The 71,285-nt window shown below is 47.8% G+C and overlaps 2 protein-coding genes across 2 annotated transcripts; both read right to left on the reverse strand.

Moving 5' to 3' along the window:
- Positions 1–18,838: 18,838 nt before the first annotated feature.
- On the reverse strand, positions 18,839–36,011 carry LOC110197761 (uncharacterized). Its single transcript, XM_020971818.2, has 6 exons — positions 35,924–36,011; positions 35,307–35,401; positions 31,581–31,675; positions 27,739–27,871; positions 24,958–25,056; positions 18,839–23,995 (listed from the first exon to the last, which is right to left on the reverse strand). Exons 2-6 carry the CDS (start codon positions 35,338–35,340, stop codon positions 22,176–22,178), a joined length of 2,181 nt encoding a protein of 726 aa, XP_020827477.1. The 5' UTR covers positions 35,341–35,401; positions 35,924–36,011; the 3' UTR covers positions 18,839–22,175.
- Positions 36,012–58,258: 22,247 nt separating this feature from the next.
- LOC110197831 (vomeronasal type-1 receptor 1-like) lies at positions 58,259–59,128 on the reverse strand. The gene has a single exon (XM_020971872.1). It carries the CDS (start codon positions 59,126–59,128, stop codon positions 58,259–58,261), a length of 870 nt encoding a protein of 289 aa, XP_020827531.1.
- Positions 59,129–71,285: the final 12,157 nt, after the last annotated feature.

The raw sequence follows: 71,285 nt of genomic DNA on the forward strand, positions 1-71,285 counted from the left end.
CTCCTGCCAGACTCCAAAGATCCATACCTCTGATGTCTCCCTCCCTGTCCAGTATACTCCCTGTACTTTCCCATCTATAGCCCCCAAAGACACCTGCACCTTTGGATTACCTCATCAGTGCTCCTGGCATTTCTTTCCCATGCTCTTTTCCATATAAACCCTAGCTCGACCCCTGATCTGGGCTGCTTGATTTGGGTGTGCATACCCCTTGCAGCCACACGCTAATAAATCCACATTTTAAATTACATCTGGGTCTTGCTCGCTGATTTCTCGGTACAACATCATGTGGTCGCTTGGACTGGAACCAGACCACGAATTTCGGCACATGCTTCAGGGACTGTCCTCTCCACAGACTAGTCTGCTGATGCCACGAGTTGAAAGCATCACTGATGGCACATCTCAGAGAATGCCTAGTACTAACGCTGATCCCAAGCATCTGCCTTTTGGCAGTCAAGTCTTCACAAGTGGCTGTGGTTGAAACGAAAGCCATCAGCTCCATTCCAGGGATCTGCCTCTTACATTAGCTGTGCTGAACTGGGAATGACAGCCCCAGGCCATCCCTAAACCTTTCCCTGAAGCCAACCTGGCCATCAGTTATGGGCAGGTCTTCCTGAAAAGAGATATTTAAGTCTCAAATGGAAGGACCCAAGCAAGTGACCTTGTTTCGAGCTCTCAGGGTGCAGAGTTGCTGGAATATGTTGATGCTGGACATAATCACTGGGAGGCAGAAAAACTTGCCTTGAGATCTCTCACCAGAGATTCAAGACATGCTACTGGGGAGGAGAAGATCCTGGAACAGGAATTTATGTTTTCAACAAGCATTTATTGAGAACCTGTTGTGTGCCAGGTGCTGAGCACACAGAGACAAAAAAAAAAGAAGTCCTTCAGTTTAAGGAGCTGATCATCTATTGGGGAGAAATAATGTGTTTTTGGAGAAATGAACATAAAATACATACCACATGGTTTTGAAGCGGTGGGGTGGGAGGACATTAACAACTCTAGGGGCCTGACCACATCGATCCCATGCTCAATAAATTCCAGTGACTCCCCATTGCCTCTAGCATCAAATCACTTCTCTGATCAATCAGCAAGCAATCATTCAACACGCATTTATTAAACACCTGCTGTGTGCTAGGCACTATGGTGAGTGCTGGGGGATAGAAAGCAAAAGCAAGGTCACTGCCCCAAAGGAGTTCCTGTTCTAGTGGTGGAGACAATATACCAAAAACAAACTCCAAAACATTTATGTCCAAGTGTAAATGCCAAGTAGTCATTTTTGAAGAAGACCAGTGATGTCGTGGGATGATGTCTTGACTTGTGAGTGAGTTGGATGTGAGTTGCACAAAGTCTTCAGCCCCAATCCCTCTTCCAGGGTCATCAGAATCCAGGGGCAAGAGGTCAACACAACCTGCTGTGGCCGGGACACAGCAGATAACCATGGTGTCTTTGTGGCCAGACCAAGTTCTGAGCACTCCACAGGCCTGCTCCAGCAGACTCCATAGCTGTTGGAACAAATTGTTCTCATCCACCCATTCCACAGAGGGAAGTTTTCACGTGCTTGTGATAGACACTCCCCTAACTCGACAAAGGGGTTGAGGCCCATAGATTACCCTCAACCTGGTTTAGCCCATCTGCTAGGACAGTTTACCAGGGTGTGGCACATGAGCTGAGCTTTGAAGGAAGCTGGGGATGCTACAAGGAGGAAGTGAGTAGGAAGAGCATTCGAGGCACAGGTAATAGTCTATGTAGGTGTGGAGCATGGAAAGGGAATGTTGTGTCCCATACAGGAGCAGCATGTAGGCCAGTTTGGTTGGAAGCACCTCCTCTGGTCATTCTCCCAACTCCTTGGAGAATTAGCAGGTTGCATTCCCAGAGGGGGCATTGACTGTTCTTCTCAGAGACCCAAAGGGTAATCCTGAGGGGATCAGCTTCTAGAACTGTTGCTTATAAGCCCCCACCCATGTGCATCCCATTAACAATCAGCTAACAGACAATTAGCTTTTAGCAAACAGTATAGTAAGAATGGAGAAGACTTTTGAGAGTCTCTTGGACAGCAAAGAGATCAAATCAGTCAATACTTAAAGAAATTAATTCAGGCCCTTCACTGAAAGTCAAATGCTGAAGCTGAAGCTTAAATACCTCGGCCACATAATAAGAAGACAGGATGCATTTGAAAATACCCTGATGTTGGGAAAAATTGAAGGCAAAAGGAAAGGGGAAAGGTAGAAAATGAGGTGGATGAATAGTGTCATGGAAGCAGCAAACATGAGCTTGGGCAGACTTGGGGAGATAATGGCAAATCAAAGGGCCTGGAGGTCCATGGGGTCATGAAGAGTTGGACATGACTGAATGACCAAACAACAATAACATAGTAAGAACAGCTGGTACAAAACATGTTTCCCTACACCCTTGACCATACCTTACCCAGCTACAAGCAAAGGACCAAATGGAGCACCATTGCTGCTCTGGCCAAGGCCTCCTTACTTCCTTTCTTGCCTTTGATCCTGTTCTCACAGTCCTTGCCACTGCTATTGTCTCCCATCCCACTTCCCCAAAACGGACAACTGGGTTCTCTGGGCCCAGCATGGGAATGAAAGAGGAGGGAGAATCAGGAATAGAGTCGGAAATGGCATCTGGTGGGACCTCCCCCACCAGCTAGATGGAGCAGTGGATAGAGTACCAGGCCTGGAGTCTGGAAGACTCATCTTCCTGAGTTCAAATCTGGCCACAGACACTTACTAGCTGTGTGACCCTGGGCAAATCTCTTCACCCTGTTTGCCTCAATTTCCTCATCTGTAAACTGAGCTGGAGAAGAAAATGGCAAACTGCTCCAGCATCTTTGCCAAGAAAACTCCAAATGGGGTCACAAAGAGTTGGATGTGACTGAAGTAGGGACTTCTCCTGCCATCCAAGCAGCTTTGACCAATGTAATGGCTGTAGAGATGTTCTGCTTTCCAGTGACTGCTTCTGTAATTCACTACCATCCTAAGGACTGACTCGAGTTCACCAACATAGAGCCAGTTATCCTAGACCTCAGCTGGATCTGAGCTCTGGGGTTGCTCAACTCCCTGGGAGCACCAGGCAGAGCTCAGCTTGAGCCACTCACAGGCTATCACCCTGGTGACCAATAGTTCAGAATGTGGGAGTAGGTGTCCCAAATGAAGGATGATGAGCAAGCATTTGGGTAGGGTTAAAACAAGAAAAGTTTGCGATTGCATTGATCTGCACAAAGCCTGCGGCATTCCAGATTCTTGTCCGTTGGAAATGTTCTGTTTGGAGGTACGGTTTTGGAGTTCTGCTTGTGCCTTTTATGGAATTCTGTTTCTGTGGCCAGAGGACCCAGAGCCCAAGGAACCCAGATCTGTGTTGTTGTTGATAAGCCCATTGAAATGCAGCTTTGATCAACAGCTCAGGGGTAATAGTCCTGGTTCCCGAATTTTGTGGGCTTTAATTGGTAACATTGGGCTATGGGGGAGGGGAGAGAAGAAGAAAATGCATCCTTTCCTTTATCATTTGTGTGTCATTCTGCTTCTGGCTGAATGTGATCCAGTAGCATGGTATGAAGGAGGGGGCATGGAATGAGTAAAATTCTTTCTCCACTTTGGTTCCAAATACGGAACTAGAATTCTCCACCCTGTTGCTGGAGCTCAGGCCTCCTCCTCATTGCCCTTTTCTCCAACCATCTCCAAACCATTGGATGGAGGAGGAGGATTCCTCATGGAGGAGAATTCTAGCCCTTGATGGGAGAGGAGTTTAAAAGCAAAAGTAGCTTGTGTTTTCTCCTAAAGGCAAGAGGGTGTCCTCAGAACTTCTAAACCAGGGGAGTGACATAGGCAAATCAACATTTTGGGAAGATCAGTTTGGCAGCCACATGGGAGATGAATTGGAGTGGGGAGAGACTGGAGGCAGGGAAACCAATGAGGGGATGATGGAAGTAACATGGGTGAGAGGTGATAAGGGCCTTGTGTGAATGGGCAGGAGGGCTGAACATGGAGGTCATGGAGGTAGCATTGTAAGACTTAGCTCCTCACTGGATAAGAGGGAGAGTGAGGAGTTGAAGACGCCGCATCTCTGAGGCTGGTGGGCTAGGAAGATGGCGATGCCCTCAATGGAAATAGGGAAGTTAGACAGTGGGAGGAGAAGTGGCGAGTTCTGTTCTGAACATTTTCAGGTGGAGGTGTCTAGCTCATCCATGAAATGGGATGATAACAGCACCTACATCTCGGTCGTTGTGAGGATCAAATGAGGTAATTACACAACACTCTGCACAGTGCCTGGCGCATAGCAAGTACTGTATAAATGTTATTATTTATTATGTTACAGAAAACAAAATCATGTAGTTATAATATTATATAATTGCACATACTGTTGTTTACTAATAAGTAATACTAGCAATACCAAATATAACATATAATAAATAGCATCTCCACATATTATTCATAATTCTATTATAGATATTAATCCTAATGTATATAATTCTATTATATATTATATAGAAAATAACTCTACTACATTATTTTAAATAATTCTATTATATACAATTCTATCATATAAATACAATTCTATTCTATTCTATTATATATAATAATTCTATATGATCTATTTAATTCTATTATATGTAATAATATATAAGGGCAGGTAGATGGCACAGTAGATAGAGTGCCAGGCCTGAGGCAGGAAGACCTGAGGTCAAATTTAACCTCAGACACTTACTAGCTGTGTGACCCGGGGCAAGTCACTTAATCTTGTTTGCCTCAGTTTCCTCATCTGTAAAATGAGCTGGAGAAGGAAATGGCAAACCACTCCAGTGTCTTTGCCAAGAAAACCCCAAATGGGGTCATGAAGAGCTGGACCCAACTGAAATGACTGAACACCAGCTACAAGTCATACAATAATAATACTGTTAATGGTATCTAATAGGCTGTTGATTATGTGGAACTGGAGTTCAGGGGAGAGAGCAAAGTTGGCTATGGAGATCGAGGGGTTGTCGGCACAGAGATGATGACTCCACTCAGTCTCTCCCTGACGATTCTGAATGGAGAGACAGCCCTTGAGTACAACATGAAAGGTCAAGAGGAGATGAACACAGCAGACCCGAGCCCAGTGCTTGAGGAGAAAGGCAAAAAATCTCTCCTCTAATCATCGACTTTTTCTCACCTGGACTGTTTCTTCATCCATTATCCCCCTTGAGGTGTTTGTTTTTTTCTCTTTCTGTAACACTGACTAAATACCCTCCCACCCACCCACTTCCGTAGTTTTCACCATTCTCCTCAAGCATCAGACTCAAGTCTTCTGAGCACCAACAGTTCTTAGGAACTGCTTGTGGAATAAATTGGCAGAAATATCAAGTGTGTGAAGGGGAGCCAAGACAGAGGATGAAATCCACGTGGTTGGGTCAAAAAGGTATTAGTTTATCCCAGGGCTTTGCATACATTAAGTGCTGAATACTTTTTCATGTGTCCTCAAATTCCTGACTGTCATTGGTTGTTTTCAGAGTGCTCCAGCACTTCCCGTGCACCACTACCATACTCGCCCGTCTGGGTCGGGCTCATGACTTTTCCCTGACTCCTCCATTTGCTCTTTCTCCCCAGGTGCTCAATAGCATACAGTCTGATGACAATATCAGTTCATTTCTCCTTCCAGACCTTCACTCAAATCATCTCCTTCATGCGTCCCCATTCCTGGGCCCCTCATGTCAATGTCAGTCAAACGTATTTACTAAACACCAACTATGTGCCAGGTGTTGTGCTAAGTGCTGGGATGAAAAGAGAGGCAGAAGACAATCTCTGCACTTGAGAAGCTCGTCATCTTGTGGGGAATTTTTGTTGTTTCGTCATTTTAGTCATGTCTGGTTCTTCATGATCTCATTTAGGTTTTCTGGGCATAGATACTGTAGCATTTGCCATTTCCTTCTCCAGGTCATTTTACAGATGAGGAAACTGAGACAAACAAGGTTAAGTGACTTGCCCAGGATCACACAGCCAATAAGTGTCCAAGGTTGGATTTAACCTCAGATCTTCCTGACCCCAGGCCTGGTGCTCTAGCCACTGGGCCACCTAGTTGTCCCAATGAAACAGAAATAGAAACTGCAGTTTTATTATGCTGGGACCACAGGCCCGGCTTACTCTGAAGTACAATTAGTGAACACAGGGCATCAGTTTTAGCAATTTATATAGAATGTGAATACACAGGCAGCATGGGAATAATGAAATTTTCTAGAAAGCCAGAGAGGAAGATAAGAGTATATGTACTGAGAAACAAATAAGAGAAGGGGAAGGTCAGGATGTTTACGTTGGGAAGGTCAGGGACCTAGCTGATCAAAGCTGGGACTGAAGCGACTTTAGCAGGCGGTGGTTTTCAGCGACAATGTCTGGAAGTTCAAGATAGAGACTGGGGCAACGTCTTTCTTAGCATAGTGACTGCAGGAAACCTGAGCCAGAAATTATCTTGTCACAGAGGATGGCCAAGGAGATGGAGAATCTTGTTCAAGCAATAGCATGAAGGCCATATGCATATATCTTTTTTTTTTCCAAGACATATAAATAGGTTTAATAAGACATTGTTCTGTTCACACAGATTGAGCAATTTCAGTACACACAGTTCAGACATATGACATGCTAATGATGGGCTGAGCTAGGGGGATGCCACTAATATACGTTGTTATTGTTGAGTTGTGTCTGATTCTTCATGACCCCAGTTGGGATTTTCTTGGCAGAGATCCTGGAGTGGTTTGCCATTTCTTTCTCCATCTCATTTTACAGATGAGGAAATTGAAGCAAACAGGGTGAAGTAATTTGCCCAGGGTCACATAGCTACTAAGTGTCTGAGGCCAGATTTGAACTCCAGGCCTGACACTCTGTGTACTGTGGCACCTCCTACCTGCCCTTAGAAATATGTAATAAACGTATTATCTTTTTTTTTCCCCAGTGGGGCAATTGGGGTTAGGTGACTTGCCCAAGGTCACACAGCTAGTATGTGTCAAGTGTTTGGTTGAGGCCGGATTTGAACTTAGGTTCTCCTGACTTCAGGGCTGGTGTTCTATCCACCACGCTACCTAGCTGCCCCGTAAATGTATAATCTGAGCAGAAGTTTATTTCTCATTTAATCACAGTAACCTTTAAATCTGAAATTAATTGGAACAGGTTTTAGTGACAATCTGTCAGTCAAACACCACTCCCCACTTTGCTATGAAAGCCAGCACCTTCAGCCACATCTCTTTTATAGGCAGAGAATGTAAAAAGGAGGGGAGGAATGACTTGTTAGATGACCAGACCAAGTGCTCCTTTGCTGTGTTGCATTGTTCTCTGTTTTCTTGAGGGCTTCATCTTTATCCTCAGCAAGTTAGACTAGGTCTGGAATTGATTTGCTTCTTTGGAGCTCACCATGGTGCTGATTTTTTTCTTCAACAGCTGTTCTCAGCAGCAGGTAGTTCTTGGGGGGCTACTAGATGGTGTGGTGGATAGAGCGCTGAATCAGGAGTCAAGAAAACACATCTTCCTGAGTTCAAACCTGGCCTCATACCCTGACTAGCTGTGGGACCCTGGACAACTCACTTTACCCTTTTTCCCTCAGCTCCTCACCTGTAAAATGACCTGGAGAAGGAAATGGCAAACCACTCCAGTATCTTTGCCAAGAAAACCCCAAATGGGGTCACAAGTTGCACACAGTTGAAATGAGTAAACACTGAAAGTTCTCTGCAGATGCTTGTCCAGAGGCTCAAAGCCTTCCCCAGATCCCTTCCTTGGAGTGGGGTATGAGGGTGAACACACCCCCAACAACAGACTTCTCTGGAAGAGCCTGGTCAGCTCCTTCAGGTATCATTGGCCATCTCCAGGCTCCCATCTGTCCAGCATAAATTCTTAACACACAATGCTTCTGAACCCCTCCCCCAGTCCCCTATTTTCCTCACCTGTTTCCTTTTCTGGAGCTCCAGGGGTGGAGGCTCACCCTCCCCAAAGTCTCATATACTTTACAAGTCAATTTATTTCCTTGCATGAAGACCTCTCCTTCATGTTGCTTATCACCTGCACATGCCACACTTGTGTATAGGCAGGTAAGGCCATGAATTTTGTTCCTTGTTCTTTTCTTGGATTTGGGCCCTGGACCTTTCTCTCTGGTTGGCCAACTCTTCCCAGACCCTCCACTGAAACAGGGCACCCAGGCCAGCCATATATTCCCGATCCAACCAGCTGCACCCATTCCTCTGGATTTCTCTATCATGAGACCACCTTCTGCCCCTTCCTCTTTGCTTTTGTCTTCTTTTCACATGGTTTTCCCTCATTAGAATGGAAACTCCTTGACTCCAAGGATTGTCATTCTTTTTTGCTTGTATTTGTCTTCCCATGCACTCAGCACAGTGCCCGGCACATAGTAAGCACAGAATAAATGCTTGTTGACCAAGCCTGAACTTTTGGCTATCTTCTCAGCTTCTAATGTTCCTACATTTTAGCCTCTTCCTATGTCTCTAGCTTAGTGGATAGACAAAGGCAGTTTCCTCCCTCTCCCTTTTTTTTTTTTTGGTTTAAAGCCTTTTAAATTAGATTTACAAATCTCCCAGCTGGCAAATACATCCTTCCCAGCCATTATTAGCTGCAGTCTATCCCTGAGCAGAAGCTCATCATTGCTATGTTTAAAGCTGTCAGCCAGAAATTTCGATTCCATGCTCATATACTGTCTTTTTAACCAGCTGTTCATTTTCCAAAAATGCCTTTCTCCTGTAAATCACTTGCCTTTGATGGATAGCAGTGGTAAAATCACCACCTGGGCCTCTGAAGTTGTCTGTCTCTTGCCTAAGACCTCATAATCCCTCCTGCTGCTTTCTGGATCCTTGCTAATACCCTCTTTGTGTCCCTGTGAACCATCAGAAGTGGAGAATAGTCCCCAGGTTTGAAAATCTTGGGAGGTTCTCTGCCTTACATCTTGGCTGCAGATCTCTTGGATTTAGAAGCTATGTCTATTGTTACTAGGTTACCAAATTACTGCCTCAGTGTGAATGGATGAAAAAGCATTGTGAACACCAGGGCTTCGACAACAAAGACAGAGACCTCATCCCAATGGGGTGGGGGTGGGGGTGGGCAGGGCAGGAGGGTGGATGGCAAAGCCTGGGTTCCAGAGGGTAGTCAGTCAATAAATATTAAGTTCCTGCTATGTGCCAGGCACTGTGCTAAGCACTGGAGGAATAAAGATCAGAGACAGCACCTGTTCCCAAGGAGCTCCTTGAGGCAGGTGGAAGTTAAATGACTTGCCCAGAGTCACAGCTAGTGAGTGCATCTGAGGTCAGATTTGAACTCAGGTCTTCCTGACTCTAGGCCCAGTGATCTGTCCACTGTCCCCCTAGCTGCACAGAATGTTCTGTTTCTTGCCTAAGATCTAAAATAATGATGATGGTGACAACAATAACAACAACTGGTATTTCTGCAGAGTTGTAAGGTTTGCAAAACACTGGACATGGGTTATCTCCTTTAATCCTCACAATAACCCTGGGAGGTAGGTACTTTCACTTTTCCCATTTTACAGGTGAGGAAACTGAGGCAGAGTTTAGTGACTTGCCCAGGGTCACACAGCTAGTATCTGAGGCTAGATTTGAACTCAGGTCTTCCAGGCTAATTGCCCTTACCCAGTTTACCCCCAACTGCCTATAACAAGCTATGCACAGGATAAATGGGAGATAATCAGGAAATGGAAGGTGCTAAAATTAAGAGAGATGGGGAAAACTTCTTGTAGAAAGTGAGATTTTAGCTGAGTCTTGAGTGAAACTTGGAAATCAGGCAGTAGAGTTGAGGAAGGAGAATATTTCAGGCATGGAGGAAATGGAAAATAGGGAAATTGCTGGAGTCAGGAAACGGAGCTTCTTGTTTGAAGAAAAGCAAGGATACCAGTATCAATGGGTTACAGAGACCCTGGAAGGAGCAGGGGAGTAAGAGTAAGAAGGTGGAGAGGGAAGCAGGGAGGGGTGGGTCACGAAAAGCAGGTGTAAAGCACAGCCCGGTAGGCTAAAGGGAGGGAGTCAGCTGCCATTGCCGCCATCTTGGGCCATCTTCGCTTTGATTCCCTGTATACATTACATTCTCTACAGTCATGGGAGAAAGACTGGATTCCAGGCATAGGAATGTGTATGTCCCCAGGCATATGGGACAGCTTTGGTGAGTATGGAGAGGTGGTATTTAACAGATCAAATTTGGGGAAAAGCAAGCAGCATACTTTGGCTAAAACATACAAGTCCATATGCTCAAATGTCTCAAAATATGGCTGGGCTTATTTAGACATTAAGGAAGACAAATAGAACTCATCTCAGAGCTTGCTAGTGACCTGTTCCTCTTGCAGAGAGGTCCAAAGTCTATGGGTGGGTCGCACCAGCAAGAGTACTTGGGGTTAGGTTGGGACAGTGCTTGCAATGGCAACAGATTTTTATCCCAAAGGACCAACTATCTGTAGCATCTCTGCCAGCCTGGGTCAGTACACAGTTCTGTTTCCTCAATTGGCCTCCTGTACTGTGGCTCCCTGTGGCTACCGGCCTCCCTGCAACATAGAGGCAACCACTGCCCCGGCAAGCTGCCAACAAGCCTCCTTGTCCAGCTGCCTGGTCAGTTTGCCCTCCTCTCTCCTAGGCTGCCCCAGGGCTCCCTAGGGCCCTAGAGGTTTGGGAGCCATGGCCCAGTCTTTCTCCAATTGTCTTTCAGAGTCAGATCTCATTGGGCTGCTTGGTAGGGTTATGCCGCTTGCTTCGTCTTACTTCCAAAGCATCTAGTGACAAAACGAGCCAAGAACCCTCCCTGTCCACCACCCCATCCCTCATGCTGTGGGGAGGGGACAGTGTTCAGTTCCTAATTCTCAGGGCTGAGAAGTGAGTGGGAGATGAAGAAGTGGTGTTAGTGACTCTGTAGGCGTGAAAGGGAGCCAGTGTTTGGAATCAAGGCTGTGGTGCCATTCCACTCCATCGGAGCCCGAGGAGGCTGAGGCAATTGCTGATGTCATTTTGGAGGAGCTGGTACAAGGCAGGGCGATGCTGGCTTCCCTTTGTGCCCTTCCTCACAATGAATGACCCTCCAGCCACAAGGACAACTGACCTGACCTCAGCTGGTTCTTGCAGCATCTTCAGAGAGGCATAAATTGTGACTCTTATATTCCTTCCTGGACTTAGTCTTGGAGCATATTGCCAGCCCATCTGCCCATCTTGCCCAAATGGTAACGCACGTGTGGTAGAGCTCTCTTTAGTGAAGGTGTGGAGTTGAAACGTAGTTATCAGGTATGTTGTTTTCATTTTCAAAGAGGCCCAGTGACATCATGGGTTGATGCCTTGACTTGCGAATGAATTGGACTGAAGTGAGGCAGAGCTGCACAGTCATCAACCTCATTTACTCTTCCAGAGTCATCCAAGTTCAGTGGCAAGACAGAAGTCAAGAAGACCAGCGATGCCCAGGATGCAGTGCATGACGTGGGCGTCTTCTATGTCTGCCCAAACCCCAAATGCTCCACAGAGCCTGCTCTAGCCACTTTCGTGGCCATTGGAGCAAATCGTTCTCATCCACTCATTTTGCTGGGAGAAGTCTTCTCCTGCTTGGGGTAGACCCTCTTAACCCACCAAAGGCCTTGAGGCCCCTTGCTTACCCTCCTTCCACTTGAGCTCATCTGCTGAGACAATTTATGGGGGTGTGGCCATTACACAGACTACAGCTTCTTGGGGCCACAGGGGAGAGTTGAGCCTCAGGTAGACACCAAAGGTGGATGAGAAGCCCTGAAAAGGGCTCAGCAGCCCTCACCCTAGAGGTGATAGTTCCCCCTGAACGTCCCCTACCCCCCACACGGCTACCCGGTACAGACAGATGTGAAGACTTCTAAAACCTGTCTCCATAACAGTGGTGTCATCCCATGCAGGGTACAGAAGTCCAGCTCACAATCACCGTCACATTTTGCTCAGACTCTGTGACCTACCTTCTAACTCCTAACCAAATACAGACCCTGGCCTCACTCCCTACAAATCCCTCTTCCTCATGAGCTCATCATTTCCACTGACTCCAGTCTCTTGCCTCAAGACATCCCAAACCCACCCCCATTGTCTACATGCCAACTCCCAATTTGGACTCTGATTTTCTGTCTGGTAGGGACCTTCCCCCCCTCCTACTCTTTTAAAGAGAATTTTAGGCATTAGACAGTGAATGGGTCAGAAGGTAGGGGAGAATGTCTCTGAACCTCCTGGCCTTGTTAACACCTCCAAAAGCATCCTTCATTGGACCACAGTCCAGTGGGGTCTAAAAAGCCCTGGACATGTAGTCAAGACACCCAGATTCAGATCCCAGTGTTGACACTGACAACCATCGACCCAAGGTTTGGTCCAAAGAAACAAAGAATCAGTTTACCAAAGGTTTTTGCAAGAACAAACAGAATCCGGCTGTGGGTATGCTATAACATGCTTGTTTATCCTCATTAAGCCATAGAATTATGCATTTCATGGGAGTCAGAAAATAATTCTGAACTTAGAGTAAACAAGCTGAAGGAGACCCCTTATATACTTAGAGCAGTCCCAACTCAGGAGGCCTGTGTCAACCAAAATTATGGTCTCCATATGTGTTAACCATAGTGTGAGAAAGAATAGATTGTCAATACATGATAGGAGAATGTCAAGGGGTCAACTGAAATTATAGATCCAGGATGTCTGTGTTTCTTCTATCATTAACATGACTGTATATACATACATATATATGCTTACATATACATATATCACAACATATATATATATATATACACATATATATATATACACATGTATATATCATAACATAGTATAACATGTGTCCATAAAATACCAAAATAAGAAAAAGTCCCATTATTCAAGATAGTGTCCAGCTCAAGGTACCCTGCTGTGGACAGTCATAAACAGAAGAATACTCCTATCACCTTCATCCAGTCCTGTAGTTGCTGATGTAGCAAGGGGGACTTTGGGTTCACTCAGAGAGCAAAGCAAAGCATATCTGTTATGCCAGAGTATGCAAAGCATTATGGTAGGCTAAGGCCAGAGTGGTCTGAAATGTCTGTCCTGATTGACCAATCCTGGTTTTAGGCCATTCTCAGGTGATGGCTGCGGCAGGGGGTGGGGGTGGGGGGTGGGAGGTGGAGGGTGGCGGGGGGGGGGGCCCTCCAAATGTTTCAGAACATTTATCACCTGTGTGTCCCTGGATAAGTAACTTCATCTTTCTGAGGGATGCTCGAATCCCCTATTTGTGAAACAGGGCCAATAAACTTTGCACAGCTGACTGCCTAAGGTTGTAGGTATAATGGGGCACTGTCCAATGAGGGCACAGCCCGGGGAGCTTGCGCCAGTGGTGAGCCAGGGTCCCTCATTCCATAGATTTCCAGGAGTGGGCTCCACCATTGTGTGAGGAAAGAGCTTCGTAAACACTTAAGTACCTCACAGATATGAGCCACTACTACTCTACTGCCACTACTTGACATGTGATACCTGGAGCAGCTAGGTTGGTAGTGGATGGAGCATCAGGCCTGGAGTCAGGAAGACCTGAGTTCAAATCCAGCCTTAAACACTAGCTGTATAATCCTGGGCAAGTCACTTAACCATGTTTGCCTCAGTTTCTTCATCTGTAAAACGAGCTGAAGGAAATGGCAAACCCCTCCAGTATCGTTGCCAAGAAAACCCCAATCTGGTCATGAAGAGTCAAGCATGACTGAGCAACCAGAGTCCCTGCTCTACTTCCTATGCCTCCCTTGGCGTGGCCAAAAAAACCACTCCCACACCAATAACAGGGACCTTCCCAGGTTGTGCTGACGCTCCTGGGTCTTTTCCCTTGGGCTCTCCTGGGGGTGGGCATCATATGCGTCCTCACGCTGTATTCCAGACCAGGTCTGGTCACCTCCAGTGTGTGTATAGGTGAAGTGGGAGTACTGATTAGAAACCATCACCCTTCTGTACAAGGGGACTCAACATCTCTCGCATCTGTCCCCTCCTTCTTCATAAATACTGTCTCACTTTATCCTCACAATGACCTGGGGAAGTAAGTGCTGTTGTTACCCTGATTTTATATTTGAGGAAACTGAGAGAGAAGTTAAATGACTTCCTGTTAAGTATCTGAGGGTGGATTTGAACTCACATCCTCCTGACTTTAGGCCCAGTGTTCTATCCATTGAGACACCTGGCCACTTTCTAATTGATTTCCCTGTTTCTAGTCTCTCTTCCCTTCAATTGATTAGCCATACAACTGCCAAGTTGACCTTTTTTTTTTTTTGTGGTTAGGCAATGGGGTTAAGTGACTTGCCCAGGGTCACACAGCTAGTGTTATGTGTCTGAGGCTGGATTTGAACTCAGGTCCTCCTGAATCCAGGGCCGCGCCACCTAGCTGCCCCCAAGTTGACCTTCTTAAAGCACAGGTCTGACCGTGTCATCTCCCATGTGAAAAGCTTTGGGGGCACCTCATTAGCGCCAGGATGAAAGCCTTGGCCTTTATCCTCTCCTTGACTTTTTAAGCCCACCGGTAGGGCTCCACCTTGTTTTCAAGCTTATTTCCCCTGATTCTCCGGTGCGCTTTCGATGTTCTGGTCAAACTGGCCTCCTTGCCATCCTCAGCATTCGACATGGCGTCCCCTGCCTTAGCCCTTTACACAGCTGTCCCCAATCTCTGGTCACTGCCATTTTAGTCTGCTGAGCTGCCCTCAGGGCCAAGTTCAAATGCCATCTCTCTCCTCCACGTGACCTTTCCCGATTTCCCTGAAGACATCACTTCACTCGTGTTCTATTTACTTGTTTCTTCCTCATTGAGCAGAATCTGTTTACTGCCGGCTTTATAATCCTAGCACCTTGCCGTGCCTGGAAATGCCAGCACAGCTCAGAAGAAATGTTTGTGGGATAGAATGCTGCTAATGAACTTCTGGTGTGGGAAGCCCTCCTTCACCAGCTTGGCAAGGGAGGCGTCTGTTACCCCCTCCTTACCTGGGTGATTAGAAATCTCTGCACCTGGGATAGAATCAAGGCAGCACCTGGGCTCCCCCCACCTCAGTGTTTTTCTGGATCCAGGGCCCCAGCTCTCACTGCCCACAGGGGCATGTAGGCTGAGTGGGGAAAGGGAGAAAGTAAAGAAAGCAGCCTGGGCATTAGCAGAAAAGGGGGTCTGAGAGTTCCTGTGATGGTTGTAGGACGTCCCATGGCCCACCTACAGTCCCTGGTCTGGAGTCCCAGGGAAACCAGGGTGAGCTCACGGTGGTCACTCAGAGGTGAAAGGGCAGCGATGGAGGTCATCTGCCCAGGGTGGATGGTCCCTGGCCCTTTCAGGGTGTACCTACACAGAGTGCCACTCCTCCTTTGGTCAGCAGAGAGAGAGGGCATGGGAGTCACGGCACAGATGGGAGACAGGAAGGTTGGGCGGCTTTCTCTCTGCTGTGTGGGTTTAGTCATTCGCCTCAGTCTATACAGCTACTGATTAATAATGACTTTATACACGTCCTCACTTAGTCCCCACAATAACCCTGTGAAGTAGGCTGAATTATCAACCCCAGTTTACAGAGGAGACTGAGGGGCAGAGAAGTGACTGGCCAATCAGCCATAAGTCACTAAGCACCTGGGTGTGGGGTGCTGCCATACCAAAAGCAGTGGATGATTGGTAAGTGGGGCAAGAGCTCTTCACAACTGCCCTCATTTCCTGGTGTCACAGGCCAGGCTCCAGTTCTAACAGTTCCTACCCATGTAACTCTGGCCAAGTTCCTCAGCCCCATGTCCCCCCATCTGTAAAATGCGCAGGAACAGTGCTTGCTCTCTGAAGATGGCTTGGGTGTTGGGAGGCTTGGACCAGATCCCAGTGTAGTGAGAAAGGAGCCCACAGGGCAGCCCTTGGAGTGCAGGCAGTTACTCCCGGCCTGCTTGGTTGCACTCGTCAGGGCGGGAGCTCCGGCTGAAGGGCTTTGGATTGGAGATGATGGACGGCCAGCCTCCTGAAGAGCTGATGACTCAGTGGATCTTTTAAGTGAGTTCAAGGCAATGTTTTTCATTAAAGAGGGTAGTAAAATGGAAGTGGAATCCCCCCAACCTTACCCCCACCATGATTGCAGGTAGTGAGGGCCCAGGAGATGCTGACCCTGTATGGCTGTAACTGAATGCTGTGTAAGCATGACCAATAAAAGTGAACTAGAGGGGGCAGCTAGGTGGTGCAGTGGTTAGAGCACTGGCCCTGGAGTCAGGAGGACCTGGGTTCAAATCTGACTTCAGACACAATATTTACTAGCTGTGTGACCCTGGGCAAGTCACTTAACCCCCATTGTCTAGCCAAAAAAACCCAAAAACCAAACCAAAAACCCCCAAAAGCAAAAACAAAACAAAAAAGTGAGGCACTAGGGCTTGGTTTGAAAATAGGAAGTAGGAGATCCGATTTTTAGGAAAGGGAAGGACGTAGCTCACCTTTCAAAGCCCCGGGTTTCAAAGGAAGAGTGGGAGGAGGAGGAGGATGGCCAGAGAGGAAGCAGCAGCAGAGTTTGGACACCGCCAGAAAGCAGGCGGCGGTGCAGGCTCTGCGCAGGATGAGGCCAAGGTATACTCTCAGAGTTCAGATACTTTGCCTTAAAGGCAATCAATAGAACGCTCCATTTCCCTTCTCTGCCTCTCGCCTCTGCCCTGGGCTTCCCTCTGTGACTGGATTATTTGTGATGTCTACACGGTGGTGTTTTTAAGTATTTTATATTTTTGTAGATAATCTTCCACTTTTTTTGAATTCTAAATTTTGCTGGCATATAACTGTGTGTAGCAGGTTCTGTTAATTTACTTATCTGGTGTAAACTTTACCTAGCTTTTAGCAAAGAATTTGATAAAATAAACCACACTATTCTTGTGGGAAAGATGGATTCAGAATGGGCTGACTGGACAAATTCAAAGAGAAGTTGTTTCCCCGTCACACTTGGCAGGGTGTCTAGGGCAGAACCCCAGGGACAGGCACATGCTGTGTTCTGCCATGATTTCTTTATGTCAACAGCTTCGATAAAGGTCCCGGTGGAGTGCTTCTGATTTGCAAGTGACTCAGCTGACTCAGTATCCTTGTGGTTCTGTTGTCTGACTCCTTGTGACCCCATTTGGGGTTTTCTTGGCAAAGACACTGAGTGGTTTACCATTTCCTTCTCCAGCTCATGTTACTGATGAGGAAACTGAGGCAGAGGATGAAGTGACTTGCCAAGGTCACACAGCCAATAAGTGCCAGGCCTGGCACTATCCACTGGCGTGCCACCTACAGTATCACTGCACGGGAGCTCAAAGTATCAATGTCAGAAACCCCCGAGTCTGGAGGGCACAGGCAGTGCTACTGTGAGGATCACAGTCCTGTGTACGCATGCCAGCCAGCTACCATCTCCACCTCCAGCACTCTGCTGCCCGACTGGAGCTACCAACACTGGAAGCAACTGAACGCTTGCAGAAACAGTGGGCACAGCGTCTGTCCGGCCATCCTCACATCCCTGGTGCAGTGGTCCTAGGAGACACTCAGAGGCTGCCGGCTGGCACAGCATGAGACAGGGCTACAGGAGAGCAGAAACGGAAGGACAGAGGAAGGGAGACAACCCTACCTCTATGCTATTTGGCACACTGGTTCCATCTACCCCTGAGACCAAGAGTTCTTAACCTGCTAGCCATGAACCTGTCTGAGTACGGTTGGTTTCCTTTGGAATAGAGTGCATTTCTCTTTGAGCATTTAAGGGCTCACCAGAGTCCGTAACAAAAATGAAAGGGTTAAGTACCCTTGCCTTCCTGCCTTCAAAGATGACCCAGGTGAGTCTGGGAATTTCACCAAGGTTGTTTGGCTGAACAGGTGCCCACCTACAGTGCATTGCCGGGGAAAGTCCCTCAGCTGCCTGTACTGATAAAATCAAGGGTCCAGAAAAAACACCAACAGTGGGCAGACCCTAGTGTCGGTTCTTGAAACCACAGGATCCAAGCCAGGACCTGAGGAAAGGCTAAGTGGATCAATAATTTCTCTCCATTAGAGGAAAGGACCTAGAGTAGGGCTTTGCTCCCAAATCTCTACCAGTGACTCCTTATCCATGCTGGACCCCAATGCCATCCCTCTCCACTACTATTTTTTTTTTTTTTGGCTAGGCAATGGGATTAAGTGACTTGCCCAGAGTCACACAGCTAGTGTTATGTGTTTGAGACTGGATGTGAACTGAGGTCTTCCTGAATGTAGGGCTGGTGCTCTATCCACTGCGCCACCTAACTGCTCCTCCCACTACTATCTTCTGATATTTCAGGGGGCAGTGACACACTGTAGTGGTACCACAGGCCACAAAACGGTGGCTGTTTTTTTCCCCCATTTTCTCTTATCCAAAGACACATTATATAAATGGATTAGGTTGAATGGTGTGACTTGATAGAACTCAAAATTCCATCCCAGTCTTAGAACCACTAATAAGTCACATTAAAGATTCATCTAGGGGCAGCTAGGTGGTGCAATGGATAGGGCACTGGCTCTGAAGTCAGGAGGACCTGAGTTAAAACCCAGCCTCAGACCAAACACTTGACACTTAGTAGCTGTGTGTCCCTGGGCAAGGCACTTAACCCCAATTGCAAAAAAAAAAAAAATTATCTAACACAAAAATCCCCGGGGTAAGGTGTACAGTATGAATTCTTTATCTGCCAGTGTCAGCAATCTGTCGACACTAAGATGTCCTGAGGTAGTCCTATACCACTGCCAGGGGCGAGAGACCTGGGAATGGCGATTTTGGGCCACTAGGCTTCGATACATACAAACCGAGGGTTCAATAAAAGCACCACCTATGGAGGGCTTTAGGCAATGCCAGAGAACCATTTATAGTCTTTTACACTCAAATTCACTGATTTTATCGAAGTACATACTCAAGAAACTTTTCACACCATAAATCTGAGTTTAATTTGTTAAGTATCCTATACGCACAGAACACTGTGCTAAATCCAAGGGAAACATATAAAACTTAGATAAAAACCTGGTCCCTGCCCACAAGGAATTAGCAGTCTAATGAGACGATATGATATCCACAAAGAAAATGGACCAGTGACTTCTGGCTCTTCACTCCACGGTTGCAGATCATGGCCCATCCACATTTTCTCTCCCTGCCGGATTCAGGGTGGTCTACACTGTTCCAAAATCGCCTCCCCTCTTCCCTCCCTGGTCTTGCACATTTCAGACACCACTGGAGCACTTGGGCTGCCACGTCACCCCATTCCTGCCACATGACAAACCCAGTAACCCTTCAGGCCCTTTCTTCCCTGGAAACACGTTGCAGCTGACGTTTAGCTCAGGCCTCATCATTTTCTGCATCACCAGGGAATCATTTGTACTGAAAATATGGGTTTTCATGTTGTTTTTGATCAGCCTGGGATCTCTGAAAGCACTGCCAATTTTCCGAATGTAACTGACCCTGCTGTCTTTCTCCCATTCAGTGTCAGTTCCCCATGGCCTGTCCCAAACAAACAGGATGCTGCACTGACTCCAGGTCTGGTCTAGACAGAAGTACTTTTCATCTGTTCATGGTTCCAGGATGGCCTCTTAGGCATGGCTCATCTCATTACGAGGAGGCTCAGCAATGCTGACCCAATCCACGTGCCATCCACAAGGGGCCACATCTGCCCCACCTCACCTTCTCTAGTGGATCCTGCCTAGACTCCCACAGGTGCATGGTATAGTCTGTGCACTTTTTACTCAACCAGGTCCCTTGCCAAAGCCGCTCCCTTTTTAGAAGGGAAAGTAATTTGGAATGTAGCCCATTTGCCTTAGAAAGGCACGAACTACTTTTCAGGTTCCAGGTGCTGTGTGTTGTTGGGGCGAGGGGAGGGGATCTTTAACAAATGGAAGAAGGGCTTGGGTGATGGTGGGGGTAGGAAAGAGACATCTGATTTGGGCTTTAAAGAACAAGGTAAAAGGAGTAAACTCCAGCATAGAGAAGAGCATATGCAAAATGTTCAGAAAGCACAACAGAGGATGACTGCAAAAGGAGCCGGTCTTGTACAAGAGCGTCAGGGGGGTAAGACTTGGGGTGGTTTGGGGCCTGTGTGTGCCTGACAGTGAACTACCCCGGGCATGAGGAGGCGGCTCCTGAAAGGACCAAGACAACTGCCTGGGGCAGGCAGTGTGATCAGAGGAAACTCCAAACTGCTGCCTGAGTCACTTGGCCCGGGGGGTTTGGTTTTTTCTGCCAAGGAGATGAATGACAAAGACACTAGTTCTGAGACAGATGGCAGATATGATCGCTGTGACTGGGCAGCCAGGTGGCACGCGAAGTCATGAGTTCAAATCTGGCCTCAGACACTAGCTGTAGGACCTTGGGTAAGTCACTTTACCCTATTTGCTCAGTTTCCTCACCTGTAAAATGACCCGGAGAAGGGAACGGCAAAGCACTCCAGTGTCTTTTCCAAGAAAAACCCCATTTGGGGTCACGAAGAGCTGGACGTGACTGAAATGAATGAACGAGCTATTGTCAATGACCTCTGGAAGATCGTGGGGACAGAAGATGGACTGCAGACTGGCAGAAGGACAAATGGAGCCCTTTTCAAGAGGAAGGACAACAGCCTGCACACTGCTGGGCTGGGCTCAGGTCCTAGCAAACTTCTAATCTGCACAAGGGAAGGGACGCTTACAGAACAGCTGGAAAGGGAACCACTCAGTAACAGGCTGTCTTCTGTGGTTCTCTAACTGGAAGAACAAAGAAAGGTGATTGATATCATTTACCTGGATTTAAGCAAATACACAGGGTGGTAAAAGCCAAATGATGGCTGCCTGGTAGCTTCAGAACCAGCTGAAGGTCTGAACCCAAAGCATAGTCATTCATGATCCCAGCTCAGCTTGAAAGGGGCTCTCCAGTACAGTGAGTCAATGGCCTAGGCCTGGCCCCGTGCAGTTTGGATAAAGGCAGAGAGTGATACCCTTACCCATGCTGCAGATGAAGTGGGAAAGATAACTAGTACAGTACATCAGAGAGAACTGAAAAAGACCTCCAGGCCAGAACCCTGGGCCAATGAGACTTGGGGTCACGAAATCATAGATTACAGCTCAACGAGACCGCAGAGGTCAGCGCAGTCCAACTCCTTTATTTTCCCTATGAGGAACTTGGGTCCAAAGAAGAGACTTACCAACCTCACACACAGTGAAACTAGAGCTGGGATTCAAACTCAAGTCCTGTCTCTGAAACAAGCTGGAATGCACCGAAGTGGAAGATGAAGTGGAAATTTGTTAGCTGCACAGAAGTTATGGCTCAAGTCAGGACAGAAGATTCAGCTGCAAAGAATGCTGAAGTGAGGGCCGCAAACAGAATCCTGGGGCACAACTCACTGAAGGGGTCTGGAAGGGAGCGAACTACAAGAAAGAAGCGAGAAAATCGGGGCAGAAAAGCTTTCCATGGAACTGAGGGAGGAGAGGATTGCAAACCACGTCAAATGCTTCCAAGAGGCTGAGAGGGATGAGGACTCCACAGAAAATGACTGGATTTGGGGATGCCTGAGTCACTGGTGGGAGTGGAAAGGCATAGAAGGGAGAATGTTTTGGGAAGGCGTGCAGAAGCCAAGGAAACAGACAGGATGCTAGAGGAGGAGGCATCTGGTGTGAAAGCACTGGGGCGCCAAGGACGTCTGCAGACTGAGAGGAAAGCTCAAGTGGAAAGGAGACGGAAGGTGCACAAGAGAGCATTCCTAGAGGAAGTTCTGGAAGAGGCAAGAAAAAAAGAGATCAAGGGCACAAGCACAGGGTTTATCCTTAATTAAAACGCGGACAGCTTCTCCTGGGACCTGAAGAAAGATGAGGTGATAGTACTGGGGCAGGGGGGAGGGGAAGAGAAGGGGGTGGTTTGAGAGATTATACACTGGATCTTGTCAATGTGAACAGCTATTACCAGCTGAAACTCTGGGAGGCAAAGGGGTTATAAGAGCCTTGAGGAAAGAGGAAAAGACTTGGGAAGCCAATATGGGAACTGAGATAGTTCCTACACATGGAAGGGTTTCTATTTATTATGAATTGTCTTAATTTGCAGTAAGACGGTGCTTCCATATATACCTTACCACACTCATTACATTCACAGGGCTGTTTTTATAAGGCTTCTCTGCAATATGAGTTCACTGATGGTAAGGGATGAGTTGTGGTTGAAAGCTTTGCCGCATTTTTACTTACATACTTTTGTATTCTTCGACGTGAATGAAAGTCTTTCCCAAGTGAAAAGATGACTTCAGACATTCACTAAATTCGTCGTTTCTCATCGACATGAGTTCTGTAATGGGAAGTGAGGGATGAGCTGTGTTTGAAGGCTTTCCCACACACATTACATTCATAAGGTTTCTCTCCAGTATGAGTTCTCTGATGCACGGTAAGATGGGTGATCTGGGTGAAGGCCTTCCCACACACATTACATTTATGAGGTTTCTCTCCAGTATGAATCCTTCTGTGGGAAGTAAAGGATGATCTATATTTGAAGGCCTTTCCACATTCATTACATTTGTGAGGTTTCTCTCCAGTATGAATTCTCTGATGTACAGTGAGATGAGTAAACTGGATGAAGGCCTTCCCACAGTCATTACACTTATGGGGTTTCTCTCCAGTGTGAATTCTTAGATGTTCTGTAAGGTGTGTGCTCCTACTGAAGGCTTTCCCACATTCATTACATTCATAAGGTCTCCACCCAGTATGCGTTTTCTGATGGTGAGTAAGGGAAGAATTGCAATTGAAGGCCTTACCACATTCATTACATTTATAGGGTTTCTCTCCAGTATGGATTCTCTGATGGTACATGAGGAGTGCTTTTCCATTGAAGGCTTTGCCACATTCATTACATATGAGCTTCCCTCCTGTATGAATTTTCTGATGTTGAGTGAGGGAAGACTTGTAACTGAAGGCTTTCCCACATTCATTACATTTATGAGGCTTCTCTCCAGTGTGAATTCTCTGGTGATAAGTTAGAAATGATCTTCGGTTGAAGGCTTTCCCACATTCATTACATTCGTAAGGATTCCCTCTGATATGGATCTTCTGATGGTGAGCAAGGGAAGAATAGTGATTGAAAGCTTTATCACATTCACTACATTTATAAGGCTTCTCTCCAGTATGAATTCTTTGATGGGAATTAAGGGCTGATATGTGGTTAAAGGCTTTCCCACATTCATTACATATGTGGGGATTCTCCCCAATATGAGTTCCTTGATGTATAGCAAGTTGTGCTCTCTGGATAAAAGCTTTTCCACATTCGTTGCATTTGTAAGGTCTCTCTCCAGTATGAATTCGCTGATGCACTGTAAGGTGTGTTCTAGAGATGAAGGCCTTTCCACATTCATTACATTTATGAGGTTTTTCTCCAGTATGAATCCTCTGATGGACAGCAAGTTGGGCTCTCTGGATGAAGGCCTTCCCACACTCACTACATTTGTGGGGTTTTTCCCCAGTATGAATCCTCTGATGCACAGTAAGTTGTGCACTCTGGATAAAGGCCTTGCCACAATCACTACATTTGTGAGGTTTCTCTCCAGTATGAATTCTCTGATGGACAGTAAGGTTTGTTCTTCGGCTGAAGGCTTTTCCACATTCACGGCATTCGTAAGGTTTCTCTCCATTAAGTATTCTATATTGAAGAAGGTCTACGTTGTGACTAAAGGACTTACTACATTCATTGTACTTAGAAAGTTTCTTCCCTGAGGAGATTCTATTGCCTTTCACCAGCTCTGCATACTGTTTGAAGCTCTTTCCACGTGCATCACTTTTACGGAGTAACTTTCCCCTTGGAAGTTTCTGTTGAGGAAACGAGTTTGCCTCCAGGCCGAGACTTCTTCCAAACTTCTTGTATTCGTGACCTCTCCCTCTGCTGGGTGTTTTCTTGGGGGCCCCTCGGACGTACTTGGACTCTACCTCCTGGCTTCCCATTTGCTGCTCTGATCTGCTAGCACATTCACCAGCTTGGTCCAAACTGCCCCCTTGAGAATCCTCCTTTATGGATCTCCCTGGAAAGAATTCTTCCATGGAGATGGACAGCTTAGAAGCTGACTTCTTGGCTTCAGGCTTAGTCTCCCTATCTGAAAGAAGGAAGAGATGGCACATTTAGTCCTGTCTTCCTAATCAAGAACTGTCAAACTTTAAGTAGTAGCTGAAATAACAATAGCTCTTCACATTTGCACAATGTTTTAAAGTTTACGAAGACCTGCCTGTGTATTCTGTCATTTAAACATTAAATCTGAGTATTTTAGAGAAGAGTGATGGGCTCAGAACATGTGACCCAAGGACATGCTACTATGGCGGAGAGGCTCATGGTAAACCAAGATGTTCTGACCCCTGGTCCTGGCTCTTTCCAGGACAAAATAATACCTCCTGAACATCATTTAGTAACTTAAATCCAAGGCAAGTCAGGGAAGTCCATCTTAGTGCAGTGAAAGAACTTACAGATAGGAATGGGGACACTGTTTCTGAGAAGTCATGGAGTCAGAGCTATGTCAGAATAATGGTGATGAGTATGTGTCATGCTTTCTTTTGGAAAGCAGAAGATGGAAAAGTAGATTCTATAAATTACAAAGAATTAAGTTCACTGCCAAAATTAAAAAAAAAAAACTCAACACATTAAACCAAAAGGGCAATTTCAAAGGAACCCAGCACAGGTTTTCTAAAACCCAATCAATCCATGATAAATGACTTTATTCCCTCACAGACAGGGTTTTAACCTAGTAGATCAGCAGAGGGGGCAGCCTTCTAGCTCTTGGCAATGCATTTGACAAAATCTCTCCCAATATCTTCGTGGATGAGATACAGAGTTGTAGAGTGTATGGCAATGGAGGTGGGAGGGGGAGAATTTGGAACCCAAAATAAAATTTAATTTAAAAAAAAAAGGAGTTTCTCAAATCTGAGGAAGTTCATTAAGGCTCACCTCAGCTTTCTTTCACAGGCATGAGGGCCATGAGGTGACCACTCTGAAAGTGCTGCTTCTTCCTGCTGGGCCAGGAAAACCTTAGTGTAGTGACTCCTGTCTCGGTCTCTCTGCACTCACCTGAAAAGGCTCGTCCTGTGGCTCCTTTCTTCAGCACCCATGGCACTCCCCCTTGCTCCAACCGGGAGATCACGTCTGGTTTGGAAATTGGATGCCCTGCTTGTGCGAACGAAAACAAAACAGAACAGGGAATGGAAATGGCCTGAGCACTGCCACCCACTTTCAGGATTCCATGCCGGGCCCTGGAGGCTTTTTGGAGAGAGCTTGAGGTGCTGTGGCCATTCCAAGCACATTTCTCATAGTAATAAGAGCTCACGCTGACCCAGGGCCTTAAGGGTTTTGCAACGTCCTTTTAGGATCTCCTTAGAGCTATACCCTGTGAGGTAGGTACTATTTCTCTTTACAGATGTGGAAACTGAAGCTGACTGAGATTAAGTGACTTGATTAAAGTCACCCAGATGGTATCTGAGGCAGGATTCGAATCTGGGTCTTCCTGACTCCAAGTCTGGCACTCAATTCACCAAGGCATCTAGGGAACCACTAAGAGTGTTGGACGAAAAAATAATGATACAATCTTAGGTTGCTTTAGGAGAAGCAAGGTACTAAATGGGGGAGATCTGCACTTTAGCATGTCCTGGGCAGAACCCTTATGGAAACGGTGTTCAATTTAGAGCAATATTCTTTAGGAAGGAAGTTAACAAGCCTGAGTGTATCCAGAAAATGGCAACAACAATGGTGGGGAGACTGAAAATTGTGCAAAACAAGAAGACCAGGAACATTCTGTCTGAAAGAGACTGGGGAAGGGGCTCTATTCTACCATGACCTCAAAGTACTCGAAGAGCTGTTACATGGAGGAGGGAGGAAATCAGGAGGAAGATTTCAGGGACATGGCAGGAGAAGCTCCTGTGAATCCTCTTTTCAGAAAGGGAACTTACCAATTCAATAGGCATTTAATAAATGCACGGTGCTATGCTACGTCCTGGGGATACAAAGAGCTTCTGTTCTTCCTGGGGAAATGAATCGGTACACAGGCACGGGGCGAGGGCCACATACTTTACCAATCTTATTCAATTTTACCCTCCCCATGTTCCTGGGATAGCTATTATTACTACTGGCCCCATTTTACAGATAAGGAAACAGAGGCTGAGTGACTTGTGCAGAATCAGGCTGCTACATGTCTGAGGTAAGATTTGACCTCAGGTATTCCTGACCTTGAGTCTAGCACCCCTTCCACTGAACCACTGAGCAGCCCCTACTGTAGAAGGAAGTGAAGGACTCAGCAGGGAGGAAGAGTGTATTCTAGGTATGAAGGAGGGACACGGAAGAGAGGGAAGGGCCTAGGCCTTCATGCCAGCACCCTGGGGAGGTGGGGGTGATTATGATCCCCATTTCATAGTTGAGGAAAATGAGGCCAAGAGAGAGGGAGTCATAGCTAGGAAGTGTGCGAGGCCAGGCGTGAATCCAGGCCTGGATCTCTATCCCCTGAACCGGTTCAGCCGGCAAAGACAGTATGTGAGGCGGACTGACGGGAAACCAGCCTGGATACCAATGCTACAGTGGAACTGTAAGGGGCTTTAAATGCCAGAGGAACGTTTATCTTGTCCTAGGGGGGACAGGGAACCACTGGATGCAGATGGCTCAGGTCCCAGTGACCTCCCTGGCCTTGGGCTGCTGTTTGGACAAAGGATTGGAGAGGGGATGCTAGAGGCCGGCAGATCCCATCTCAGGCAAGGATTAAGGAAGGCCAGAAAGCTGGGGCTGGTGGACTGAGAAGTGGGGGCAACAGCATAGGGGAGAAAAATTGGATTGAATGCCGTTGCTGCCGAGATGGCTGAACCCAGCTGTAGGATGAGGCCAGAAGCCAGATCAGAACTGGAGGAAGGGGCTGACGGAGGGAGGGGAGGGCAGCAGGACATGCCTGGAGGTCTGTGAGCAGAGGCCCTTGTCAGCCAGGTCCAAGTTGGACTAAGAGGTTCCTTCCAAATCTCTCTGCATTAACCAGACAGTGGCACGGGAAAGCTGGGCTTGGAACCTGAGAAGAACACTCCTTCATGTGAGTCTGGCCAGAGCAGAGCCACAGGAGCGAGGCCTGGGAATGTCGCTTCTACCACGCGGGAGAGCAGACACCTGCATCCGATGGGGAAGATCTGCATTTCTGCCACTCTTGGTGCTCCAGGGACAGGGGGCTGGCCATCCCGCCTGCAAGAGGGCGAGATGTGCCCCTGGAGGGTGAGGCTTTAGCCAGTCTGAAGGTGTGGCTCCTCAGGGAAGTGGGGGGCAGGGAGCCACGGCATGCCACTTGGGCACTCTCCATCCCTGGGGAGCCAGCAGAATTTTCATTGCCAATGGAAGGGTTTCAAAGGAGAAAGGCCAGCTTGGGGGGAAGTGACCAGCCGGGGAGGGCTGTGTCTTCAGAATGGGACTTGGATTTCTGGACGATGGAATGACAGGCTCCTAACAAAGGCCTGTAAGAAAGCACTTAATCAAAGCTGGGAAAGGCAAAAAGATGGGCACACCTACTGATGGCAACCGAGGCAGAAAGAGAAGCAATCTTGTCCTATGATGTGAAAACAGGTATGATGTGGAAAACGCAGCCCCTCAGCATCAACTGAGTCCCTGCTAAAAGGGCCAAGTCACTGCTTGGCCTCCTGCCACCAACTTTCATCTCCCAAAGGTGGAAGTGGAGACCCCAGCAGGCCCAGCCTGAGTCTGGGGGAAGCAGAGACCAGAGGGCACAGCCTGAATCTGAGGGAGGCAGAGACCCTCGCAGGCACAGCCCGAGTCTGGGGGAGGCAGAGACCTGGGCGGGCACAGCCTGAATCGTGGATGACGGCTGCTTACCCAGCGAGACCAGCACCAGGTTCCGGTAGTTCTCCAGCATCACGTCCCGGTACAAGGCCCTCTGAGGATGGTCCAGTCGCATCCACTCCTCCCGGGTGAAGTCCACAGATACGTCCTTGAAGGTCACCAGGTCCTGCAGTGTCAAACACACAACAGTGACAGGAGCAGCAGCTAACATCTGGGAGTGCTCACCGCACCAGTGACCCCCCCTGGATCTTCCCACCGACCCTGGGAGGAGGGGCTCGGATCGCCTGACCGTCTGATGAGGAGGGAGCACACGGTGGGTTGTGCCCCACCAGAGTGGTGCCGGGGCTCTAAGTCTGGCGGGTTTCTCTGGCTCTTCTGCCACTTCTCTCATTGATGTGGGATGTTTCTATTTATAGAGAGGAGGCTCGGCGCGGTTTGTGGACCCCTGGCTGGAGTCAGAAAGACTTCACCTCTGATCCTGCTCAGCCCTGTGACCCACCCACGTGAGCCTGGGCTTCATCCCGGCACCCCCCTCACAGGCTGCTCACGAGGTGTGGTTTGTCCTGTGCTCTCCGAGAGCACCATGACTCCAGGCAGAGGACGACAGGCCTCGTGGTTGACTTTGACCTGAGTGAGGGAGGGCCGTGCAAGGTCACTGGCCTCACCTTCTCCTCCAGAGCCACCTGGGTCCAGTGGCCAGATGTCCATCAGGGCTGGGGATGGCCCAGGCGCTTACAAGGTCAGAGATATCAAAGCCCCAGTCCTCGCAGAGCGTCTGGACCCCTGGGGGGCCCAGGCTGCAACTTTCATGCTAAGACATTTAAAAATTATGATTAAAATACTCCCTCCCTTTTCTAACCACGTCTCTTTGTGAAGCCAGTTTTTTTTCTTCACATACTGCAACCAAAACAACAGATTGAATGCAGAAGCTGCTGGCAGGACCCAGCTGTCCTCTTCTGGTGAGCCGGACAGTAAAGAGATTTACCAAAATGTATCAGACAAGGCTTCTCTTTGCCTTATTTTTTTTCCTGCTTCTTTTCTTTTTTTGGAAAATACTATTTAACTTAACATGTAATGGGCATATGATGACTATTTTAAATTAATATTTCAATTTTTTATCCATTTTAACATCTCACGGTAATTACTGATGGCTGGAAGCGTTGTTTCAATATAAAATGTTATATATTCATGGGCAGAGGTGCCTGAAGGAGCTATCTGTAGTACAATTATAAGAGCTAGCATTTATAAAGTGCCTATTACATGCCAGGCAGTGTGCCAAGCGCTTCACAACTATTATTTCATTCCATCCTCACAATAACCTGGAGAGGGAGGTGCTGTTATTACCCCACTTTACTGATGAGGACACTGAGGCAGCGAAGGGACCCCTTCCCCCATTTCAGTACCAGCCCTCAGAAGGCCGTGTGCCAGCGAGGTTAGAGAGCTGGGCTCCAAGCCAGGAGGACCCAGGTCCGAGTCCAGACCCTGAGCCCACTAACTTCCCTGCAAGTTTGTGTGCTGCTGAGGAGCGGATCTGTGCTGGTGGAGAGAATTTCCTCATCTGGGAGTTCAGTGACTCTGGGCTGGAAGCGGAGGCCCCGCTCTCCCCTGCCTCAGCTCTGGACGGGGACACGCGCTCTCTCTCTCTCAGGAGAAGGGATCCCTTCGTAACGGGCCAACAGAAAAGAATCTCTGCTGACTGAAAATAGCTGAGAAAATGCCGACCGCCAAAGCTACCAAATGAATTGAGAGCTGGTCATTCCCCAGAGATAAACGGGTGAAGCCACGACTGCCACAAAGAGCGCTCACCTAACCAGACACAAGGAGCTGTTCACATGTTCACGAGGAGTGCCCAGAGGGGCCCAGGCCAGCTGGGACAGCCCAGTGCTGCCGCCGTGCGCGGGCACCCAGAGGAGGGACAGAAGGCAGGGGGCCGGGCCAGGCAGACCACCCGCATCACTCCCACCATTCCACCCATGGAAGCAGCTCCACACCAGAGCCCAAGAGCCCTGGGAACAGCACCGGCTTCCCCAGAGTCCTTGGCCTGGTTCGATCTGGAAAGGACATGAACAAGCACTCAGGGGTTTGTACCCCAACAACCATGGGGCCACCTCCATCTGACCTGCTGCAGAAACTTCTGGGCTTCAGAGCAGGAGCCCGCACACTGGCCTGAATGTAGTAAGGGTTTAATAAATGCAACAGGACAAAGCCAACCCAAGTCAAATGAATCTGCCCAAAAGGGACAACAAAGCCAACGGATGGACCCTCCCCCCCAACCCGCATGGCCTGAGCCAGCCCATACTGGTCCTGAGGAGAAAAAATGACCAACCTCCACATCAGAAAAGTGCAAATTCAAAAACAGCTCAGAGTGAGAACTCAATATGTGTGTGTGTGGGGGGGGTCACTGGGCTCAAGAGCTGAACAGCTTTCATCAAGCGGGCCCGATGGAGCGCTGAGTTGTGGAGGGCCTAGGACTGGGGGTCCACACTCGCCCTCAGGGGGGGAGGTACCAGCCCACGTTGGAAAAAGAGCAAGCCCCTGCTCCTGGGAGCAGGCCCTGCATTTCTAGCCAAGGTGGTGTGGAGAGACCCAGTCACTGCCAAAATAAATGAGTAAATAAAAAAGAGCATCCGGCAAGATGCAGTCAAACCCCCGGAACTGCCCACTCCGCCATCTGGCCTCTCCCCGCAGGGGGCTGAGCACCTGCACGGAAGCTTGGCCCGGCCCTCTCTTTTCCAGTGGCGGGGACTGCCTTTTCTCTGTACTGGTATACAAGCACGTTGTACTTGCACGGCGCCAGGCACACTGTTATGCTTAATAAAGGCTTGCTGACTTGCTTCATTGATGGGCTCCTGAGATCTCCCTGCTAACTTCCTTCTACGAGACAGCTCTCTCTGAAACAGGGAAGAAGCTGGCATGGCTGTGTGTGCTGGGAGCTGGGGATGGCTGAGCTGCGTCCTGGGCAGGAAGAGTGCTCAGGGCCACACGGGCCACAGCCACGAAGACGACCAGATTTGTGGGAAGCGGCAGGGCGCCACATGGCAGAATTAACGATCACTACAAACCACCGGGGGGGGGGGGGGAGGACCTGCTGGGCGGTCTGAGCCTGAAGGCTGCAGGCGCTGTCTCCATGGGCATCTGAGCTGTTTTCAGGGGCTGTGCATGGTGGAGAAGGTGGTCTGGGAGCATCCCAGCACCAAAAGCCAAAGTCACGAACCTTGCTAAGCACCGTGCAAATATAGTGGTACCAGGGTCCTTCTAGAAGACAAAAGGTCCAGCTGCCCGAACCAAGGTGCCACCGCCAACATCGAAGCGGTGGCACCGAAATGCCTAAAACGGATTCTGTAAGATCCAAGCAGGTCTTCTACCTAGCGAGGTTCAACATGCGGAAAACTACTGGTGTGCTGAAGGACAGTTAACAGGAGAATTTAACAAACCTCTCAACAACCATGAGCAGAGAAATGCTAGTCAATGCTGGCAGATGTACTCACTGAAGCACCATGGCTGGGGCAGTGAGACAGCCCAGCCGCTCTGGAAAGGAGTTTAGACACCGACACAGGGCCTCCACACACCCCAAATGTGCCTCGCGGCCCTTTTTGTAAGCCAGAATTCTGGCATCCAGGACCAGCCCTTCAGATACCTGGCAATGACCAGAGCGAGAAGGGGTCTCAGGGGCCACCTGCCCCTTGGCGTGGCAGCTCCTACAGGCCTGAGGCCTGCTTCTGCCCTCCAGAAATCTCCCAGAGATCTCCTCTTCCCTGGGGCAGCCAAGACCCAAGTCTCCGGTCCATGTGACACTCCCAGGCTTTCTCTAGAAGAAAGGGGAAGACAACGAGCCCACAGCCGAAGAACAAGGTGGGAGGGAAGCCCCCACTCACCTGGTAGGGGGCTGCCAGGCCCCTGGGTGCCATCGTTCCCTCCCCATCTCGGAGGTTCCTCTCTCGGCGGACAGTGGCATTTTCACAAGACAGAGCTGAGAGGGGAGAAAAAGGAGGATGAGGGAAGATGCGGACAACCCTGCTTAGGGTCCCACCCTCTACCCCGCCTCCTGCAGCTGGGTGTGCACCCAGGGTCAAAGGGCAGCTGTCTTCTCCTCCACCACTATTTCTGGGTTCACGGCCCGTCCAAGGGGGCTGAGCGAGTGAGCCACCAGGGCCAAGACCGTCCAGACACCTTCCTGCTCTAGATAACTCATCCTTGCTCTGCTGGCTTGTCTTGCACAAGGCAGTTCTAAGGGACTGACTCCCAGGCCAAGGTTGCAGGAGACCACGCGTGGGGGCTGGCTGGGCCCCAAGTTCCTTCTACCAGAAGGAGCCACAGGCAGAGGGTTGGGGGACAGGGGAGGAAACAGAGGGGCCGAGGGAGGGACACCAAGGCTGGTGAAGCTGAGGACCGGGAGACAGCTAGGAAGGCCAGCCCCCAGGGGGCTCTGCCCTCAAACAGGGCAGAGTCAGAAAGTGAGAGGCAGGGGACCACAAGGGGATAAAAAGACGGAAATCACCCAAGTTCTCAGGAGGAAGGAAAGTCAAAGACCTTGAACAAAAAAGGAAGCTATCCACAACAGAAGGGGGCTGTGGCCTCCAGATCCCATAAAAGAGCCCAGGAGTCTGTGACTCAAGGAAAAGCGTCAAAACCACAGCAGGACGTTTCTGAGCAGCTAAAAGGAGAAATCAGAATTGTGAAAGCTGACAGAATAAAAAACCTGAACCCACGATAGTGAGTGTCCCCAGAGAAACAAGGCCGGGAATCTAGACACCGGGAAGCAAAGCAAAAGGCAACAGCAAAAACCGTGTTGCTCTGGGCAATGGCTGCGTGGAGACAGCTTGGGGATCACAGGCTGAAAACCTGACCACCACAATGCTAGAAACTGCACAAGAAAACAGCCTGACTGCCTCCGATACACAGCAGTTCATTGAACACTCCCGCTGACAAACAAGAAATCCCTGAGAGACCAGGAGAAAGGCCTTCCACCATCAAAGAAAGCCCGCCCACGCCACTCCAGACTACTCCCCACCAACCAGAAAACAAGCATGTTTCCCAACTGTGAAGGGCTCAAGACATAATCCCCGGTGCCTCGCCCTGCACACATGTGCTGGACCATCCATGAGAAAGGAGAGGCTCAGTAACAGGCAGCTGAACCCTTCCCAGCTGGAGCATCAGCTGGAGAGCTGGCCTGCTTCACCAACACCTCGGACAATAGCAACACCAGCAGGGTAGATCCACGCAGCAGAGAAGATGACGGACCGGAGAAGGCAGACTTCACAAGAGCAAAAGCAGAAGTCAAACAGAAACCATGGTGGAGAAGGAGGCCCTGACCGAGGCGCCCTACACCTCCTGGACACCCAGCCCCTGCCTACAGGTGAACCGAAGGGGCCTCGTAAAAGGGGGCAGTGATGATGCTTGACAGGAACAGGGGTGGCCCTAGTGAAGTCAAAGGTCACCAGAGAAAAGGTAACTACTCCCCCAGGAAGAAGAGGTCCTGCTGGAGAACGGGCAAGGAGGCAAAGGAGGGGTGGGAGGGAACAACCCCATGAACACCCGCGGGAGAAGACAGAGAAGCAGGGCAGGACTGGGCCTCCGGGGAGCCGGACCCAAGGAGCTCTCCTCACAGCCAGGGAAAGCTACGGGCGGTGGTGCAGGGCACAGACTGGGGCAATGCCCTCCCCTGTGTGGGGGCTTGCGGTGGGGAGAGCTTCCGGGGAGGACACAGGCACCAAAGAATAAAGTCCGGAGCAGAAAAGGAGGATAAATAAGGAAGGGAAGGGAAAGGAATTCTTTCTGGAAAAAGGCACAGAAAATGAAATGTAAAGAACAAAAGGGGAAGGGGAGGAAAGAAAGGGGGCTGACTTGACCACTTAACTGAGCAGGGGGAGGGGGGGAAGAGAATCATGAATCAGTACATGAAGTAAGAAAAGGCACAAATAAGTTAAAATAACATGTTAAAACTCAGGAAAGGGGAATAAGGGAGGAGTGGGCCTTGAGGGTGGGACAAAAGGGTTGCCTCCAAACAGACTGAGCTGGAATAACTGAAAGAAATATGTGTAACGTGAAACCTGCCCCGGGCTGCCCTCTCCCCTGCCTGCGGTGACCCCTCACTCCTCCTAAGCCTGGCCTGAGCGCCTGCAGGGCACAGCCTAACCCTGACAGGCCTTAAGGATGCCAACAACCCACCCGAAGCATGGTGGCCAGTAGCCAAAGCCTGTCCCTCCCCCCAAGCTGCGCTCAGAGCTAGCCACCCCTCCTCGGGGTCTCTGGATGTGCATTCAGTGGATAACAAACCTGTTTTCACCTGAAACCCTTTCCTTTCCCACCCTTCCATCTTCCCGCCCCTCCTGATGGCACAGCCTTGAGTTCCCCTTCCCTGGTCCGCTGATGGAGTGGGGGGACCCCGAGGCTGCACTGCCACCCCCCACCCTCCCTTCTCCTCCTTTGACAGTCACTCAGACCCCATCTACCAGCCAAGCAGGTCTCTGGGCACTTTAGTGGCTCCAGCCTCCCGGCCGCTGCCCTTCTTTCCCCAGAGTTCAGTGCCAGGCTCAGTCTGTCACCCCCAACTCCTGCCCTCACACTATGGGGGCTCCACACACACCGATACTGCCTCAAACACTCTAACCTCCCACAGCAACCTATTCACCTCCAGGAGGGCCTCCTCCACCCCACCGCAGCCTCACCCAAAAGCTTCTTTCATGCTATCCCACCCGATCTCCTGTGCTTCCGCCTTCCCTCCAACCCCTCAGCTCTTTCCCTGCCCCATTTGACCCCCTGGTGCCCTCCCCTCTTGGGGTTCCTGCCAAGCATCAGCCCGACAAAGCTAGAGAAAACCTGAGGCCATTGTGCCTGGCGCCCTGAAGATCCTCGCTGCCCCTCACCTGGGCCCTGGCTGTGGCCAGGCAATCCCGCCCTCCCCTAGGTGCCTCCCCTCACTCTCAGCTGAGCGCCAGCCTCCACTTTACAGAAAAAAGTGAGGCCTTCCACCCGAGCCCCCCCATCTCATGTGAGGAGGTGGATGCACAAGGGACCCCATCCCTCTTCTCCACCGGTGACCCTCTATTCCCTTTATAATCGCCCCCTTCCAGTGATGAGGGGGGCTTCCCTCTCTTCCTCCTGGCTTCCTTCCCATCCCAGCTAAAACCCACTTTGCACATGAAGCCTTCCCTCTGCTGACCACCTCCTGCACACCCCTCCACAAGGGTCAGTGCTCTGGGCAGGAGTTTGCCACTGCCCACCCCCCAAGGGTAGGGCCATCTCAGGCCTGGCAAAGAGTTCAAGCTTAATAAATGCCAGGACTGTCAAGACTCTAACTGGGAACCAGGAAATGGATCAGGAACCTAAATCCCCCCAAGACGCCTGCGGAGGAAGAATGAGGGCAAGAATCCTGGGGGGAACAGGCCCCCCCGAATTCCTCATCCATCTCTGCACACCTCCCACTGGGAGGGGCCAGAATCCAGGAGGGATCATCACCTGGCCTGGGTGCCAGTGTGAGCAAAGAGACCAGGGTGGGCGCAGAACAGCTCAGAAGAGGGATAGGGAGAAAAAGAGCCCCAGGAGACCCCCGGGACCCTTCCTTCCCCCCCAGGGCGCCCCTTCCTCCCCTCCCCCCTCACCTCTCCCCCTCCAGTCCTGGCCCGGCCGCTCCATGGTCACCTCCTCCTCCTCCTCCTCCGGGGGTGACAAGGATGCTCTGGGTCCGAGGGGGGTCCTGGGGGTGGGAAGAGAAGCGGGTGAATCCCGTGGGTAGCAGGGTCTCTGGGGGGACCCCTCCCCGGTCTCTTCCGTGGCTAAGGGCTGGGACCCTCTCTGACCCCCTAATTCTTGCGCCCCCCCCCGCTGCCCCTCCATAAGGGTCCCCCTCTTCTTTGTCTCCCGGGCTCAGCAGGGGGACCTCAAAGGGCTGGCTTCTACAATGTGGGGGTCCTGGGGTCAGTCCCGGGGTCACAGCATCCCGGGGGGGGGCCAGGCTGAACGGGGTGAGGACCTTCTTCCTCCTGGGCCCCCTCCTCCACCTCCCCCGTTGACCCTTCCCCCACCCGGGCCCCCACTGCCCTCCTCCCTCTGCGAGCCCCTGAGCTGCTCCATGACCCCTGCTGACCTCTGACCCCGTGCACCCCACCCACCTCTCGCTTTGCCCCCCCCCACACTCTCTACTCCAGCGGACCCCGGACCTCGCCTCTCCTCATGGACCCCTCCCCACTCCTCTCCCTCCCCACTCCCCCTCACTCACCGCCTCCGCGGGCGAAGTCGGAGGCGCCGCCACACCGAGAAGAAAAAGCCCAAAGGGCCCGCAGGAGACACTGCGCCTGCGCCGGCCTGGTTCCACTCCCGAACTGCGACTCCCAGAAGGCATTGGGGCCGGGCCGCGGAGACACAGCGGGCGGCTCGGCAGGAGCCTTCTGGGAAATGGAGTCGATGGAGCAGGGACCGCAGGGCGCCTGCGCAGTAGGAGTGGTCCCACCTTCAGCGAAGTCCCGAAGGCAGAGAAAGCGGGAGTCCGCTAGTCCTCAGCTAGAGGAGGGTCGGGCAGGACGGTGGGGCTGTGGGCCCGTGGGCCCCTCTCGGGGTCGGTGGGGAGGGCAGGGCTCGGCAGGACCCCTGAAGTCCGGGAAAAGTCCAGCCCTTCCTCCTATTCCGTGCCTCCGGCCAGTACCTCCCCCGTCTCGGTTGTCCCCAATTTATCCTTTTGGCGGATGGCGAGCTCCCTGAAGGCAGGCAGTGCCTTTGACCTGGGTCTGGCCCCTGGACACCGGCTCTAAGCAGTTAGCCCGTCCACCATCAATACCCGTTGATTAGGTGCCTACTGTGTGCGGGACACAAAGAAAGGCAGAAGACGGTTCTTGGCCGGGGGAGGGGCAGAAGGGGCGGGGCCGAGCGAGACCCCGGGCATGGGGGGGGGGCTCTTCCCAGGCTGGGATTCTGTGATGCCGCGGTCCACCTTAGCGCCCTCCCCCCGTCCCCCCGCTTGGTACGAGCGGGCGGAGCGCACCCCGGACCCCAGGAGGGCGGGGCCAGCACCGGCCCAGATCGTGCGCTGCGCTCTGAGGGACGGGGGTCCGGGCGAGGGGCCCCGCCTGCGCACGGGACGAGCAAGGGGAGGGCAGCTCACGGGGCTGCGGGGCGACGTGGGCAGAGCCAGGCTGCGCGGGGTTGCGGGGCCCCACGGAGAAGCGGGGGCTTCGCGTGCCGCATCACAGACCGCACAAGGAAAAGCCAGCAGTGGCTGGGAACCAAGACAAAAGCACAGGCTAAGGCGCCCAGTGGGGGAGCAGGCGGAGAATAGGGGAGAAGCCGGAGCCGGACCAAGGAGCTGGGCAGCCCAGGACAAAGGACCCGACTTGGGAGACAAAGGGGACGCGGAGGGTCCGCTGTCCCAGGCCCCTGTAGGCCTGGGGAGCAGGACGCACCCCCAGCTGAGCGAGGGAACGGTTTGTGCCCAGAGCGCGAGGCTGCGTCGATCGGACGGACGTCCGTCTGCAGAGCCAGTTGGTCAATCAAAACCCACACATTTATTAAGCACATGTGGTGAGCGAGGCGCCGGCCGGAGCACTGGGCAGACAAAGGGCCAAAATTCCGTCCCTGTCCTCACAATCTAATGGTGGGGGGGGACAACACGCAAACAAATAGGTACAAACTAGAGAACGGGAGGCAATCCCCAGGGGCAGGCGGAGGGAGGGAGGCTTCCGGTACAAGGTGGGATTTTAGCTGGAAGGTCACTAGTCCGAGCGGAGGAGGAAGAGCATTCCGGTCCTGGGGGCCAGTCGGAGAACCCGTCGGGAGGTGGGAGGGATGGAGAGTCTGGTTTGTGGAATGGCAGTGGGGGAGGGGCGCAAAGAGTTCGGTCGGGGAGTGGGGTGCAGGAAGACAGGGAAGGGAGGGGGCGCGTGCTGATGTCTTCGAAGGCCAAGCTGACCCCTTGGTGCCGGATCCTGGGTGAGCGGGCCGCTGGAGTTTCGGCTGATGTACAGTGGACTGGATCGGGGAGAGACTCCGCCACAGCAGCGTCTGCAGTAATGCCGGTGGGAGGGGTTGAGGACCTGCCTCAGGGCGCGGGCAGCGGCAGAGAGAAAGGGCGCACTTAACGGATGTTGTGAGGTCCGGGTACACGAGACTCGGGACACCGGATCGGGGGCGGCTGGTGAGAGATAGCAGGAGTCCAGGAGGGCTCCGCCGTGGTGAGCTTAACAGACCCGGAGGATGGGGTCTGTAGCCCTCCACAGGCATAGGGAAGGGGCGTGGAGGAAAGGCACTGAGCTCACGTTCAGACGGCCGCTGCATACCCAGCGGGAGACGTCTGAAAGGCAACTGGAGATGCCAGATTGGAGACCGAGAGGTTGGGGAAGGAAAGGTAGATCTGAGAATCCTCGGCATAGGGATGATAATTGATCTTGATTCTATTTCTAGCTCTAGCACCTGCAGGTGTTCAAAATGTGCATTGCTAGCCTTTTCTCCTTGGGGACTCTCATCACTTTGGTGAGGTTGGCACGACCAGGGTAGGGAGTCCCAGGGAGGGAGGAGGCTTTGTGGCTGCTGTGATGGGGGGGGCATGGCTTCATAGGCAGAAGTGTTCCCATAGTGGGGGGGTTGGGGAGAGGGCAGGTGAGTGGGGGGGGGAATCAGTGCCCAGCTGAGCTTCTGGATTCCTGACTTCTCCAAGTTTTGCTCCATTTCCCAGGCAGAGTCTTAGTTCTTTTCCATAGGGATAGCTAGATAGTACAGTGGATGGAGCGCTGGGCCTGAAGACCTGAGTTCAGATTCAGAAACTAGTTGTGTGACTTTAGGCAAGTCACTGTTCCTCTGGCTGCCTCCTTTCCTCACCTGTAAAGTGGGGATCACGAGAGCACCTAATGATGAGGATGAGATCTAGACCTCAAAAAGGAAAAACCCTGGACTTTCCCACATGGCTAGATCTCTGGTGTTCCCCAGAGCCTATAATCCCATCCACTGGCTTATGCCCAATCTGTTACCCTTAAACTAGCCTAGACCTCCCTATGTCCCCTGGCCACTTCCCACCCTTAATCCTATCTAGGCTCCAGTCTCTCTTGGCCACCCCTGGAGTTCTGTTACCTCCTAGACTACTTGGCCACTCCTAGATTCCTCCCATAGTCTTTCTGTATATAAGGTCTGTCTTGTCTCCATTAAGATGCTCTGATTCTTATAATCAAGCCACTGCTCAGATTCTTATAATCTAGCCACTAGCTCACTAATGTTCAGACTGCTTAAGAGTCTGCCCAATATGAAGGATGTTCTAATTAACCTTGTCTTTGGCTGAAAGAAGGCTTGGGTCGAATTCTTTTGGACAGGACCTGCATGTTGTGATTTTGGGGTCCCAGCATCCCTGAACCTCTAAACCTTATCAGTACCCCTCAAGCCTGTGAACAGATGTCCTAATTATAAAGTGCTTCACACAGAGCTTGGCACATAGTAGGTGCTATAAAATACTTGTTCCATCCCCCTCCGCCTAGTGATTATTGCCTACTTTGGAATTCCCAGGCAAACTTGGAGGTAGCCCAGAGGTACCTAAACAGTTTGAATTCCCTAGGATGGAAAGCCTAGCTGATGAAGAGGCTAGGATGGCTCTCCCAAGGGAGGAGGGCTCTCTAGGAATCACTGCAGTGTCTAGGTTGGATTCCTAGGAATTCTAGTGAAATGCTCCTTTCCCTCAGACCTCTTCCATTGGCTGTTTAATTATAAACTTTTGTCTCCCCAGCTGCCTGACCCTGACCTTATCTTCATTCCCAGACCCAGCCTAAAGCTGATCAGACCTTATCTATCCTGGCCTCTGACCATTTTGTGTAAATACCCTAAACTGTCCCCTCAGGGATCCCCTGCAGTTATGCAAAACACCTTAGCTGGTGGACCTGGCCACCCTCTCCCTCTGCCCTCACTTTGGAAGAGCCCCACATCCAGCTCCCAGCTTGGGGGCTCCCCAGCACTTGCTGCTGTGTGGAACCCCAGCTGCTGCTTCTGGCCCTGACTAAAGATCATAGTTTTTGATCTAGCAGCTGCCTTCTCTTAATTCCAGTGGACAGTCTGCATACACCGGTGAGAATAAGTCCCCCCTTTTTAAGTGGCTGTTGTTCAGACCCTTTTTAAAAGCCCTCTTTAATTTGCTTAGAAAAGCTCCATTCTTGCTAATACCCTCCTAATGATAACCAGATTAAAAAAGAACTGATTCCTGGGATAAATGTGCTCCCTCCTCAGATAGCCCAGGGCTGTGGGGGGGAGGGGAGGCCAAAGCCCCCGGGGCTATCTGCCAATTTCTCTGCCTCCCGGGGAGATCAGAAGCCAGGCTGGGTGGAGAGGCCCCCTGAAGGCAGGGACCCTGGGGACCCTGGCGCTCACATGGACAGAAATGTAGACAAGCTCACATTTGAAGATTTTCCTATAGTAAACCTTTGAGGGGGGGAGGCAGTGAAACAGAAAATGAGCCCTTTGTGTCAGCCCCCAAACTGGCCTGAGATCATGGGACCCCAGAGAGGTGCAGGGCCCTGGGCTCTGTGTTATACCAAAGAGGAGGCAGGAACATTTGTTTCCCCCAGAGGTGGCTGGGGGCCTGCCCTGCTCTGACGATGCCCCTGGTTCAGAATTTGAAACCAAGCTCGCTCATCTTGACCATCTTCCAGCAAAGCCTTTGGTTAATAGCTGTGGTCCCCATCTGGCGTTAGGAAAAGCTTCAGGTTTGAGGGTGGAATGCTGAATGATGACTTCACTCATTGGCCACATTTGGGACCTTGGGGCACTATCCATTCATGTGGAAAAGGAATCCTTTCCTTCCCGATGGGAATCCTCCTGGCCCATCATTTCTCTCTCCTACATCATGCCTTTGCACAGATGGCTCTACACCTGGGATGTTCCCTCTACAGGGGTCAAATGAAGGCTTTTTAAAGGGTAGGGGTGGGCCGCCCCGGCTGTCTTAGTGGGGGGGAGAGTAGGGCTAGGGTCCGAGCACCCCATCAATTTGATCTTCATAACACCACGAGTCCATTTTACAGTCGAGGTAACTAAGGCAAACAAAGGTTAAGTGACTTGCCCAGGTCACATAACTGATAAGTGTCTGAGGTCAGATTTGAACTCGGGTCTTCCTGACTCCAGGCCTAGCATTCTATCCACTATACCACCAGTTGCCTCAGGGAAGGAGATAGTAGGGAAAGATTGAAAACTAGAGAGGAGGCCTTTGGATAAACTCTGAGGGGAAATGGGAAGGTGTTATCACTGTTAGGTATCAGTAATTCCATCTTACTGAGAATCATCCCAAGGTTCCCTCTGCTATTATGCCTCCAGGCAGTGTGGTCTAGTGGATTGAGAAGCAGCCATGAAGCCTGGTTCTTCAACCACTCATTAACTCCCAGCGATCCAGACCAAGGGAGGGCCAACTTTGATCTTCCTTTACAGGTGTGAGGCCATGATGCCTAGTGTAGAGAGGTGCTGGCCTCCAGGTGGGCAGGTAGGGAGACCCACAGCTCCGACTCTAGCTGTGCCAGCCGGCGCTGTGAAGACGTGGTGCTAATCCACACTCGAAGGGGAGGCTTCCTCCCCCAGAGCACCCATGCCAATGAATGGCAGGTCCAGTAAGACGGTAATTTGAAGTTTTTCATGACTGGTGCATCTGCTGCTCCTTCAGACACCCTGAAAACTGAACCCTTTGTTTGAAAAGTAACCTGTCCCTCACAGACCTCCTTTGTGTAGGCTCAGTCAGGCCCACGTGCTTTCCCCATCTTTCCTTCCTTCACTGACAGCTCCACTTTCTTCTCCTGCAACACAGCAAACATAAAGTGCCAACTGTATGCACAGATGCTTGGGACAGTCAAAGCTTGGCCAGGATTATTTTATGTATGCATGGTGCAGCAAGAGTGTGGGATGGAGTTAGGCCTCAGAGAAGGGTGGAGACTGGGAATTGGACCCAGGACTGAGTGGGGAGGACAGAAGGCTGGGGGAGATTCCCAGCATTGTTGTGGTGCTCTGCAGCTTCTCATGGACCCCTCGGCTAGAGCTCACTCTTCTGCTGACCTTCCAGGGCACGCTTCGGGGCTTGTGGGCCACAGCAGGGAAGCCCACCAGGGGCCGGCCCTCCATGACTGTCAGGCAGCCAGAGTTACCTTTTAGAAAGGGGTATTTACCAACGTGGGAGAGTAAGGACACTTCATGCGTGCGCCCACCCTCAAGTGTGTGATGCTCTCTCCCAGCAGTACATATGGAGCCACGGGAGGGTGGGTTCAGGCTTAGCACAGTGAGGAGCCGCTGGAAGATACCCCCTCCTCGGGAGCACTGTGAGGCCCCCCCAGGCAGGGGTTAGCCCTCTGCCCAGTCACAGGGACTCCTCAGTGAAGGAGCTAACACCTATGCTAAATCATGATGAGTGGTTTTGGACAAGTGTGAGAAGTCCTAGAAGCATGGGGGTGAAGAGGGTGGGGCGGTACCTTGGCACTGCCCCGGGGTTCTGGGGATACAGGAGTGAAAGGGAGACCCCTTTTGCTCCCAGGAAGCTTACGTTTTGCTAGGGAGACAACACACTGCCTGATAAGGAAGTAACAGGAGGTGAATGAATGAAAAAGCTTTTATTAACGGCTTAGTTTATGCCAAGCACTGAGGACACAAACAATGACCACTAGGGGTGCCGTGGTGCACAGAACCCAAGCCTGGAGTCAAGAAGATCGGAGTTCAAATATGGCCTCAGACACTTCCCGTGTGACCCTGGGCAAGTCACTTAGCCTGTTGGCTTCAGTGTCCTCATCTGTAAAAAGAGCTGGAGAGAGAAATATCTTTGCCAAAGGAACTCCAAGTGGGGTCATGAACAATGGGACATGCCTGAAATGACTGAGCAAAGGCAGATAGCCTCTGAACTCAAGGAACTCATGCTCTAGTGGGGGAATCCTAGGGTCATGGTGACAGGGAGTGGGTACTGGGGAGCTCCTGAGTAGGCTGACAGACTCCATCCAGGTACAATGGCAGAGCCAATTTGATTATGGCTTAAGGTTGCCAGACAGTTGGATGTGAAGGAGGCTGTGGAAGAAGTGGCCAAAGAAGGGGCAGCTAGGTGGCACAGTGGATAGAGCTCTGGACTTGGAGTCAGGAGGACCCGAGTTCAAATTTGACCTCAGACACTTGACAATTAATAGCTGTGTGACCCTGGGCAAGTCACCTAACCTCAATTGCCTCACAAGAAGAAAAAAAAGAAAGAAAAGAAAAAAAGAAAAGGCAAAAAGCAAGAAGTGGCCAGAGAAGAGAGAGAAATAAGGCACAGATAGCTAATCGACCAGTCAACAAGCATTTATTGAGCAGCTGCTGTATGTCAAGCACACTACTTAGGGCTGGGATATCAAAGCAAAAGTGAGACTCCTGGTCCTCATTACATTCTAAAGGGGCAATGCACCTGTATATACATAACAAAGCGGATTCAAAGCGTATCAGCCCTATGGGGGTGGGGCTGGTCCGAGGACCTGTGGGCGGTCAGGAGACAGGGAGGAAGACTCCCAGAACATTGAGTCCCCCCACCACCACAGCCCCTAGAGGAAACACATCAAGAAGAATCCCACAGGCTGGGTAGGCCTGGATGGATTGGGATCTCAAGCCGTGGGGAGAATTCCAGAATTGATGATCCTGAGACCACAGATTGGTGGGTAGGTGCCACGTACCCTTGGCTCCCTGGGACCTCCGCTGGGGGCGGACCACTTGGGGAGGGGGGCTAATTTTTGTTTTTCTCCTTTGCTGTTGTTTTGCCCCTGTTGGTCCTACTGAGGCATCATTTCTTATTCACCAGTGGTATTGAGATTCAGTCTCTTTTTCATTAGACCTTGCTTCAGGTCACCGCCACACAAAACCCTCTCTGGAGATAAGTGACTGGCCCAGCCCTTTGGGTAGGGCCTTCACTGGGCCCAGCTCCAGAACTTGTCTGTAATCTTTTCTCAAAAATTTTTTTTTTTAATTTTGAAATTAAACACTGAAGTAAAGACCATTTCCATATACATAGTGGAACACAAAAGGGATTGTATCTAAGCCTGTGAATGTCCATTTAATATCACTTTCTAAAAATATGTAACAAATTTCACAATTACTTTCTTTTCAAAATAAAAAGTTTCACACATTGCCTTCCAAACTGCAGCTCACTTGGGCTTCCTTCTGTTCTGCATGTCAAAAATGTTCCAACAGCCTTTTTTGGGTCTTTTCTTGGCATTTGTATTTGTGTGGAGATGCAGCTATGCGGGGTGTGGAGATGCAGCTATGCGGGATGGGGAGAGAGTTCTAGGACTGGACTTAGGAAGACCTGAGTCACTAACTGAGGGACCCCGCAAGCGGCTTAATCTCTTTCTACCTCAGCTTCATCATCTGTAAAGGAGCCTTGTGAGACAATACTCTAAAACTGCTGCATAAAGCTTAAGGTGTATGTAAATAACAACCTCTTGTGGCTCTTGTTATCCTAGCCCTCCAACTAAACATCGAGAAGAAGTGGAGGGGGGAACCTCTGTAACCAGCAAGCAAACACAAACTAAATGGATGCACCCAGGCTGGGTTGAAATGTGTCTCCTTCTGTGCCTTGCATCTGGCTTCCATCTTCCTGGCACCGGGCGGGCAACGCCTCCTCACAGGTCTTCTGGAGACATGGTTGGCCATTGCACCGATCAGAATTCTTCAGTCTTTCGAAGTTGTTTTGATTGACAAAGCTGTGGTCCTGGTGTAAATTGTTTTCCTGGTCCTGCTTCCCTCACAATGTCAGTTCATACCATCTGGGATTCTCTATAGTGGATGCATTACTTATAGAGCCATAATCATCCATTACATTCACATGCCATCATTTATTCAGACATTCCCTAGCTTCTGGTTAGCTCCTTAGAGTCCTAGATTATTTCTTTTCCTGTTTTCCTTTTAAGCCTCTCCTTAGGATCAGAAAACTTGTTTTGCTAAAAGCTATTTCCTCCACAGTATTATCCTCCCTTTCACCATCCTCCTCTATCCCTGTTTATTTCCTATTCTGGTCTAAATCATGTCTATATTCAGTACTCCCTTTGTCCATTTCAGATGAGTGAGGTTTGTTGATGTCCATTCCTTTCCTTTTCCTTATTTTTATAATCTCACTGAATTATGAGAAGCAGCAAGTTCCACTCCCTTCTTTCCTCCCCTCTATATTAGTGTATTTGTTTACCCTCTCTTTTCTTTCCCCTTAAAACAGAACCAATATACCCCCATATCCTTTGTTTTTCTTAATTCCCTCAAGGCTTTTGAAGACATTAAGGTTTTCTAGAAATGTTGTTCTTCTCCCCATTAGAATGTCAGCACTGCATTATCACAGAGTTCCTTCCAGCTGTTTTAAAACAGTTTGCCTTTCTAGGTTTCTCCAGAATCTCCCATTTGCATTTCAGAATTCTGACCAAGCTCAGTTCCTTTCATCAAAAATGACTGAAAGTTCTTGCTTCTATTAAAGATCCATTTTTTTCCCCTCCTGCACTACTCGGCTTTGCAGGGGAGGTTTTTCTTGGCTGTCAGCTTATATCTTTTGCTTTTTGGAATACTGTATTCCAAAAGAATCTCCTCTGGCATTTAGTAGAAGGTGCCAGATTTTGTGTGATACTGATCTCTTGGTATTTGAACTATTTTTTTTTCTGGGTGCTTGAACTTTTCAGCTGTCTTTAAAGGGCCACCAAAGGGCATGCACGATCTTTTGCCCAGCCAACGTCCAGGCTCCCCATCTAATTCAGTAAAGGAAAAACGTTGACCCATTGCAAGGGTATCTACCCTTGATTTTCTGGGGTTCCTCAAAGACCAGCTCCTGAGGCTGACGTGACCTTTGTGGAAGCCATGGGGCTCCTTGTGATCACCATCTCTTTAATGATCCCATCTACCATTTTGCCAGGAATTGAAAGCAAGCTAACTGGCCTATAACTGCCACACATTATCTTCCCTTTTGGGAAAATTGGGAGGTTTGCCCTTTTCCATTTTCCCAGTGCATCTTCTGTTCCCCACAAGCTTTCAAATGTCACAGACAAATGAGCCAGCAATTGTTCAGCCATTTTCAGTTGTGTCTGACTCTTTGCGACCCCTTTTGGGGGTTTTCTTGGCAACGATACTGGTGTGGTTTGCCATTTCTTTCCCCAGCTCATTTTACAGATGAGGAAACTGAGGCAAACAGGGTGAAGTGACTTGCCCAGGGTCACAGAACTAGTAAGTGTCTGAGGCTTGATTTGAACTCAAGTCTTCCTGACTTTAGACCCATAACTCTATCCACTATGCTACCTAGCTGACTCATTTATTTTATTTATTATTGCCCTAAAAATTATATGCAAAACTATATAGCAAGACTAAAGTGGAGGGATTGTTGGTGCATGACTTTCTGTTTGCAGATGACTGCACACAATGCAGCCTCTGAAGCTGAGATGCCACAAAGTATGGATTGATTCTCTGCTGCTTGTGCTAATTTTGGCCCAACAATGAACACCAAGAAAACCCAGGTGCTCCACCACCCATGCTGGGAGCCATCACTTACCGAAAATGGAGACAGTTTTGATACTGTGGATCAGTTCACTGACCTTGGCGGTATGCCTTCCAGGGATGCACATTGATAATGAGGTTGATGCAAGCATTGCCAGAGCTAGCTCAGTGTTTGGGAGGCTACAAAGGAAAGTGTGGGAGAGAAGAGGGATTAGGCTGACTACCAAGCTGAAGGCCAACAGAGCTGTTGTGCTGACCTCATTGCCGTATGCCTGTGAAACCCGGACGGTCTACCAGCGCCATGCCAGGAAACTGAACGGCTTCCATTTGAATTGTCTTAGGAAGACTCTACAGATCACCTGGCAGGATGAGACGAGACACGGAGGTCCTTCCTTGAACTAAACTGCCAAGCGTTCAAACTCTGCTTCAGAAAGTGCAAATCTGATGGGCTGCAAATGCCCAAGGTACCTGTGCCTAAAACTATTTATGCAGAACTTGCTCACACAGGGCAAGCGCTCACATGGTGGTCAGAAATAGTGACACAAAGACACTGTCAAGGTGTCTCTTGAGAACTTTGGAATTCATTGTGTGACATGGGAGACACTGGCACAGGCCTGCCCAGCATGGCATGCCCTCATCAGGGAAGGCTGTGCTCTGTGAGTGAAGCAGAATTGTAGTAGCTCCAAAGGAATTGGAGATGTGCAAGTTTAGAACCATCTCCACTCCAAACGTTCATGTGGACTATTTGTGCCCGACCTGTAGTAGAGCACTCCGAGCTCATACATGTCTGATCAGCCACAGTCCAACACACTGTACCTTGATCCGGATGTCATGATGTCATTTGGATCCTCTTTGAGAAGGCAGGATAACAGCTGACCACATCCTATACAAAATCCTTAGTCTCCAAGGATGTAGTCCATCAGGGCCAGGTGACTTGAGTTCTTCAAGGGCAGCTAGATGCTTTCTTACTATTTATTTACTTATCTTGGGAATGTACTCCTTATTAGTCAGTTTTTTTCTGTCCTTTTCATCCCAAAGATTATTATCCTTTGCAAATAAAATGGAAGCAAAAAAAAAAAAAGTAGTTCTGCCCCCACTCTCCAGTCCATTCTCATCACCTTGTTTATGTCCACATACTGGTCCTAGTCCTGATATGGACATGGCAAACCACTCTGGTATCCTTGCCAAGAAAACCCCATGGATGGGGTCAGGAAAAGCCAAACACAACTGAATGACTGAACAAAAGCAGTACCATATTCCAAGCTCTGGGCTGAACACTAGGGATACAAATCCAAGCAAAAAGAAAGGCAGTTCCTGCCCTCAATGGGCATACGTTCTAATGGTGGAGTTGAAAAGCTTGGGAGGTTCAGAGAGGTAGGAGAGAAGGTGCCCATGGTGGGGCAGGGTGGCCAAGTCTTGGATGGACTGGACCCATCCTCAAGTGAAAGCATTGGAAAGATCTCACCAACCGAAAAAGGGGCCAACATGGTAGAAGGATATTTTAGGCTGAGAAAATTTCAGGTGCTGAGGGATGTTTGAAGGTGAGAAGGCAGCTGACACACAGTGGCAAAGTCTGGAGGGTGAAGAAGCACAGCTAGAAGAGAAAGTCAATCATTCAGTCAGTCAAGAAACATTTATTAAGCACATATCATGGGCCAGACACTGTGCTAAGTAAGCACTGGGGATGCAAATAAGAAAAAGCTAAACAAAATCCCTTCATTCAGGGAGCTTACTGTCTACCGGGGGAAGGCAACACCCAAAAGGAAATTGGGGAGTGGTTGGGGTGGAGGGAGGAGGGAAGGCACCCAGGAAGGGGCCGTAGGTGTGTAGTCGGTGGGAGATGATGTTGGCCTAAGAGCCCTCTGTAAAGGCTTTGGGAGAAGTCCCTTCTTTAGTCCACCTTCCAGGCCTCCAATCAGAGGGACAGAGGGGAGTGAGGGTATTGATGAAGTGTGACTATCACAGCTGATGTAGGCTGGAAGGATATTGAATTTCCTGGTGTCTCACGAATGTTCTTACCAATTCAACTAGCTAAAGCCAAAAAGCCACAATGAGTCTCACTGCTGCTTCCAGTGAGAAGATGACCCTATGGCCTGGGCTGCCTGGGTGCAGGGTTGTGACTCCAGCCCCCAGTGTCTCCGCACCTGCTGCTTCATCACTCCTCTATCGACACAGGACTTTGAGATAGGTAAAATGGTAAAATGGTATGGGTGATGTCTCACTGTCTCCTCCAGAGTCCTCACAGTCCAGTGGCGGGACAGAGTCAAGATGACTGGTGATGGCCGGAGATGCAGCGGATGGCCTCCGCACCTTTGACGGCTAACCAGGCTCTAAGGCTCCAGGGTGCCTGCTTCAGCCACCTTCATGGCCGTTGGAACGAATTGATCTCATCCGCCCCTTCCACTGGGAGAGTCTTCACCTGCTTGGGGTAGACACTCCTCTATTTCAACTATTTTAGAAAATATTCCAAACTAAATTTCAGTGTATACTATTCCAGCTATAATTCTATCCAGTTCGATTTTCATAAATATCATAATCAGTAATCCAATTTGCTGTCTTAGAACTTACAGGGCTCTCATCAGTCTGGGGTGGGGGCCAGCATCCAGGAGGTATTTGATTTGGTGGGACAGACTCCACCTTAAAAGTTCTAAAACTAGGTCTCCTCTACTGGTGTCACACTCCTACTCAGTTCATGAAAAGATGTCGCAACCAAGATCATTTTGTTCAGTGGCTGTTTTTTAATTTTAAACAAGCCTGGCCCTGGCTGCAAGGAGCTCCCTTACGCCAACACCACGTTCGCCGCAGATCGGGGTCTCAGTACACCTGCCACCAATAGGTGCTCAAGTCTTGTTTAACGGTCATGTAGATTTCAGGGAAATAGAACAGTGTACCCCAAAGGTGTCTGCCCCGAAGGGATGGAGTCCAGGGGCCAGACTGGGGTGTAGATGTGGGCACCACAGACCTGTTCTCTTTGGCCCCAGCCCACAGAAGCCCGGTTACATACATTATTTTATTATCAATTATACTGAAATAATTAATTTTAGATATAAGATTAACGCCAGGAAAACCCCTCCTAACAACGGAATTAGAGTCGCTGTCCTTGCTAGGTGGTTTCCGAGGGCACGCTGGAATGGGGGGGCATCAGGGGCCGAAGGAATGGGCATGATTTGCTCGCTGATCTCCAGAGATTCTACAGCCATTCCTCTCCTCAAAGCGCAGCAACACCTTTCTTTGAAATCTGAGGCTCGCCCCAGATTACTTCTCATTGCATTGCGCCTGCGTGCTGCTGGCCTCTAAACTACTATTCCCAGAATTCATTGGGCTCCCAAAGCTGCTGGGGCGGGGAGGGAGCTCTATTTCCTCTCGGGAAACTACGCCTGCGCACCTCTGTTGATACTATAAACTACCACTCCCAGAGGCCTCTGTGCTCAGACTGCGAGGCTCCGCCTCCGCAGCCGGGGCTTAAAGGATCCCTGGCATTCTGGGAACCGGAGTTTGAGCTCAATGGACTACGGGAAATGTAGTACCAGGGTGCGTGCGGCGGCTGTCGTGATCCATAAGCTAAGGGAGGTAACTGTGGCTGCTCACTGGACGGGCTCAGGCTGCATTTCTTGGCCTTCAAGCCCTAGCTGCCTACACAGTCAGTCAGTCAGTCAGTCAGTCAGTCAGTCAGTCAGTCAGCACATATTAAGGTCCAGGTCCCAGGTTTTGAAAACCACGAATTCTAAGGCAGGGATGATGCATAATTAACTAGATCTATATATATACAAAACACATATGGAGTAGATGGAAGGTAACTCAAGGGGCAAGTATTATCAATAAACATTTATTAAGCACCTATAATGTACCAGGCACTGTGCTAAGCACTGAGGAGACAAAAAGAGGCAAAAGACAGACCCTGTCCTCAAGGAGCTTACAACCTAATGGGAGAAACAGTAAGCAAACAGATAAAAACAAAGCGACCTATGGACAGGATAAATAGGATGTAATTTTTTCCTTTTTTTTCTTTTTAATTTTTATATTCAGTTCCAAATTTTCTCCCTCCCTCCCTCCCTCTCTTCTCATTTTCCCCTGCCCAAGGAGGAAGTAAGAAATACAATACACATTACACATATGAAGTCATGCAAAACATTTCCACATTAGCCACTTTTTTTGGGGGGGGGGAGGAAGAAGAAAGAAAAAGAAAAAGAAAAAAGTAAGCTTCAATCTGCACTCAGCGATCATCAATTCTCTCTCTGGAGGTAGATAGTAATCCTTCAGGATTGTCTTGGGTCACTGTCATGATCAGAGCAGCTAAGTCTTTCACTATCAAGGTTACTGTGTACAGTGTTCTAGTTCTGCTCACTTCACTTTGCACCAGTTCATGTAAGTCTTCCTAGTTTTTTTTTCTGAAACCATTCTGCTCCTCATTTCTTAAAGTACAATCGTACACCATAATCATATACCACAACTTGCTCAACCATTCCCCAATGGATGGGCATCCCTATGATTTCCAACTTTGCCACCACAATACCATAACAAAACAAAACAAAAAAAACACACAAAAAACCCCTTGTATAAATATTTCTGTACACATAGGTCCTTTCCAATAGGAAAGGATTACCATAGGGAAGGCTATAGAATTAAAAGGGTTTGGGGAAAACTTCCTGTAAGAAGGTGGGATTTTAGTTGGGACATACAGGAAGCTGAGGAGGTCAGTGGTCAGAGCAGAGGAGGGATAATGTCCAGAACCAAGAGATGGATTGTGTTGTTTGAGAAACAGCCAAGAGGCTGTTGTCCCTGGATCAAACATGGGTTGGAATAAGGTATAAGAAGACTGGAAAGGTAGGAGGGGTTAAGTTATGAAGGACTTTGAATGCTAAACAGAGCATTTTGTGTTTGATTCTAGAAGCAATACAGAGTCACCGAGTTTATTGAGTGGGGGTGGGGTGGACTGATATGAACAATCCCTTTGGTGGTTGAATGGAGGATGGACTGGAGTGGGGAGAGCCTTGAGGCAGGCTGAGCCCAGCTCCCTTCCCCAGCAGGCTGTTGCAGTCGCCCAGGTACAAGGTGATGAAGGTCTACACCAGGGTAGGGGCAATGTCAGAGGAGAAGGGGCGTGTTTGAGAGATGTTGCAGAGGTGAAATCAACAGTTCTTGGCACCATATTGGAGATGGTAGGTGAGAGAGAGTGAGGAGTCTTTAGTCTCTACTAGCCACTAGGATGACTAGTAAGCTGGGAGCCTGAGAAACTGGGAAGATGGTGCAGCTAGTGGGAGTTGGGGAGAATTGGGAAAGGCCTCCTGCAGAAACTGGGGTTTGTTCTGAACCTTGAAGGAAGCCAAGAAGTGAAGGTAAAGAGGAAGAGCACTCTAGGAACAGGCCTGGAGCCGAGAGATGGAGTGTTAGGTGTCAGGAGTAACAGAGGCTGAATTCCTGGCCCCTTGCCGTCCTCCTCCCCAGAGAAAGGTCTGTGGGAGGCCTTAGGGTGGAGATGGGGGTGTCTGCTCTTCTGTCCTCCTGCTGCAGCTCAGTTAGCTCTTCTCCCCCTTCACAGTCCAGTTGATTCCCATCGACCTCTTCATCCAGAGAAGTGTCTGCAGCCTGAGGGGAGATGGGGTTGGTCTGCCCTGAATCCCACCTGCTAAGGAAGTGCCTTCCCTTCAAAAGACAGTTGAACCCTCCCCAACTTCCTGCCCCTCTCCCAATATCTGCAGTGAGAAGGAAGAAGGGGCAAGTCTGCCTTGAATCTCCCTTGTTGCAGAAAATGGAGTCTGTCTGGTTCTCTACCATATGAGCTGAGCTGAGCCTTCAGCACCCAGGGTCAACGGCCAGAAAGGGGAAGATAGAGCTGGTCTGCCCTGAATCCCTCCTGTTTAGGAAGATGGAATCTGTCTGGTTCCCTACCATATGGGCGGGGCTGAGGTGAGCTGAGCTGAGACTTCAGCACCAGGGTCAGCAGCCAGAGCATGAAGGTGGGGAGGGGAAAAAGTTCTGGCAGGCCCTGAATCTGTCCTGCTGCAGCTGATGGAGCCTGGCTCCCTTTCTAACCAGCAGAATAGACCTGTGTTTTTTCCACAGGAGCAGTGTCCTTAGCCTGCAGGGTTACAGATCTTATTGGTGCAGGTCTCATTTACATCTCTTCTGATCCAGTGGATCTTGGCTCCTTTCTTCCTCATCAGGGAAGAGCTAAGTTTTCCCTGCCAGGGGTGGTGGTGGTGGTGGGTGGTGTGTGTGGTATTGGGGGTCAGAACTCAGGTCTGATGGGAGCTCTTTTTGCTGCACAGGCTGGAGCCAGGGTCTTTTCTACCCAGTTAGGGTGGAGCTGAACTCTTCTCACTGGCAGCAGTGCCTGAAGCCAGAAGCAGGTGGGGACTGGTCTGGTGGGACTTATGTTCTTCCTGACTCTTCAGAGTTAGTCAGAGAAGAAGAATTTATTGATGAAATGCCTACTGTGTGCTAAATGGTGGGATGCAAAGGAAAGTAAAAACTGTCCGTGCCCTCAAGGACCTCACACTCTAAAGAGGGAAACAACTTGCAATCAATGCAAACAAGACCAGGGTGACTTGGAGATCAGTTCAGAGGAAAGGCCCTGGTGTGAAGGGAGACTAGACAGGCTTCTTGCCAAAGGTGGGATTTTAGCCGAATTTGAAGAAAGTCATGGAAGCCAGGGAGGGAGATGAGGAAGGAGTGAATGCCAGGTAGTGAGAATGTTTGGATTAAGGAGATGGAGGGTCTTGTTCAAGAACAATGAGAAGGCCGGTGTCACCGGATCATAGAAGGTCTAGAGAGGAGTAAAGTGTAAGAAGGCCTGAAAGATAGGAAGGGGCCTTGCTATGAAGATCTTTAAGAGCCAAACAGGATTTTGTATTTGGCTCTGAAGGTGGCAGGGAGCCACTGGAATTTATTTATTTACTTTTTGGCTAGGCAATGGGGTGAAGTGACTTGCCCAGGGTCACACAGCTAGTAAGTGTCAAGTGTCTGAGGCCAGATTTGAACTCAGGTCTTCCTGAATCCAGGGCCGGTGCTGTATCCACTGTGCCACCTAGCTGCCCCTGCTACTGGAATTTATTGAGTAGGGGTAGTAGTAATGACATGGTTGGACCTTTTCTTCAGGAAGATCACTTCAGTGACTGAATGGAGGATGAATTGGAATGGGTAGAGAATTGAAGCTGGTACACCCACCAGCAGGCTATTGCAGTAATCAAGGCATGATGTGATGAGGGCCTGGACCAGGGTGGAGACAGGAGCAGAGGAGAGAAGGGGACATATTCTAGAGATGCTGCCGAGGTGAAATCTTTGGAACTTGACAACAAATTGGACACAGAGGGTGAGAGAGTAGGGAGTCAAGGGTGACTCCTAGATTGGGAGCCTGGGGGGCTGGGATGATGATGGTGTTCTCAGCAGTCACAAGGAAGTTAGGGAGAAGGGAGGAAGGGGAAACAGAGCTGGAACCATACCGGCTCAACCACTCGACCAGCTGCTTATATTGACTTATGAGTGCTTACATTGCATGGGAGAAACCTCATTTACACAGGTAGAGAAATGCAAGGTAATAGGGTAGGCCAAAGGCAATAGCATGGAGGGGGGAATCATGAGAGTCCTCAGGCTGAACTTAGAAGGAAGCTGGGGGTTCTCAGAGGCAGAAGTGAGGAGAGCCTATGGAGGGGAGAAGGGGCAGCTCTGAGCTGAATCCCTTCTGCCACCTCCTATGGAGCCTGCCTCCTTTCCTCATCTCCAGAGATGAGCCCTTCTTCTCCCAGAGCAGTGTCTGCAGGACACAGCCATGAATGTTTTGGCCAGCTATTGGTTAGGGAGCCCAGGAGCCCCCGGGGCTTTATGTTGGTGTGACCACAGAACAAGGAAGTGCTCAGACCTATCCTTGGGACCACCGGATGATCATTGTCTCTGTGGCCTCTCCCCAGTGGCCTACCACTAGGTTGTGTGCATCTCCTGGTGTTGGCTCTGAAGGAATCACCCTGGGTCCTTAGAGAAAAGGGCTCAAGTGGAATGCGGTAAAGCTCACTGAAGGTGTCCAGGGACTCTATCATCATAAGGTCTCATTCTTTTTGAGTTTCTGCTTCCATAAGCCACTTTTGTTCTACCCTCCACAGCATTCCACTTCATTCTCCATAAGCCACAAAAATGATTTCCCTAAAATGCAAGTCTGATCATATCACCCCACTGTGAACTCCAGCAGCTCCCTATTGCCTCTAGGTTCAAATACAAGGTCCTTTGCTAGGCTTTTGAAACCCTTTATGACCTAATTCCCTCCTACCTTTCCATTCTTCTTATACTTTATGCTCCCAACTTCTACTCTTCAATCCAGTGACCCTGGCCTCCTGGCTCTTCCATACACAAGACCCTCCATCTCTTCTCTGGTTGTCCCCCATGCCTGGAATGCTGTCCCTCCTCTGCTCCAACTTCTGACCCATCATGGCTTCCTTTCAGTCTCAACTAAATCCCACCTTCTAGAGGAGGCCTTCCCAATAACTCCTCTTGCTCCCAGTGCCTTCCCTCTCTTAATTGTCTCCTGTTTATCCTGCACATAGTTTGCTTTGTGTATATTTATTTGCATGTTGTGTCCCCCTTAAAGCCAAGCACTATCTTCTGACTCTTTTTGTACCCACAATGCTTAGCACAGTGTCTGGTACATTGTTGTTGTTCAGTCATGCAATTGTGTACGACTCTCCATGACCCCATGGACCATAGCATGTCAGTACTGTCCATGAGGTTTTCTTGGCAAAGATACTGGAGTGGTTTGCCATTTCCTTCTCCGGTGGATTAAGGCAAACAGAGATTAAGTGACTTGGCCAGAGTCACACAGCTAGTAAGTGTCTGAGGCTAGATTTGAACTCAGGTGTTCCTGACTTCAGGCCCAGTACTTCATCCACTGAGCCATCTAGCTGCCTTGGCTGGTACACAATAGGTGTTTAATCAATGTTCATTGATTAAGAAGAGAAGCCAAGTGAGAGCTGAGTGGTTGTGTTTCTTTGCCGCCATTCCACTCATTCTGAAATGGAGATATGGTGCATGCCTGGGCCCCCCATCAGCTAGCTCCACTGATGCAGTCTTCCATGGGGAGGCCTTTCCATAGATGGCTTCTGAGAAGACCATGTCCTGAGGAGAGACTGCAGACTGTGGGCATGCATTTCCCAACTGCTTTCAGTCACTCACTACTAGAATAATCTCTCCAATGGAATGGACTGACTCTCTCCAAAGGCCTGACAAGCTGACTTCAGTCACTTTCTCTCTGCCTCATTTGCTTGTTGGGCTCTATTCTGTGAGCTCACAGTGTCCAGTGAGAGACCCACCTCAAGGAGAAGGGCTTTAGGAACATCTTTTCCTGAGGCCATTTGGGCCCAGGTCCTTGGCCTCTTTGTTGTAAGGGAAGAGAATGGACTTAGGACTTAGTGAGTTTGGAAAGCTATGATGTGGGCATCCCTGCATTCCAGAGCCTGGGTTCCAGGCTGGATGTCACAGACAACCTAGCCTTGATGCTCTGAGAAGACAGCAGTGATCTTTGTGAGAAATTTTCTGGACTCATGGCAGTGAAGGCTGAAGCAAGGACTTATCTAATGGCAATGTTACCTTTGGATGTGAACTTGACATTGCAATGTGGGAACTGAGTGAAGTAATGAGCCTGCTCTCCCAGAGACTGAGGTGATGTAGGGGAGAGGATGTCCTCAAGGTCTCAGGGGATACTGTTTGTTTTCCTTGTTCTGGCTATATCTTTTAAATAAATATAACTTTGTAAAAGCTGATGTTAAGTGGTTAAGTGTTCTGAGTACTCATTGTTGGCCTCCTAACAATGAAAGAATACAGTCAGTCAGTCAGTCAAGTATTTATTAGGCTTCTACTGTATGTCAGGAATTGTGCCAAGTTACAAAGAAAAGTAAAAGATAGTCCCTACCCTCAAGTAGCTCATAGTCTAATGGAGGAGACAACATGCAAATATCTACTATACTTAAACTAAAGACAAGATAAATTAGAGATAAGCAACTGAAGGAAGGTGATAGCATTAAGTGCTATCAAGAAAAGTTTCTTGTAGACCCTTCCTTGACTTCCTTTCTCCAATCCTTGTAGCTGAGAACTATGTCTCATAATTTACTGAAAAAAATGGGGCCATTTGCCAAGAGGTCCTTCTTCCCTCTTCCTCATCTGCACCACCCAGATGTCTTCTGCTACTAACTGCCTCTATCCTTTGTTTCATACATTGTAGTTGCCCTTCTCCTTGGACATCACCATCTTTCATGTGGATGGCTTCAGATTAGATGGTCTAGACATGCATTAAACCTCCATTACAATGGTGAAATGTTGCTATTAAAATAATAGGCCTTTGTTTTCATGTGAATATGGTGGGTCATTAAAGTATATTTACAGTTTCTAGGTACGCAATCCTGCCCACTCTCTTTCTTTTGTTCAACTATGGGATCAGCTCATTCATCTGTACTATCTCTCCGAGATAGACGTGCTAATGGTCAGGCCTTGCAGGTTTTCTGTTCTGATGCATGTTGAAATCTGGGCAATAGACATTCTTCATTCACTTAGTATTTCTTATGTGCGTGGTTGGAGAGGGTCAATACCTTTTTGAGTGATTCTGGATTTCTTCCAGGAAGCTTTCAAATGATCCATGGCTTGATTCAACCAACACGATGTTATTCCTGTATTGGAGCGTCTGCAGGATATCTTGATCCACAGAGAAACCCTCTGCCACTCAGACAATGGTCTCTCAATGAGATCCAGCCCAGTAAAGAGTGGAGATGCTTATTACCATTGGCCACTTGGTTATGAGTTTTTCTATCTATGGCAATCAAAGAGGCAAAGATGGCCTGAGCTGAATATTGGCTCTTGAGCTCTTCACCATCTGACATCATTTGAGCCAGACTAAGCAAATATACAAAATTGCCCACAGTCCAAAGGGGAAGCCAGAGAAGGGCATTCCATGCTGCAGTTCCAGTGGCAGAGTGGCAGAATGTGAAGGATCCCACTGTATCTGGATCTATAAACTTAATTTTGACTGTTGGCTATCTAAATGTAAGCTTCTTATCCAGTAACCAATGAATATCAATATGCTGAGGAACCACCCTCACCCCCCCCAACCTTTTCCATTTATCTCTAATAGACAATGAATAGGGAGGCTCTGGGTTCTATCAGAGATCCCTACTGTCCCAAGAAAGGTTCCCACTCTGCTCTTAACTCTGTCAATAACCTTTCACCAATTTCTCCTTGCCCTCTGCCAGAGGAAATGGAATCTTGTTAGAGAGATGCCTATCTGCAGTTCAATGTTACCATCACCTGCCTGGAAACCCCTCTGGCTCCAGCACTGGTGCTTCCACATCCATGAGCCTGTTCATTCAGTCTCTCTGGGAAGGCTCTCACCCAGGCTTCAGTTCCCACTCTTGCATCTGGTGCTGATACAGTGGGTAGCTGCCTACTTCTTGCATCATTCTAGGGGACCCCCGGGTGTGTGAACTGATATTTCAACTATTATTGCTCCTGAACCCTGATCTGTGGGATCACCATTATCAATCAACCAACAGAATTCTACTAACTTTTTGGAAAGGAATTTACTGAGAAGGTAGAATAAGTTGCAAAAACATTCGTTCCAAACTGGGTTTACTCACCCTCCTGTTGCACATAATGTCTGGGGATTCTGGGCTTAAACTTTATGTACAATGTGTGTAAGGCTGTCCTGTAGAGGACATGGGTGACAAAGGGATGCTTCTCCACTCCTGGCCATGGAAAAAATGTTCTTCCTTTGTAGAATCCCTACAACATTTCCCTTAAATGTAGCTCTCTTCTTAACACCGAGGGTTGTGTCTTTCTAGACAGAGGCCATAGCTGGTGCTGCTCTTCATCATAAGGTGGCACTATCTCTGAAGTTGCTGACTGCTTTTCCACATCCATCTTCCTCATCAACCTAAGTGCTTTCACCATGATCAGGCATTCATACTGACTCTAGTTGTCTGTAGGACCTCTAATGATTTTTCCAACCTTTACAAGTTCACAAGGGTATAACCTGGTCAATTCCATCTCTGGATACTCAGTCGCCTAAGATAAAATGCAAAAGATCCTGACAGTAAAGAGCAATCAGTGAGATGACCTATACATGATGACAATTATTCTGAGAATGAGGACTTGGCATCCTTCTGGGAGCTTAGCAGAACTTGGGCATTTGCAAATCTCTGTGAATCAGTAGAAAGGGACTGATAGTTGGGAAACTCAATATGATGATTGATTCCACATTCACCAATTCAACAGTGGAATGAATCATGTATACTTTATAGAGGGTGAGGCTCCAACTGACAGAGAAAGTTGAAATAAAGGTGCCAACCAGCAGCAGGATAGTCCTTGTAATCTTCATCTCTGGAGAGATCCTTGGAGAGAGGCTGGTTCTGCGAACGTGTTGGACCTTCTGATGGTGTCTGTATAGGAGAAGCACCATGTAGCTACTGGCCCATACCATGCATCCCATGAATAAAATGTCTCGAAGGGATGGCAGGATGATAATCCCTTTATATGTGTTTTCCCAGTAGCAATACAGAAGTTTAACTCCATGTGTGTGGCTGCTGTTGCTATTATTTGGGCCGCTTATAGATATTGGAACGTTAATGTCTGTGAGCAGGTTGAGGATCCAGCATAGAAGATAGGAGGGGCTGATGTACTTTGGGGCTCTAACTTTGAGTTTGGCCAACCTAGAGCCACTGGGACTGATGATAATTGCCTGAAAGGTACTCAGGAGACAGGTGATACAAATGGAAAGGCTCCGGCTGACCCTTTGGATGTAAAATAGAATTTTGCATACAGTATCTCCAAAGAAATATTTTGTCCTTAAATATAATATTGCTACTGGGATTCCTCTGGTAAGAAGAACTATGGCATTGATCAGAGCAAGTTGAACCATAATGGGGTCCATTGGTCTCAACTTGTGGCTGGTGAACAAAGTGGAGCCACAAAGGGAGAGGAAGAAGGAGCTGCCAAGGACCCCAACTCCAGTCAGGGAAAGGAAGGTTATTCCCAGGACCATGTTACGTAGAGGGATGCTCTTGGAATTTTAGGGAGAATTGTTGGCAGAGCCAGGATGACCTTAGAGAAGATATAAGGACACAATAAATACCACTTATTTCCCAGAAAACATGAGTTCTATAATCCACCTGTGAAATTGGTGCTGGAAGCTTGCGATTCAGTGAAAGCTGATAGACAAATGTATCTTTACCATATTCTAAGTGAGCACACACAATAGCCTCATGCACAGAGAGCCATGCATTGAAGCAGGATTTCCTTTTGCAACCAACACTCCCATACATATGCATATTCAGGAGCATAAATACCACCTTCCTCTCTCATGCTTTCATGTGTAGGCTTCCCAGATCCATCATATCCCACGTGACAAATTCTGGGACCACGTCTCCTGGTTATGGAAAGGTGAACCTGGGGGGTAGCTCTGAGGAACCCAACATGTCCACTCTTGTATTTCTAAGAGAATGGTCATTTACCTTCTGGTAAAGCTTCCCTTGGCTCTGAGTTCTCAGGGCTCTATGTAATTTAAGAACATATAGCCCTGGGTAAAATCCAGAAACAGAGCAGGAATTAACTTTGTGCTTTGGGAATTCAAGAACCCATAATTTTGTAAGTGTTGTTTTTGTCTGTACTGATGGAAATCATAAACCCATTACACCTTGGCAGATGGTAGGCAAGCCTTGTTGGGACAGAAAAATTCAACTCCCCTCTGCCAAATGGGGATTGGTTCTCCTTGAACTTGGCTATGTTTGTCATTAGGAAACATTAGTTCTACAGATCCAATTATCGGGCATATGCTTAAAGCTTTTTAAGTCAATACACTTGTGCTTGGGATCTATTCAGGTATTCTGTGAAAACCAAGGGCAATGTTCAGACCATAATGAAGCATTAGCTTTCTACTATTTTCTTGTATTTTGGATGGGAATTGTTCTCATTTATAAATATGAATGCACGCATGCACACATGCACATGGAAATCTGCATAAGAGTCAGGGAGAATCATGAAGGCATTCATTTTGGCAAGAGTAAGGGACAATGAATGGTTCCACTTCCTCAACCCTTTGCAATAATGTGGCCTTCATCAACATAATTCTAATAAACTATTCTCTTAAAGTCCCCAAAACCCCACTAATACCTCAATATGATGTTTTTTGAAATGCAATTTACAAAATATGAAATGTGTTAAAACAAAGATTCAATTTTTTCAAGAACCAATATAGAAAATGGAAGTAAGAACAGATAATTGCTGAGAGTGACTAAGGAAGAGAGGCAAGATCCTGTGAGAAGAGTTCCAGGAATTCTCCAGCCTTTCATGAGCAGAAGCTGGAGATAAATGCTGAGGGATGACAGAAAAAGGCTTCTTAGAGCTGTGTTGAATGGAAGGGGAAGTTCAAAGAATGGACAGCACAGCTGCAGAGAGTGAATGTGGGGATGTGAGGGAAGAATGTATCTGATACCCTTTACTATATTAAGTACAATTATTTTCCTTTTTGAAAGAACAGACTAGAAATGGTGAACAAGCAATTGTTATAGCAATAACAATAAGAGAAGAAAAAGGGGCAGCTAGGTGGCTCAGTGGATAGAGCACCGGCCCTGAAGTCAGGAGTACCTGAGTTCAAATCCAGCCTCAGACCAAACATTTGACATGTACTAGCTGTGTGACCCTGGGCAAGTCACTTAACCCCACTTGCCTAAAAAGAAAAAAATAAGAAAAAAATAAGAGAAGAAAAAGAAATTGAAGGAATCACAATAGGGAGTGAAGTGATAAAACTATCTCTTTGTGCAGATGATATAATATTCTTGGAAAATCCCAAATATTCAACTAAAAAGCTAGTTGAAACAATTAATAATTTTAGCAAAGTAGCAGGATATAAAATAAATCCACATAAATCACCGGCATTTCTATATATCACAAACAAAACTCTCCAAGAAGAGATAGTAAAAAATACTCCATTTAAAATAACTCTAGATAGTAGAAATTACCTGGGAATACACCTGCCAAAACAAACCCAGGAACTATATAAACAAAATCATTAAAAAAAACCCTTTTCATACAAATACAATCAGATTTAAGTAATTGGAGAAATAGTAATTGTTCATGGGTAAGCAAGGCTGATACAATTTTACCCGAAGTAATTTATATATTCAATGCCATCCCAATTAAATTAGCAAAAAAAATTCACTGAATTAGAAAAAAATAAAATTCATTTGGAAGAACAAAAAGTAAAAAATATCAAAGGAAATAATGAAAAAAAAATATGTGAAGGAAGGAGGTTTAGTAGTACCAGTTCTTAAACTATATTATAAGGCAGTAATTATCAAAACTATCTGCTACTGGTGAAGAAATAGAAAGGTAGATAAATGGAATAGAATAGACAAACAATTTGCAGAAACAAATAACCATAATAACCTTGTACTTGACAAACGCAAAGACTTCAGATTTTGAATAAGAATTCATTATTTGGTAAAAAAAAAAACTGTTGGAAAAACTGGAAAGCAGCATGTCATCTCACACCATTTACTGAGATGAAGTAAAAAATGTAGAGATTTTTTACAAGAAAATTAGAAGAACTTGGAACATATCATTTATCAGAATTTTGGATAGGTGAACAATTTATGAATAAACAAGAGACAGAGAGCAGAATTAGGTGTAAAATGGATAATTTTGATTATATTAAATTAAAAAGGTTTTATACAAATAAAACAAATATAGCCAAGATTAGAAGAAAAGGAGAAAATTGGGGGGAAATTTTATAGGCAGTTTATCAGATAAAGGTCTCATATCTAAATTATACAAAGAACTTCGTCAAATCTATAAGATTTTTCCCAATTGATAAACGGTCAAAGGATATGAACAGGAATTTTCTGATGAAGAGATCAAAACAATTTATAGTCATATGAAAAAATGCTCTAAATTATTATTGATTAGAGAAATGAAAATTAAAACAACCTTGAGATATTTTACACCTACTAGACTGGCTAAAATGGTAGAAAGGGAAAGGGACAAATGTTAGAAAAGATGTGGAAAAATTGGGACACTGATTCGTTGTTGATGGAACCGTGAACTGATCTAACCATTTTGGAGAGGAATCTGGAATTATGCCCAAAGAGTTATTAAATTACCTATATCCTTTGACCCAGCAATACCACCATTATGTGTATTTCCAAAGATGATTAAGGAAAAAGGAGAAGAACTTCTACGTTCTAAAATATTTATAGCAGCTCTCTTTGTGGTGGCAAAGACCTGGAAATTGAGGGGATGCCCATCAACTGGAGAATGGCTGAATAAATTGTGGTATATGATTGTGATGGAATATTATTGCGCTATAAGAAATGATGAGCTTTATGATGTTAGACAGACATGGAAAGACTTGCATGAAATAATGAAGAGCAAAATGAGCAGAACCAAGAGAACATTGTACACAGTAACAACAATACTGTTTTAAGAACAACTTTGAGTGAATAAGTTATTTTGTCTATTATAAATACCCAAATTAACTCTCAAGGACATATGAAGAAAGATGCTATCTGCCTCCAGAGAAAGAACTGATAAATAGAAGTATACATAGAATAATTTTACACACACACACACATACATACATATATGTATATATATACACATACGCATACGTATATGCATACATGTACAACTACGCCTACTAATGTCTAATGGTAGCCATCCCCAGGGTGGGGAGGAGGGAAGAAAAAAAGAAAAAAAAAGAAATTTATGTAATAATTTTGTTGTATATTTGAAAGGAATAGCAAGTTGTGCATAGTAGATTTGCAGTTTCATGTACAATCATCTTTTTTATTGTACTATGTTATGGAAATTCTTGTTTTATCCCATAAATTAAAAAGAAAATAAAAAATAAAAAAGAAACAAGCAATACGTCCTAAGCAAAGGAAGCTCTGGTTTCTGAAGAAGAAGGTTTCATGGCAGAAAGGACTAGAGAAGCAATAGGATGTGCACTGAATAAGAGAAGCCAATTGTTATGGTGCTTTCAAGAGCTCTGCACCTGTGAAGAAGGTCAAAGGCTGAGTCTAGGGAAGCTACAAGGACAACTTGAAAGGAAGTGACATGAGTTAATGGAGGTGAAGGATTAAAGGGAGGGATGTGAAGTGGAATGGCAGGAATGGAAAGAAGAGTAGAAGTAGAAAAAAGACTGAAGAATAAGAAAACATGGAGAGTCAAGTCAAAGCAGGCCAACACAGAGTTACTAAGCACCTGTAATAAGCCAGCACTAAGTGCTGGGGATACAAATAAAACCCAAACAGTTCCAGCCCTCAAGGAGCTGACAGAAAGAAACATGGAAGCAACCATGTACAAAGAAGATAGATACAGAATCCATTGGAGACCATCTCAGATGAGAAGAGGGGAAGAAAAAACTGATTGAACTGAAGTGGAAACAAGAGGTCAAGGAAAGGAGAACACAGTGCAGGAGGATTCATGGAGAAGCAGGAAGACAGTCAGGTAAGTAGGAAACAGTAAGTAAAAGGGAATTAGTAAGACATGATGAGAAAAATAGCATCCAGAAATGAGAATCTGAAGGAACCAAGAGGTGAGTGACCAAAGATGTATTGGAGATATTGAAGAGTATCTCAGGGTTTATGAGAAGGTGCTGACAAGTGGCATTATAATCATCAAAGTTGGTGTAGAAGATAAAAGCTGAAACTCTCCAGTAAATTTGGAGAGTAGGCAAATGTGGTGATTTGCGTGGAGAAGGCAACGTTTCTTTTTCTGCATTGCTTTCTGTGTTCAAAGTGCAAGCTGATTGCCCAGCCTTCAGAAATGCTACTCCATACTTTAGGTTGCCAGAGATATTGAAATATGCCTAGAATGGCTCTAATTTGAAAGAAAAATGAGGAAAAAAGTTGGAGAGACAAACAGGACTCCTAGCCCTATTCCAGAAGTTTGGAAGTGTAAGAATGTCACATCTAGGAGGAATTGAAGATGAAGGACCATTGGAGATCTTGGAGCTAAGAAATGAACCTGAGGCCATTCAGGAGATAAGGAAACTGAATAGCCCAAAAGAAAGCAGCTGCTTGTTCTCCAAGGGTGATGTAGTAGCATCTCCTAAGCCACCAATGCTCAACTCATAAGGTCAGGAAAAGAAGAGATGCAATGAACGAGGAAGAAATTGTCAAGCACTTACTGTGTGCCACTCACTGACACCTCCTGCCCCCCATGAGCTTACATTCCAATGGGAGGGACAGCATGCATTGAGTGGTGGTGGGCAGGGAGGGACACTTTGGTTAGGAAAGTTACAGGGATGATGAGTGGGGGCCGTAGGGGAAAGCCCATGTAGGGACAATAGCACAGTTTGGTTTAACTGCCTTCCAGAAGCTCCATTTAAGGAGGGTGTCCAGGCCAGCTGTCTTCACTTCCCACCCAGCTGCACACCTCTGGACTTCTCCATTGCTTAGATACCTGCATCTCCAACCAGCCTTTCGGCTTCCCTTTGTGTGTTATCTTCCCTCATTAGATTGTATCCTCCTTCAGGGAAGGGCTTGTTTTTCTTTTTCATTTTTTTTTAATGCCTAGCACTTAGTGCCAGGCACACAAAAGGAACTTAAGAAATGTTTATTGACTAATGGATCATGGTTAATGGACCCACAGGTATGTGGGTAATGGCAAAGCTGATGTTGAGGCTGGGGAGAAAGTGGCCTGAGAGGAGAGAGAGAGGAAGAGCAGGACTAGCTGGTGATCTCTGCCACTCGGTGGCATGGAGGCCACTATTTGTTAGCTTGATGCCAATAATTAAAGAATCTATAGGTCACGTGTCCAAGACATAACTGAGAAAGATCCAGGTCAAAATGAATGTCCGTTACCCACTTTCTGTTATTCGCATGCACACCAATGATACAGCCAGAAGGAAATTCTAATAACCACCAGTATTTGTATGGTGCTTTTAATGTCTGCAAAGCACTTGATATATGTTATCAATCTGGAAGACACTGACATCAACAAGATTAGAAGTGTTAGGGAAGAAACAAAGGATCATATGGGCAAAGAGGGTGTGTTTATCACCATTGACCATCTATTACTGAAGATACTGGACAGGTGAGCAACTTTGGGCAATTGACAACTTATTAAGTGGATCATTTTTAAGGATGGCCATGGCTTTCTAGACCACAGCTTAGAACACGGGAATAACTATCTTGTATATAGGGCTGGAGGATACAGAACAAGGACAGGTGAGAACATTTTTGCCTGAGGTTTCTTTAGTCTAATGAAAAGGATTTTAAATTGAAAAGGAAAGGAAAGAGGAAGGAGAAAACTTCTTACATACTGTGTACCTCTCAAGCTATTGAATATAGGGAGTAGCTACAATACAGGAAAAACAATTCTTCAGAGACCCTGAAGTTCAGAGGTAACAAAAACCAAGAAAGAATTCAGGAACAAATCTATAAGCCTCAAACACCACTTCACACTTGCTTGGTGTATCCTCAGTGAGTATGATAAGCAGATATCCTTCCACAAGCAGGAAATTTGGCCCCAAAGATATCACTGAAACACAGGCTAGAACATAAATGCAGAAGCACATTCTTTATTCAAAAGAAACAGAATAGCCAAAATGGATATAGAAGAATATTGCAGAATCAGAAGAAATATTCACACGAGGAAGTTCAGGAACCAGAGGGTAGAGTCATTGGGGAGAAAATTCTGGTCAACGGAGTAATCATGTCATTAGGGTACACCCTTCACTCATTTTATAGAAAGGGGAAGTAGAGGAGTTTTTTTGGGGGGGAGAGGTGACAAATATGGCACAAAGGCTCAATACAGTAGTATAAACCTTGTTTCAAATATCTGTTTTGCAAAATCTAGTTTTACTCACATAGCATAATTTTGGGAACCAGAAAGTGCTCAAATAGAATGCTAAGAAAACAATTTGTGTTGGCATTTAGAGTTGGTTTAGAAAATGTCAATGAGAAGGCATCAGTGAGTAAGTATGTCTGTTTTATATATGAAGAATCTATGGAAAACCATAGAAAGGAGATCAGGACAAACTTCTTTGTTTAAATGATTTGAAATGTGGTATTTTAAGGATGCTTTGTAAGGATGATCATCTGAGGAGTCTTTGAGGAGGTAACAGTACCCAAGAGAAACTGAAAACATGTTGACCATGATGAAAGAAGCTGCTGGAGCTGAAGCTGAATCAAGTGTTAAAATGAACAAGAGAGACATGGTAAAGGAGGACTCATGGAAAAGAAGGAAGGTAGCCTGGCCAGGTAAGTAGGAAAAGGTGTCTAAAAGAAATTAGTAAGATGTAATGAGAAAAATGATAGCATCTTGGAAGAAGAATCAGAAGGGAAGGCTTGAGGAGAAGCATTTAGATGACTATTGAAAAACTTAGTCATTTTTATTGCAAACTGAATGGGCTAATGCTGAGTTTAGACAAATGAAGGTGAGTCAACTACTATTACTTCGAGATTTAAGGTAACTCACGTTGGTATAGTGAACATCTTGTAAATAATTATGGTGCAATCATGCTTATTCTTTTAATTTGATAATAAATTATCTGCATATGATTAGTAACTTTAATATTTATTTAAATGAAAAATATGAGTAATTACAATTGGGAAAGGAGATTTCCCCAGTTCATCTGATAATTAGTCTAGAATTCACTGGAATGGGGGTTCAACCCCCACTGGGGAGAGTGGATAAGTGACAGAGTTAGGAAGACCAGAGTTCAAATCCTTCCCAAGACAATTATGGTATGCATGATCCCGTGCAAGTCACATAACTTCTCAAGCCTCAGTTTTCTTATCTATAAAATGGAGATGATAATAGGACTTACCTCAAAGGACTGCTGGAAGGATCCAATGAGATAATAGGTAGAGGGCTTTGCAAACTTTAAAGTGCCATAGAAATGTTACCCTCATCATCCTCACTTTCCTCCACCTCCTCATTATTATTTTATTAATGAAAAAGAAAGTTTATAAATAAGACATATATTATCTGAATATACCCCTAGATAGCTATGGAGATCAGGAGAACAAAAGAGAATATAAATTAGAAAATGAAATGCCAGGCTAATTGAAACTGGGTGACCAACAAGTGAGTGAATTGGTCAGACCCTAGACCCTACGTAACCTTGCTATGCATGAGTATTCATGACATGCAACTATATCTGAATTGTGTATCTTTAAATTTGCTATATTAATAAAGGGAGAATTTAATTATCCATATATAGAGGTATTCCTCCCTCCCTCCCTCCCTCCTTCCTTCCTTCCTTCCTTCCTTTTTTTTCTCCCTCCCTCCTTTCCTTCCTTTCAGCTAATTATTTACAGTGTAAAGGGGTCTAGCAACCAAATAGTTTGGAAAACACTGTTCTAAGCTGTCATTCAGTGTATTTTTGTGCTATCGTTAATATTAATGGCTGGCATTTCTATTTTGTTCTAACTTCTGTAAGGGACAACTAGGTGGTACAGTGGATAAAGTACCAGGCCTGTCCTGAAGACAGAAAAACTCATCTTCCTGAGTTCAAATCTGGCCTCAGCCACTAGCTGAGTGACCATGAGCAAGTCACTTCAGCCTGTTTGCCTTAGTTTCCCCATCTATAAAATGAGCTGGAGAAGGAAAGGCAGACCCCTTCAGCATCTCTGCCAGGAAAACCCCAAATGGGGTCATGAAGGGTCAGGTGCTACTGAACAGACAACAAAAACTTTGGCATGGTTCTGTACACGAATTCTCATTTGATGCTCACAATAACTCTAGGAGGTAAGTGCCATTTTGTCCCTATTTTACAAATGAGGAAACCGAGGCACAGGAGGCTAAGTGGCTTGCTTATGTCAGAAATCACAAGTGCCTGAGGCAGAATGAAAACTCACACCCACATCTTTCCCTATACATGTGCCCTCATATACACTCCCATAGTCTCTCTCTCTCTTTCTCTCTCTCTCTCTCTCTCTCTCTCTCTCTCTCTCTCTCTCTCTCTCTCTCTTTTTGGTTGGGCAATACGGTTTAAGTGACTTGCCCAGGGTCACACAGCTAGTAAGTGTTATATGTCTGAGGCCGGATTTGAACTCAGGTCCTCCTGAATCCAGGGCTGATGCTCTGTCCACTGAGCCACCTAGCTGCCCCTTCCCATAGTCTCTCTTGGACACACACAAACACAACCAGTCAGACCCACAAACTCTCTGCCATATTCTCATGTGGAGGGGACTCATCCTGTTCTCATCTCCTCCCTGCAGTGGGGAATTGCTCCTGTAACAGAACAGCTCAAGCGTGAGTCAGCAAAGGAACTCAGGACAAATCCCTGGACTCTGAGTTCCCTGTGCCTATCTCTGAGTCTGATGACACTTTATACCTACGAGAGATATTCTACCATGACTAACTGGGACATACTGGTACTAGCAGACAACAAATCCAGAGACTAAGTAGAGGGACAGCAGAGACAGAGACCTGGGGCAGAAAGCAGAAGAAGCACCAGGGAAGGGCCAGATGCTCAGAGACATGGGCATCCTTGGCCATAGAGCAGCCTCTCTGGCTTTGAGGAAGAAAGGGAGGCAGGCAGGCTCCTCCCCCTTTGGGGAACTTCCACTGAGGGCAGGCAGCCTCCTTTCTCTGCTGACCCTAATTCTGTGCTTTCCAGCCCAGCTGTCAGCCCACTGGAGTGGAGATCAGAGCAGAACCCTGGGTCACACTAGTGTACAAGCTCTGAAGGAGCGGGAAGGAGGCCCCAGGAGTTCAGGCTTCCTACCTCAGCTGCAAGCCAGGGGCAGATTGTGGGCCAAGAACTCAGCTCTGGGAGGTTGGCAGGCAAAGGACAGCTTTTTCTCCTCTAATGCCTCAAAGGTTCCTGCTCCTGGGCTGGCCTCCAATTCAGACCTGACAGCTTCTCCCAGGTTTCCACAGGGATATGAGAGTAAGACATCTGTGATCAGCACAGATCTGCCTGGGCATTAGGTAATATCTTCCACTGATGTTTCAGAGGAAGAAATTGAGGTTTGGAGAGAAGAGGAGATACCTTAGAATCCCAGGGTCTAAGAATGGTAAAGAGCCTCAGAGGTCACCTTGTCCAACCCACACCTGACCAAAAACACTTCCTATGAGCCAGAGGAAGCTGGGTGGTGTAGTAGTTAGAGCACTGGGCCTGGCATCAGAAGACCTGATTCAAACCCAGCCTCAGGCAGCCTATTAGCTGTATGGCCTTGGGCAAGTCTCTTACCTTCTGCCTACCTCAATTTCCTCAATTGTAAAATAAGGATAATACAAGCACCTACTCTGTAGGGCTGTTGTGAGGATCCAATGAGAAAATACTGCAAAGTGCTTAGCGCAGTGCCTGGCACCCAACGAGTGCTTTAGAAATGTTCATTTCCTTCCCCTCTGACATCCCCAGCCAGGAAACCTCCAATGGGGGGTACCTGGCTACCTCCAGAGAAACCCCATTCCATTTGGGGATGGTTTTGTGGCTAGGAAATGTCCCCTTCTACCATGTTTGAAGAGTTGTGTAGACAGGGCTCTGAGAAGATGAGGGACTTGTTCAGGGACCCATGGCCTCTATGTCTCAGAGGCAGGCCTTCAGCTCTGCTCCTCCTCTTCCAAGCCCAGACTTCTCTCCACTCTCCATATTGTGAATCACTGTCTTTGGAGAAGTCATGGACAAAAATAGTGGATTATGGTGCCAATACGAGTTGCTGAATCCGCCCTTAATAACAGAGCTGTCCTTTCAGGAAAAGGGAATGAGCTCATAGCCTGTCCTAACTAAAGTCATAGTGACTGTAAGGAAGTCTGCCTGGGAAACTCTAACAATGCCACCCACACATTAACTGGGAGAATCGTGATCTTAGCCCAGAAGCCCTTGCTGGGTTTCCTGCTTTCTTTCTGGCACGCGACAAACCTGGCCATCCTAGGGCTCCATCCGTTCCTGCATGACAAACAGGCTAAGGACTCCTTCCCACTCACTGGATAGAAACTGGATACAGACAGCAACGCTCACCCAGCTGCCTGATGTGGCAGTGAGGAGGCCAGGAATCCATGCATCAGAGCACACAGGGAGAAGCCCCGGCTGCAGTTATAGGAGCTGGATTTCTGAGCTCATCTCCCCCTAGAGCTGTGGTTATCATGTCACCTACAGATGAAGTGACACTGTCTCCTCAGAGAATCACAAACTTTGGGCCCTGGAGCCATTCCCTGTCAGTGATGCTAATCACTGAGTAGTGGGAGTGCTCAGCCAGCAGCTGAGAGAGAAACTTGGATGTGCTCCTCTGTATGGAAGGTGGGATGAGAGCCAGACATGGCCAAGCCAGGAGCACTGAGGGCTGGGAAGTGATGGCTCTTTGTGATCATTCTTTGTCCCAGACCATGAACTCCAGTGGTCCTGATAACTGTGGTCCTTTTCTCATGCCTCCAAATGGGGCTGCCCATGAAAGTGACAGTCTTTTAGATCACAGCCATATTTCATTCATGGGCTCTTACTTCAAGGACCACAACCACAATTGTAGTTTAATCTCAAGTGAAGGAAGAAAACCTAGTGAAGATCCTTTTAAATGCAGTTTGTGGGAAACTCTTAATGTGATAGAAAGAGCTAAGGAGCCAAAAGGACCGCGGTAGGACCAGAAGCTGCAATTTCCTTTAAAGGGAACCTCCTCCTAGGAAAGTCAACATTACCTTGTGACTGCTGAAACTGGCATCAGTTCCACACGTGAGTGTCAGGGAGGTGGGAGAATCAGCAGAAGTTTATGTGGGAGTGGTTGAGTCTGACAGTGTCCATTGCAGGGGCCATAGTCAGATTTCTAGATCTTTGCATCTGTCCTACTTAAACTTCAGGGGGCATAGTGGATCAGGGAGCTGGGACTTCCGTAACCAGGCCCAGAGCAGTTACCACTGAAATCTCGACCTTAGATCTCTGGCTGACAAACAGCCTTCTTTCCGCATGCACCCCTAGAAACAAATCTAGGAAATTGATCTAAGCCATTTCTACATAAAAAATAGCACTCTGACATAAAATGGACTGTGGTGGATGTCTTCCTAACAGAGAAAAAGGCTGAGCTCAAAGGAAGGACACACTATGAAGTCTCCCGTCCAAAACCGCATTCTGTGCTGATGTCCAGGGTTGAGATTTCTCTATGGAATTCTCGGGACTGATTCGCCTTTTTCCCATTAGTCTCTATCAGGAGAAATCTCGATGTCCCTTTGGCTGGGATGGACATTCTGGAGAT

The sequence above is a fragment of the Phascolarctos cinereus genome, unplaced genomic scaffold (assembly GCF_003287225.1).
Source record: "Phascolarctos cinereus isolate Bilbo 61053 unplaced genomic scaffold, phaCin_HiC Scaffold_726;HRSCAF=1367, whole genome shotgun sequence".
Classification (NCBI taxonomy): domain Eukaryota; kingdom Metazoa; phylum Chordata; class Mammalia; order Diprotodontia; family Phascolarctidae; genus Phascolarctos; species Phascolarctos cinereus.

Bases quoted from the DNA above. Each gene is read 5' to 3' on its own strand.
- LOC110197761 (XM_020971818.2), bottom strand. From the start codon at position 35,340: ATGGAGCGGCCGGGCCAGGACTGGAGGGGGAGAG. The intron at 27,872-31,580 runs GTGAGTGGGGGC...TTGACACTGCAG, and splicing joins GCCTGGCAGCCCCCTACCAG to GACCTGGTGACCTTCAAGGA. The intron at 23,996-24,957 runs GTGAGTGCAGAG...TCCTTCTTTCAG, and splicing joins CACAGGACGAGCCTTTTCAG to ATAGGGAGACTAAGCCTGAA.
- LOC110197831 (XM_020971872.1), bottom strand. From the start codon at position 59,128: ATGGTCCTGGGAATAACCTTCCTTTCCCTGACTGGAGTTGGGGTCCTT.